The 72,089-nt window shown below is 32.2% G+C and overlaps 1 protein-coding gene across 2 annotated transcripts; it reads right to left on the bottom strand.

Annotated features, from left to right (window-relative positions):
- Window positions 1–15,563: 15,563 nt before the first annotated feature.
- On the bottom strand, window positions 15,564–42,797 carry LOC123656246 (lachesin-like). 2 transcript variants are annotated; one of them, XM_045591959.1, is made up of 9 exons: window positions 42,589–42,797; window positions 33,569–33,695; window positions 33,161–33,267; window positions 32,395–32,580; window positions 27,244–27,436; window positions 26,800–26,928; window positions 25,264–25,383; window positions 17,322–17,492; window positions 15,564–16,009 (listed from the first exon to the last, which is right to left on the bottom strand). In XM_045591959.1, the coding sequence occupies exons 2-9, from the start codon at window positions 33,636–33,638 to the stop codon at window positions 15,639–15,641; spliced, it is 1,347 nt and encodes a 448-aa protein (XP_045447915.1). In that variant the 5' UTR covers window positions 33,639–33,695; window positions 42,589–42,797; the 3' UTR covers window positions 15,564–15,638. The 2 variants fall into 2 exon arrangements, with proteins under 2 accessions (XP_045447915.1, XP_045447907.1); XM_045591951.1 differs by lacking the exon at window positions 42,589–42,797 and having other exon boundaries at window positions 33,569–33,699.
- Window positions 42,798–72,089: the final 29,292 nt, after the last annotated feature.

Raw genomic sequence — 72,089 nt, 5'->3', positions numbered from 1 at the left:
AGTAGATATTATTCCGATCGGTTCAGTAGTTCCCGCAGTATAACCGAACAAAACACCGGTTCTCCATTTATTAGTATAGATAGATATAATAAAATCGATGGCTGAAAAATCGTTTAACTATGCTTTTAAAACGTTATGGCGAGCACAACTAAAGACGAAAATTAAAGAACTTACATTTAGATGTTAGGAAATTGAAGTAAGTTCATTATTTTATTGAACCCACTTATGATGAAATAGTTACCGCTATTGCTAATAACATTTGTAACTATATAAATATAAATATAGATGCACACTACTTAATGTGATGAATGCAGGTTTACTTAATTCGATATCACGAAGTAGACTGTATTTCTATTAAATGGCGGGAATGTTGTTGACACGGACATCATCCCGCTGTGTCGTGGGCCTGCACTTGCTATTTTCATTTTCGATTACTGTGTCTAAGAGATAGCACATTGGTAGTAATTGAGCCGCGGACGTCTTTGATATATCGTCTCTTTTATCGGATTGAACGGACGCAATAACAGACCGTTGATTGCTTCCAAGTGGACTTGGGAGATTGATTATTTTCTCGTTACTGCCTCTATTTCTGGTAGCATTGTTTTCTTATACATAATGCTTTCTCTAATAATTTTTATATATTTTTCTTATATTTGTTATTTATTTTTCATATTTTAAAAATTCGTATTAATTTACGGGAAGAGAGACTAAAAAGTAAAAAATTGTATTTTTTTTTATCGCGATAGCGAGAATTTGGAATGGCTGCTCATCACGGCAGCTTTGCAAACACATAACTCAATGGCAGAGTGTTTGCTTTAACGTGGCTAATACGAACAACGGTCGTGGTCGTAAAACCCACTATATAAAGTCAATATTAGTTTTGGAAAACAATTGATACAAATAAAATAAATTATATTAATTAAACGTTTTTGTTTCCTATACTATCCACATTAGTCAAATTTTTATTCAAATGAAAAGAATAGCTAAAGCGTTGTAGTTATAATGAAACTTGATTCTTACGGCCTCACAGCTGGGTTCTTCTCCATGTAGGAGAAGGGTCGGAGTTTAATCCATCACGCTGCTCCACTCCGCTATATTTTCTGCTGCACTGGCGGATATTTTCGTTAACACTACTAAATATTACTATGAGATGTTTATAATAACGATTGGAACGGACAGTTTTGCGTACCCTTAAGAAACGATAGGGAAACCCACAAAGCTATTCGCAGAGACCAGAAACAAATCTAATATATAAAATTCTCGTGTCGCGGTGTTTGTAGTTAAACTCCTCCGAAACGGCTTGACCGATTCTCATGAAATTTTGTGTGCATATTCTGTAGATCTGAAAATCGAACAATATCTATTTTTCATACCCCTAAGTTAAAAGGGGGTTAAGGGAGTTAATAACATATATGGCAAAAAACGTTTGCGGGGTCAACTAGTATTTGTATAAATAGATGTTTAAAAGTGTCATTTTTTCATAGAATTGATAATTATATTTTCATGTATTCTAATTTGTATCAAAACATGTAATCTATTAAGGTCTGTATTTAACTACCTAAGTTTTTTTTTGTTTTAACAAAATATAGCAATGTGATCAAAACATTTTTATATCCCACGAAATATCTTGCTTTTGTATAAACTATTACGACCATTTAAAGTGTTAATTTTCTATTTACCGCAAAATTTATCATAAAGTATATTTTCATATTAAAACATAATTGTAGTTAAGCTGTGTTTATAATCAATGTTACTAAAAAACTATTTTGATTTACAAATATTGTTTCTCATGGTATTTTACGACTCATGATATAAATATCATATATATCATCACTTCAGCCTATCGCAGTCCACTGCTGGACATAGGCCTTCACAAGTTCGCGCTAAAATGGCGTGAACTCGTGTGTGTTGCCCATAGTCATCACGCTGGGCAGGCGGGTTGGTGACTGCAGGGCTGGCTTTGTCGCACCGAAGACGTTGCTGCCCGTCTTGACTTGTGTATTTCAAAGCCGTTGGATGGTTATGGCGCCATCGGTCGGCTTTTTAAGTTCCAAGGTGGTAGTGGAACTGCGTTATTACTTAGTCGCCTCTCACGACACCCACGGGAAGAGAGGGGGTAGTTATTTTCTTTACTACCATAGCAACATAGCTTATATATATCATACTGACCATTTTTATTTATTTTATCAAACGGACAACGACGGTTCCGATGGACAAAAGATACAGAAAGGAGCCAAAGCATTCAAAAACTCTTTTGTGATATTTAGGAAAAAAACGAATCGAAATGTTCAAGCAAAGCTGTAATGTTAAGCTTAGTCTTAATTGTATGTGTGTTAACATGCTATATTTAATTTTGTAGATAGTAGGTATTTCAATGTGCACCATAAATGTTGTAAAAATTGTCTTTAGTTTCCAATTTTAGCTTTTACATTTCTTTTTACAATTTTCTTAAACATTCTCCTTGAATTGTATATACATAAAATTATAGAATACAAGTTACTGACACTAAATCCCCTAAATATACTACTGCTGACTTATTATAGATAATCCCGTACGAGACACAAATATTATTATGAATATAAATCTAGCGATTTGGTATTAAATTTTTTTGCAGGTTGTAGTAGTGAAAATGATCACAAGTAAAACCACTTGGGTCGTATAACGTGTCGTAAGAATCTCTTGCTTTATAAGTACACAAACTGTATAATTCACTATTTCGATTTATCATCATTATTATTATTTATTAAAATATCTGCAAAATCATTAATTAATCATAGTAACGCAATTATTCCCTGTACATTTCACAACGCTATCGGTCCACGTTTCGGTTAATTAAAACACGTCTGAATTCGGAGCTGTAAATTTAACGTTCGCGAGTTTTTTACGAAACTTTTCGACAGAGCAACCAGTTTTCTGTTTATTTATGAGCTTTTGCTAGCGGCGGATGGACGGTCCGCTTAACCGACAATATTTTCACATTAATGTTTGCTTTTTTTGTAATAACGCTTTTAAGGCATAGAATAAATACGAAAATATACGCCATAATATCCTTATTTTGTTTATATAAATTAAACGCTTTAACACCTCGAAAAACTGTGCAACATACGCTTAATATTTTCATTTGGTGATCAAAGGGGAATCGGTAAACTTTCTATTTACTACGAGAAGTCTCAAATAAATTATTGTTTCCCTAAAGTTATTGCTTATAACACTTCTATTTTGTCTATAAACAGTTCCTACTCAATGACTAGCTAAAGTATTTAATTAAGCCATAACAGACAACTCCACTGCAGCAAACACACAAATTTAAAACGCTATATTAATGTAGATTTAATGTTTTCAGATCTAATATTTTTGACGTGACAACGTCTATTAAATCGATGAACGCCGGCTGCATGCACGAAAAAGGATGACTCATTGTCCCGTTATGCACATTGTACGCTTGCGCCGCATCTATCTCTCTTCTACTCGATTGACCTATGCATCCCAAGAGATGTTTTGTTATGACGTTGTCACGTTAAACTATCGTCCATAAACCAACTTTACAGACAACCATTTTTTTTAGTATTATTTTATTTCAAAAAGATATAAAAAATTTTGTTTTTTTTTTTTTTTTTTTTTTTATGTCACTAGGTCAGCAAACAAGCGTACGGCTCACCTGATGGTAAGTGATTACCGTAGCTTATAGACGCCTGCAACACCAGAAGCATCGCAAGCGCGTTGCCGACCCAATCCCCAATCCCCCCAGGAGCTCTGGTCACCTTACTCACCAACAGGAACACAATACTGCTTGAAAACAGTATTATTTTGCTGTGATCTCCTGTAAGGTCGAGGTACTACCCCAGTCGGGCTGCTCCATATTTTGAGCAGGAAATTCCTGCTGTGCCCTACCTCAGTAAATTTAGTTTCATAACTTTTAACTGTAACTGAAATTAGGCTGGTTTACCTTATTTACTGAATGTTACATAAATAATGATACGCTTTAATACATTGAAGTTAGCAACCTAAAATAATGATAGATACGAGGAGATTTAGAAGATGATATTGTAAATGAGATTTTTAAATTATAACGCAAAAAATACAATACAATATAATATATTATTAGGCATTTAAGTAAAATAAATTAACAGTCTGAAATAAAACAGTGAAGAATGTAAATTTAAGCTTCAACACAATATTTACGACTATAAAAGCCAACTCCCATGATGTTACACATTCATAAAATATAATAAATTAAATTATAACTATTTTCATTATATTATACCTAATTTGATTCTTTAACTTCTTGCTTAGTTTGTATGCACCAATTTCTATGTCCATTTGAGATTTTTGAATATAAGCCTATTTCGATAAGTTAATTTTTATGCACGAGTGCAAAAAAGTACACGATTACAGAATAAAAAAACGGATTATATCGTAATAAGTATACGCAATAGCGTTGTTTGTTGTCAATTATATGTATACATAGTAAAATGGAACTTAATGCTATTCAAACTACAAATTATACAAATAATTGGCAGAAAACATCATAACTGATAATGAAAGTTATGTGTTTGTTTGGAAGCTTAGCGAGAAATTTACATACACATGCAAATGCGAGTAGACTGGGGTGAAAGTAGCGAAGTTGTTCGTATAATGAGGACGAGGTGGAGACGACGTCACGTGATCCGCCATCTTCGGGAAACTTGAACATACCACAGCCGAGACTTAGCTTCCGAACTTCAATTTCTTATTTTTACCCCTTACTCGATTTCCAAGTAAAAGAATGAATAATACAAATAACTTTTTTTTTCAATAGACCAACACCCTTATCTTTTTATTTAAGTAGATATAGCTGATGTTTGTAGAACTATACAAATATAATACTTACTATTTTTGTAGACATGTTTTTAAAAAGATGTGCAACACGAAGACGAAGAACTGAAAAAAATTTCTACTTCTCGCTAAAAGCTTGTACTACTTTCTGAACTAAAAAATATTTTAGTTAGTTCTTCAGTTCAAAGTATGAGACAAACACTATGAAGACATTATTCGTAAATACAGGACGCAGCTAAACTTTATAACTATATGTATATAAATGATGATATAAATGAATGAATAACTATTTCCCTTGGTTACGCCGTAACTTGAGAATGACTTTACTGATTTCTTTCATTTTTTAACCGACTTCCAATAAAATAGTTGAGAGAGGGTTCTCAATTCGATTGTATTTTTTATGTATTGCCTCAGAAATTTTGACAGAGTAAAAAGATTTTAATATTTTTTTATTTAATCGAATGCGTGTATAAAAAATATCAAATCTTAAAAATGTGGCTCCATTTAAATTTAAAAAGTACATTTCGAGTTATATCTAATAATACGTATTTACTTGACTATTGTGTCGCCGACCTACGTTGTACTTATACTGCATAACTTTTCACTGAGTATATCAATTTCGATGATTCTTATTTTAATCAAAAGCTGATATTTGTCTTGTAGTTCCATTTAATTTGATCGAGATCTGATGACTACCCTTTGAGTAATATTTGATAACGCGTATTTACTTGGTGTTTTTTTCTCTTCATTTGCGAGCAAATAATATTATTTTAGTTTTCTAATACTTTGTAGAAGTTTCTTAAAATATATAGAGAAATAGATAATGAATAGATCTGGGGGCACGGTAGTGCCCCCGCCAAGACGAACCAAAAAAAAAAGAAAAAAAAAAACGAAAAGCACTACCTATCTTTTCTCGAAGTGCTTCGTCGTTTTTTTGGACCCTCATAACTTGGGTTTGGATTATACCAGATAAACAAAATTCTCAGGATATGATGTAAATAGTGGACTTATTAATCATATAAAGTTTCAATTGCATAGCTCTTATACTTTAGATTTTATTGGTATCTAAAAAACGCCGATTTCGTCACTCACTGATGATCATCAAAATTCTTAGAGTACTTCCTGAAGTCCCAGAAAGCTGTAATTTGGTATGTAAGCTAGTATTAGTACACAAACAACAACAAAATTCTAAAACTTGGAACTTTTACCCCCTAAACCCTTAAAATAGGGGATGGAGGTTTGTATGAGACTTCCGCAAATTTTGATGCTAGAAGTCTGAAAATTGATATAGGGACTCCTTGTTACTTCTTGTTATAAATAATAATAATAAAAAATACATAAAAAATAAAAATCGACAAATATTTTTGACATTCCATCTTAAAAATTTATTTATTGATTTAGAGTGAAAGCGTAATTACAATAGTTTTTGGTGTGCATATTTGGTGATTTATAAAAGATAATATAGAGTCTGTGTATTTAAGGAGATAAACCAGTTGGTTTTTTCTATATTTGTATTTCTTCGTTTGACATAGTTACTAAGTTCTCTTATAGTGGTTTTTTTTTTCAAGACAGCAAAGTAATTTTCTGATATATTTATTGCTGTGGATTTCGTGTTATTTAACGTTCTTCTATAATTATATGTATAAACTATTAAGTTTTCGTCCACTTTGCAGTTTTCTTACGTTTCGTGTTTGTTCGGTTTTATTATACACATATTACTTTTATTCTCAATAATGTATTGTCCGTATTCGTCGTTTGCGGTCAATTTAGTGTTATTAATGTTCTTTATCTGGGGGCACGGTAGTGCCCCCGCCAAGACGAGCCAAAAAAAAAAAAAACGAAAAGCACTACCTATCTTTTCTCGAAGCGCTTTGTTGTTTTTTTGAACCCTCATAACTTGGGTTCGCATTATACTAGATAAACAAAATTCTCGGGATATGATGTCAATAGTGGACTTATTAACTATTTAAAGTTTCAATTGCATAGTTCTTATACTTTATATTTTATTGATATCTAAAAAAGCCCGATTTCGTCACTCACTGATGATCATCAAAATTCTTAGAGTACTTGCTGAAGTCCCAGAAAGCTGAAATTTGGTATGTAAGCTAATATTAGTACATAAACAATAAAAGACTTCTAAAACTTGAAATTTTTACCCCCCAACCCCTTAAACTAGGGGATGGAAGTTTGTATGAGACTTCCGCAAATTTTGATGCTAGAGGTCTGAAAATTGATATAGGGACTCCTTGTTGCTCCTTGTTATAAACAATAATAATAAAGTACATAAAAAACAAAAATCGGTTATTAGATAAATATTGACTTTAGTAGTATTAAAGCACAACAGGCAGCTATAGTCGAATATAATCGCCTAAAAGCCAAGTATCGCCCTGATCTATCGCTTATTATAAACAGTAAACCAACAAAGAAAAAAGGCAAAGATAGAGAGTGATCTATGAAAAAAGGCACCTCTAATTTGCAAGAAATACACCCCAAAACAAAGAAAGAAAAAATGAACAAAATACCAAAATATTGTCATAAGCAACTTACAAAAAGAAGTGAAATCCTAACAAAAACATTTTCATGTAAAATGTTGCCAAGACGAGATCATATGGCTCGCACTGTCAAAAAGTTATCAGATCTCATGTAGAGCCAAGCTTCTAACTCTACACGCCCTAACTCTACAAGCCCTAACTTCACAAACTCTACACCTTAGTTAAAATATGTGGCTTGGCCGTTTCGTTACTACCGGCTGCCGATGTTGTAGATGAAGACTTTCCTGTCTCATTTATATATATATATATATATATATATATATATATATATATATTCTCTTTTTATTTTTATTTGTATTATATGTAGGGGAACACCGGGCAAGACGGGGTAGTTAAGGTTTAAAGCTCCAGAAATCGTAGGGGTTCATGGTTTCATAATCATATTTAGTCTTAATCAGGCTTGTAGTTATCAATCTTACATATTAAATTGAAATCAGGAACACAACACCACAGAATTGTTAATAATATAACAAAATGTAAAATATGACATATCACCCCATCATGCCCGATAGGTCGGGTAAGATGGGGTGGGCCTAATGGGCAAGATGGGGTATAGCCATTCTCTCGACTATTCAGGAGTGCAGAACTCGCAAATGAATGTTGCTTCGGCATCATTATCATCCACTCCTGCGCAGCCATAATGTAACCATTTACCACAAGAAGAATAAGCAATCCAACCTTTCTTGGAGCCGACATATAACCCTGTAGAATGTAGGCATGGAGTGTTTTTGGTTTCAACATCACTCTTTTCAGAAGACGACTGTCTAATACGTTTCTTTGGATTATATTTCTTTGTGGCTTTAGCCTTGAAATAGGTTTTGTTACTCTTCCTTTTTCTGTTTTCGCTCCTTTTTTCTCTGTCTGATTTCCTTGTTTTGCTTTTTTGTATTTTCTGTCACATTTTTTTTAAATAAATTTTTCTAACTTAACTCTTAACAACTTCTGTTTATAGGGTGAAGAGGTTATGATAGTAGTTTTACCGCGTTTTTTCGCCAGTTTTAATGTCTTCTTGGTCACTGGAAGAGGCAATAGTTGCTTTGGGCTGGCTAATGCACTAAGTTAGGCCAATAAGAAAATCTAGGGGAAGGACTCAAATTTAAATATGTGATAATTTCAGTTGTACTAGTTGTCACAACTGTTGAAGTAGCAGGATCTGTAACAACAACTGCAGTCCTCGTTGCTGTTGTTGTAAGAGGTGCTGCCACAGTATCTACAGTTAAAAAAAAACCGATTTCTATGTCTAATAAAGAATCCATCAAGCCCATCCTCTTCTTCTTCTTTTTGCGAGAATACTGGTACCCAAAGGTACCTTTACATTCTTTTTTTGCCTTTTTTACTTTTCATTCCAATGTTTGTGGGACTGAGAAAAATTTTGCAGCTAACATATATCCCATTTCGCGCTTCAAAACAACTTCTATCGCCTTATTCAGTGCTTCCCTTGACTGTTTTCCTCTTCCTGAGTTTATTTTATAAACACATATGACTTTTTTAAAATATAAACCATCCTAAAACAATATATAAAAAAATATAAATAATCAAAATCGTGTCAGGCAAGATGGGGCATCAGATACCCCATCTTGCCCGTTGATTCGTTTCAACATTAATATTCAAACAAAAAAAAATTGAATAATGTTTCATAACAAAACAAGTTATTACCTGTTACTGCAATGTACTGTGGATAGGATTAACCGAGGTGCCACTTAAAATTCACTAAATACAAGTTTCATGTACTACGAAACGTATATATAAGAAATTTTAATGCGAACAAACGAAATCTACTTTTCGACGATAACTAAAACAAATGAATAGCCACCGTGTTAGTACTCATGTGACTAAGAGCTGTCGTGGCGGCTAGTAGCGACATGGCAGAGCGAATGAGATTGATCAATTTAAATCACCTGAAAAGCCTGATGCCCCGTCTTGCCCACCACCCCGTCTTGCCCGGTGTTCCCCTATATCAGTTATTCTTCTTCTTTTTATTTTTTCTTTAGTAGAACTATTGTATAACAGAAAAGTAATAAACAGTGAATAAATTTTTCACCTTACGCCCACGTGACGGTAGCGAAACGGTAGTTTCCGTGGATAATCGATAATCTCAGAAGGATTAATAATAATAATAATAATAATAATAATAATACTCTTTTATTTGCAACATCCACACAAATCAATATTACATATCCATTAAGCTAAACAATTAAATTATACAATGAGGATATCGCAAACCCGGTCTCAAGCTCGGCATATGCTGGCAGAGCTGTCAGCGCCGATCTTCCGCTTGAGCCGTCGGGTGACAACACGGTCGCACCAACACCACATACCATACAGAATCGGAATACATTACATTAAAACCTCCGATGTATGAGGAGATTTGTGGCTTAATCTTTTAAGCCTTTGCCCAGCAGTGGACAATTTAAAGGCAACAATTCAGTTCAGTTTAATAATAATGAATTAAACAATAACGGGTAAAATAAAACAACAATGAATGTTTATGTTATGAGATATATTTTATAATATAACAATTCTTTGTATTTATAACAGTTATATACTTCAAAGATACATTGATGTATATTATCTTATTCTAATCATATATAGTAAACAATTAACGAATGTTTAATTATTTGGATATCAGTTGACACCGTAAAATTCAGTAATAGGGTAAACCGTATAGCTATTGCCCACTTAAGGACTTCCAATGCATTGACATCAAAAAAATAAAAAAGTATTATAACAATCTTCCAATTATTACTTTTTTCTTGTTACCTGATAAATTCTCCAACAGAATATTAACAGTTTTTAGTTAAAACTTACATAACATAGAAAATAATGAAATAAACTTAAAATCTTCTAAAATGTACAGTAATTGCCCCTTTCCTATAGTAATTGCCCCTTTCCTATAGTAATTGCCCACATCACAGCATAGTAATTGCCCAGAAATTCAAAATGATAAGATAAACTTTAAACGTAAATAAATAATCAAAATAAAATATTAAACTTATACATCTAATAGGATAATCTTCAATTTTTCAAAATAAATTGTGTTTGGCTCTAAGAACTTTATTAAATAATTCTTTAGCTGGTGTTGATGAATCAGAATCGCCAGAGACAGAGTCATCTACTTCAAAACAAAGATGGCATGAAAATAAATGTAAATCGGAGCTGTCGGGTATATTTTTTTAATGTTTTGGTGGAATGCAACGTAACGGAATGAAAGATCTTTGAACAAGAACTGCAAGTCAATTCATTTTTTATCACATTGAAATGACAAACTCCACAGGTAGGTTTTGGTACACAATGTAACTAGGTTTTATAACAATATTATTTAAATATTTTACATCTTATCTATATTTTTATCTTTTATCTTTTACATGCTGGTATTCCTCGCTTTTCTCTATTTACTATGTCTATTTCTTTTTTAACTTTTTGGTATCAGTTCAAATTGTGGCTCAGAATGATCAATCAGTTTTTGACTATTATTCCCTAAAGTTGTATCTATTTCCTTAGAACTAATAGTCTTGATATTAGAATTCAGAGTAAAATTTTTATTTTTTGTATTTTCCTCTGATTTTTTATCAATATTCTTAGTATATTTATTTTCATTTTCAGTCTTTTTATTTTCTTTGATCACCTTCTTTTCTTCTTTTAATTTTAACAGATTTTCTTTTTCTTTTTGTTTTCTATGTAATGCTGCTTTAAAATTTTGGATCTAATGGCATAAGGCTGTCGTTCAGTTTGCCTTTTTCCTTTCCTTATTGGCGTTCCTGGCTAAGCTAAACTTGCTTTTGTCACTCTTTCTGATGTTCTGATTGTCAACTTCGGATGTCTTTTTAAAAATGCCTCCCTCCAACCATCACCTGGCCTATTATTTAAAAATGAATTAGGACGCAAGTTTTCCACCAGGAACTTTTGCACGGTATTTAAAATGTCTTCTTTATTTCTGGAAATCCTTTTCTTGCCGAAATTATTATCCAATCGTCTAAACGACTTTCTTCAGCTATAGTTAATATAGGTGATGGCCCTAAGCTAGTTTTATGTTCTAGATTTTTAATGTGGTATCGGAGACTGAACCTAGGAACACCGTACTATTCAGCAGTTTGTCTTATAGATAAATTGTTGGAAATATCTTGCTTCCATCACTGAAAATTCTCTTTGCTATATTTAACTTTTGGTGTTTTTGGCATACTGTAAATGTAATAATAATAACCATTTAAGATAATCATGCATAACAATTGTGAAACAAGTTTTAGCAAAGAGCAATTTAGACACTACTTCGTGTGATGACAAGACACTTTGGTAAAAGAAATGCCCATGACAATAATTGCCCTGGACAATAACTATAGACATTATCATATGGCAATAACTAAAATTATGGTGGGCAATCACTAAAAATATGTAGATTTACATGCAGTGATTGCCCACCGTTAAAATAAGCGTTAAGAATTAAATATTACCAGGTATTCTAATTTAAAACTGAGAAAATACATATAAGTTCATCATAACTATACGCCAATAGTTTAATGTCAAATGAAATGCAAAAAAAATGAGCCTTTAAGCAAGTTATTCCTTATAAAAACTGTTAAACTGCTAACCTTTTTGAATAACACGTTCACCCGTCTCGATAAAATCCGTTATTACTGTTTTTTTTTTCTTTCAGTGTTGTAAGCAGTCAATTTTAAAAATACTATACACTAACCACAGAGCCATCTTGTAAATTTTAATCGAACTAGAATGATTCAAAGATTGCACATGAGACTATTTTTCTTAAAGTGGGCGATCACTGTCAGTGGGCAATCACACTCTGGTTTACCCTACATCATTTCTTTCAGCGTTTCGGAGTTTTGATACAAATGACTAACTCAGAAAAATAATAAGATGTGTTTTATTACGATTTAAAAATTAATAAAACTTCTAAAAATATTTTATTTACGTAGAAATATCTTTTTAATTTGTTATTTTAATCTTATTTTTACTATTCTGTTACCAAAAGCTGTCTACGCATCACTATTTTTTGATTATTATTAAGATTCCGCTGCTCATCCGTACACTTGTTTCTTAAAACCGGTACCGGTAAGTCATGGATAGTTATCCGACGGGACAACAAATAAAAGTTATTGTCCTTACTGTATTGCCATAAATTATTTATCACTTCATCTGTCATATATTCAAATTTGCTACCTAATAAAATTAAAAATTGTATTTGATTACTTGAAGTGAAACAGGCCCTAAGTACCAAATTTATCTTTTGCTAGTCTATATTTATTTGCACGGGTATTTTAAAAACTTTCAAAATATTTTTCCCCTATTTTTTTTGAAAATGTAATATAGTCTATGTCACCCGCGGTTAAAGTAGCTTCCCAACAGTGAAATAATTTTTCAAATCGTTTCAGTAGTTCCGGAGCCTATTTAATGCAAACAAAAACCAATCAAATCTTTCCTCTTTTTAATGTTATAGTATTTATAGTAAAATTATAATTTTGAAAATATAAATAGCTCAATATTACATTGTTCTAGCCTTCCACAATTTCATGCGATGAATAGCAAAATATATTGTGTTAAGATGTTACGTCCTATGCTTAAAGTTACGCAAATTTTTAACAACTCCTATATTTTATATAATAACTAATAAACATTAAAGGCTTACTTTATATAAATTTCAATTAGAGTTATTTTATTAAACTTCGTTGTCTTGAAAGGAGTATTAGATATTATTGATATTATACACGTGAAGAACCATTATATTGGTTTATACTAATCTCAGTTTTAATAGTAATTATATTTGGTAAGTATGGTAAAATTACTAGTGATATTATATAAGTGGAGAATTTATAATAATGTGTCAAATCATTCAAATGTCTTCGTAGAATGTAATAAAAAAATTAAAAATTCAAAGAGTTCGCATTATATATAAAGCGACTGACCTACATCTATGAACGTAAAAATAATTTACTTGTAGATACAATTTTAACAATATTTATAACAGTATATACTCATTAACAAAAAAAAACCTATCAAACATTTTTTTTTAAATATCAAAAATTACAAACACCTGAATACTACTTTAAAAAAATTACACGAATTTCACTTGTCATGAATGAACAAACTATAAAAATGTATGTATTAAATTAGATAAAAACAAATAAAAATGAATATTTTTCCTATTATAGCTACAATATTTGCACTTGTATCGGAAAATTGAAAAATATAAGTTTTCCTTGGGGTCTAAACAGTAAATATTAGTCTTTAATTATTATTTCACGGCCAACGTTTCAAAGTAATTGTGTACTTAAATAAGGCTTTCGCGTTCGTTATTTCATATTGTTACAAAAAATAACGTGGATAGATCGAGAGGATATTAAAACACCGGAAAATTCCCATCAATATCAATTTTCGAGCAACTTCAAAAACATTCAATTAATAATGTTTGTGATGAATATCCACCGGAGACGTGGCACTATGTAATGCTATTTTTAAGTAATAAGTAACTTTAACAAGTTTCAGAGATTTTTTATACAAAACAAAAAAATTGAATAACATTCTTTAGAAGTACTTTAACACGTTAACAGTCCCCATACAAGAGTTCTGAAATACGCCATTTGTCCATATGCGATTTCATGTTTTTTGGTCATTATTCGATGTCCATTTACAGAGTAATGCATAAAAATAACAAAATATAGATTAGGGCCCCGAATATGCCCGTGTACACCGGGCGGTACATGGACTTATGAACAAGAATTTCCGTATAAATGTGCAGTGTGTCAGAAAAATTTCGCCGTATCGTCAATCACATTATTTTTGTCCCACCTCAATCGTATTATATTTGACATTGACGAAAAAATCTCGATATTTTCAAATATTGGATCAGGAAGAAGATCAAGATGACGAAAATCGAGAAGTTGGGCAAGAGATTGAGGAATCCGAAAAAATATTGTCAAAGGTATAGATGTGCCTGATCAGATGGCAAGCTACAACTCTCCTGTCAGGAAAACCATAATATGGTATAAAATGGTTGCAACAGACTTTCTGTAAATAGCTGGTAAATTCTACGATTATATATAACGAGATGGGGGTTTTTGCCCATAGTCTGGCGCAAACTTGGGGAGGCCTATGTCCAGCAGTGGACTGCGATAGGCTGAAGTGAGTGAGTGAGTGATATAACGAGATGCATCCTGGAAGGAGAGAAAAACTGAGCATTCTAGCAGCTATTGTGAAAAAACTGTTACAACCTGAGGTTTTACAAAGTGAAATAAGCACTTCTAGCATGGGACGAACTCCGCAATCATATGCGGGGTCATCAAGGTCATTTGGATTAGCAGGAACATCATCTGGGTTACCGGGACAATCATCAAGAAAACTGTCTTCTTCAAGTTCAAGTACCTCGCTGAGCACACTTTTTGGAGTCTTTGGGCAAGAAATGATCTCGTTTCATCCGAAGATGACGCGTTGGGTGTTATGTTCCATACACACGCGCCAAAGCCAAAAGGGTATCACCGCGATGTACAATTCGTAATAAAACTTACTTTATTGGTTGTTTTTCTAAAATTGAAGTTCACCAATAAGTCTCTGTTTATTTTCTACCAAGTTGTTTATTTCGTGTTGATATAGCAATACTTCCCAAAAAAATATAACATGTTTTTGACTTTTTATTTATTTATTAGATCCTTGGCCACAAGTTCAATAAGAAAACACAAACTAATTTTACAAGTCCGTGGTTCTAGACATCATAGAATAAAACAGGGCTCGTGTGCCTCATAGGGTACACGAACACGGCAGAACCGTGTCCGTGTACCACATAATTATGGTACACCGGACTGTTAACGTGTTAAGCGTACTTTTTATGAACTGAGAAATTTTAATGTTTTTGGCAGCAAACTATGTATGGCAGAATATTTGTTTGATTTTAAGCTTATGTAGACCTAAAATATATACTTATGTAAAGGAGAAATTAATTTTTCTTAATATATGTATATATTCTAGATTTCAAAAATAAATTAAAATATCTGTCTTCTATCATTAGTAATTTTGTAAATTATAAATTCTGCATCATGTAATGTAATTTTTGATACATTTTAGTACAAATTAAAATCTATTTTAGTTATATTAATACGAGGAGGTAAACTTGTTGGTTATTATGTTTTGAGATAACGACATTAATTTCGCAATTCGAATATTATTCACTTTCGTGAAATAATTTAAACAACGTTTCAATAGTTTTACGCAGGCTACAATATTGCATATATTATATTTTTTAATATAGAAAATATAGAATAAAATAAATTATGAGAGGTAAATTATAGCAAAAATTACAGAGGTAATTCTACAAATTGATATGGAATGGTTCAAACCGTTATTAGACACGATATCTCGTGCTTCGTTCTCAAGTTTATTTATAATTTTGCGTACTTTATTACTCAAATTTTGTTTGGTAATTGTATTTGTTGTATTAGGAAAAGCTTTGGTAATACTTTCGTTGTTCAGGGAATTATTTTCTGTTTTTAACACATCAGTAATAGGTTCTTTTTCGTCTTCGTCATCCGATCTTTCAGCTGATCCGAACTGATTGTCAGGACCTTCGATAGGAGTTGAATATTTATACTCTTCATTTCTAGTCGACGCAACGGTAATTCCCGAAGATGGTCCAGGTATTTCTGTTAGAAAAATAAAAACATTTCTTTTTTACAAAATATTTTTGTGTTGTGAATTTGAAACTAATAAAAACAAGTGAATATGAAAATGTTTCAATTGATTACAACTATTATGATAGGATAGTTAAATGTTCAAGTAAGAACTTAATCTAAAGTTGTCACTATTGTTACCTTTCGTACTGAATAGGAATGTATTTTCCTGCAATTTCCTTAAAAAAGATTATGCCCATAATCTGTTACATATAAACTAATCTGAAGCAATAAGCTTGTACTCATAATCATATGACGCTTGTGCGCTTTAATGGATTTATGCTATAATTATGTTAAAACAATCTTATGTTATGTATTTAAGACATGATTTGCATAAATTTGCTAGTAAATGGAAATCTATGTCCGTGATCAGTAGCAGATCTTAAGCTAAGCTTATTTATGCACTGATGCACATTTGGGTCACTTAGTGTAGGTCCCACTATTAGTATTAAGCTTTGAGAATCTATTTCTCTAAAACTATAAATTAACACTTTATTATCATACAATATTTTTTATTGTAAAAGTTATTTTCGTCTACTGCTATTTTTTTTTTGTTTAGTCATGTAATCATATGTCTAGTTAAAGTAGCAATTTTATAATGAAATTCATAAAATAGGCCTAAAGCAACATTTAATCTTAATTTGGTTAAAATTGGCATACTCTAATGTGATATAATATATTAAGTATGTGGGATAATTACGAGGTTAGAGTAAAATGTGTTCAGTTCATGTCTTTTTCAAACATTTCGTATAATTTAGTTAGGGCAAATCACATGAAATAATGATACGCGTTTATTATTCAAAATGTTCGTATGGTGATTCCACATTAGGATTCTGCGCAGTGTTGACGAACCCTACACTTAGTAAACAGATGAATTTAAGTGTCGCTAGTAGCTCATTTCTAGCAGCCTGCAATTGTAAGCATTGCTTATCCATATTAAATAAAAAACGTATTTAAAATATTCCTTACATAAAGTAATATTATTAATTGACGTAGGACATAGCAGGAAATATATTTTATATTTTTGTTCAAAATTTGAAGCAGCTAGACTATGGAAGCACCGGCATCTCATAAAACGTGACAGCTTAATAACATTATGATCTCGAGTAGGGTTGCGATACTGGTATAAGTAAGGTAGCATGATTTCTAGGTGATGCGTTTTGCTGACAGCGGTAAGTAGTGTCAGTAATGTGCTTGTGATGCTCCTTGTGTTGTAGGCGTCTATAAGTTACGGTGTTCGCTTACTATTAGGCGGTTGTATATAGTAATAATGATAAAAACAAACCGTAAAGTCTTATAACGCTGTCGACTTCACCGAGCGAGTTTTTAGCAACACATCTGTAGCCGCCAACATCGTCGACCGAAAGTTTGCGTACCGTTAACACCATGCGACTCTCGAATGAACTGATCACTGTATTGATGACTTCGTATTTATTTGAAGAAATCACCATTTCATCTGCGAATAAAAAAATAATTTTAATACTGAAAAAATTAAGTCTGACGTAACAACTTGTTTCCTGAGTAAAATGTCATTAAAAAGAGCAAAAAAAAAAAATATGATTGCGTCAGGGTTTGATATTAACTCTCTACTGTATATATTTTGACTGACATCAAGCCAAAATATAACCATTATATATGTACTATGTACAATGGAGTATTAAAACTACGAATACGTTTCTTACAATTCAACTATACAATGAAAAATATTAGTTTTATTATTAAATCAAAGTTAAAATGTGTATAAAATACCAATAGTCGAGAAAAACATTACGTTACTTTAATTTTTAGATACAAAATGTTTCACAAAATCACGAATTGATACAATTTCCTAAGTTCTGAACAACGGTTTACAGACTCGCTCAGGTAGAAATAAGCTCTCTTGTCTGTTGTCCACAAGTGATAAAGCGAGTTGCCGTCTTTAAACAAGTCTCTGAAAGTACTGCAAAAAGTATTTTTTTATTTAGCTCAGCGTACTTGTGTCACAAATTACGTTTTGTTGAAACAACCAATATTTACAACTTAATTCCTTTACGATTTAAGGGGGTCTTTTCCGTGATGTATAATTAGTAATTAATAGTTTGATTTGTTTGTTTTCAATTATAAATAATAATATAATCTTACTATATACTAAAGTATATCGTGAAACTATAATGAAAAAGAGTTTAATTTATTGCTAAACATATTTGTGTATTAAATACAATATATAACTATATTAATTACTTTCCATTATTATTTTTATTATAAAAATATTAGGACGTTCAACGTTAATTGTACTATGGTAATTTTCTTATGTTTATTAATTAAGCAAATTGCGATAAGTCTTTGTTTATAAATGATATTATAATGTGATAATATTGCTGAAAACTTATTTGGAAAGGAACTTTAAATAAAGCGATAAGAACAGGAATGTCTTGTATAATCTTAATTTCGATCGAAACTTCGGTTTGTTTACTCTCCAGTGTTCGGCTTTACGACGTGCGGCAAAAGATGGCCTTCGAACAAAATTACTTAACAAACCCGTGCTCCCTCCACCCGTTTCATTATAACAAGAAATTTCATCTCAATTAATGTCTGAAATAACATTGTAACACTCTTAATTACGCTCGAGTGAGGGCTGCTTAATTAACACTTACATGTCAGCGGCCCTAACATAGATTGATGACAAACGAAAATGACAATCCTGTATTGCACGCTCTTCGCTTGGTTTTCAGCATGAGTCGCTAAAAAGTGCCAGTCACTCTACGCGAGTTTATGAGTCAACAAAGGATTGATCGACGTGCTAGTATTATACTCGTAAGCCCTCTAACATTACCGTCACAACTCGCAAACAGACTGATGCTTTAATGGGTTTTAATAATTAATAGAACATTGTTTGCATGGGTCTGGTTGTGAACCGGATTTCGGTTGTTCGTTACTAGCATCATAATAGCTAAGTACCAAGATATTTTAGAATCCCCTTATAGACCTGAATTAACGTAAAAGTCTAATTAAATTGTAACAAGCGCTACACTGGGAACAGACGGATGATTAGTAAAAATGGCGAAATTTCTACACGCACTGTGAATATCTATGTTTACAATTTAAAACCTAATAATATTTAAATCGACTTCTATTACAGCTACTAATGTAGCTGTGTGAAGGATTTCTCAACTTGTATATTTGTCAAACTAAGTCGAGTTCCTTTATTCAAAAAACGATTCGTTTTACTAACGAACAGTTCAATTTCGAAACTGTCGTATTAACTCGTGGTGAGACGGACCAAAGAGGATGTAATTTTAATACTTCCAGTAATGTTCATTTTTTGTAGCGATATTAGATTTTCTTATCTATTTTTCTTTTCAAGTTTTACGCTATCTGTCGAGTTATTATTTGGTTAAATTTTTGTAACATTTTTTCAGTTCTAGTTACATGTATTTTTTATTTGGCATATAAATGTACGTAATTTGAATTAGATATATTACGGATGTAAAACTTCGTATATGGATGTGGATACGAATATTTATGATTATGATATTGTTACAGATATTAAAAATTTTCGGATTTCGCCTAAAATTTCTTTACGTTGCTAAATATTATGAAAATTAAAATTTCGTTTAAAGTTTGAAGTTTCGATTCACAAATCAGCAAAGGACACAGTTTTTAGATACGGAACCCTAATTTACTATCTTAAGTCAACACGTCGATCGCTACAGTGAAAACAACTTTTTTTCGAAATGAAATGAAAACATTTATTTCGCTTTAAGGTGATGTACAGCCTTAACGAAAGTAAAATTAAAAGAATATATAATTTCATTATTATCATCACTTCAGCCTATCGCTATCCACTATTGGACATAGGCCTCCACAAGTTCGCGCCAAAATGGCGTGAACTCGTGTGTGTTGCCCATAGTCACCACGCTGGGCATATCATTTACAAAAAAAAAAAAACTTAATAAACAACTTTGAAACTGGATTACAAAAAAAAAATGATAATAGTAGGTAGCAGATGCTATGAAAACCGTGTAAATTTATAACAAGAAACATTTTGCACTGTATAAAAGTAACAAAAAATCGATAAACGCTTCGTAAGTGAGAGCGACATCAGGCAGTGAAAAGGTGTTGTAGGCCAGGTAAGTGCTGGTCATTTAGGTTGGTATGAATGTAACGAGCAATGTTTTACGGCGCTGTAAACAGCCTAGCATAATGATATACTGTGAAAATGAATCTTGTAAACATTTTTATAAGCTTTGTTGTTTACACTAAGTATTCATTTTCTTTTATATTACACATATAGTATTGCGATAAATGAAATATCATTGACAAATTAATTTGTTTAATTTTTTTTTATAAAATGCTGTATTAAATTTGAAAATTTTTCAAGGGTATGTGAGAATTCGGTCACCAACCCGCCTGCCCAGCGTGGTGACTATGGGCAAAACACACGAGTTCACGCCATTTTTGGCGTGAACTTGAGGAGGCGTATGTCCAGTAGTGGACTGCGAAAGGCTGCTGTGATGATGATGATGTGAGAATTGTTATAACAATGCAATAAAGTCATTATGTATCTAATAAAAAAATTAAAAGAAAAATATTTAGTGTGATATTCTAATCAAAGGTGCCTCAAAAATATTCCGGAACATATTATAGAAATGTATATCCCATGTGATATTAACTCGAAATATTAGATACATTCATAAGAATATTATACTGTAGGACAGAATAGTAATTTTAACATAATTTTATTACTATTTTCTGATGTTAAGAAACTAAGATAAACGTAACACACAATAGAAACTTGAAAAACACTATGGACTCTAAGCGCGGTCTACATTGAAAATTAACCCGTAAATTTGAGGCGACAACTGCTGAGCAGAGAACTTTTCAGAACCGCCGACGGCGATAGGGGGACGAAATACGAAGTAACAGCTCGAATACCGCTAGCTCATTACAGCTGGTTTCCTCACTAAGTGAAAAGAGCAGTTATGTGATATAATATTGAAGTGAATTTGTCTGTCTGTCTCATAAATTCCAACGATAAATCGTCAGTGATCGAAATTCAAACTTAATACTGTAGCAAATGTGTGGCGATTTTTTTTCAGAAATGCAATATGTACAATTGCCGGTTCCATTGTGAATACGTAATAGTATGATTTGGGGCGGCTACGTTACGCTCACAGATTTTCTTGACATATTCGTTGCTATAAGACCAGGGAACGAAAATAAAATGTATTATTTTATTACGTAACTTTAGATGGTTTATTTTACGCGCGAATAGGTGCTAATGGATATTTCACTGGATATCACGCGCGGTTTTATTATCATTCTTCAGTAGTAAATTTCACATTTTTCAATGTTATTGGAAGATCTCTGCTTTCGTACATTTTAAGATTATGAGTCAAAGATTACGTGACAGTTTCTTATTAAAGTTTTAAGGATATTGTGTCCATAATGATAAAAATGATATTATTAACTGGTTTGTATTGTTTTTATAATTTATAGACATTTGCGTTATTCGCACATTTCTATAGTTTTGTAGGAAACTATGTAATATATTACTACTATACGTAATATATGTAATATATTACTACTATTTACTTTTACTGTTGTTTTATTTTTTTCGTACGTATACATCATGGGCACTGCACTCTTTCTTGCAAGGCTTAGGTTATGCGTCAATATAAAGCTATGATTTGAAAGTCACAATTTTATCAATGTTTTTATACATTTGCTATAAATTAGTAGTAGTAATGTAAGCTACAAATGATAACGTTCTTTATTTAATCTAGATCTCTAGAATATTTTATAATTTGTAGACAAAGTTATTTAAAACAACTAACTAAATAGTTGTCAGTGTCTTCTCGGTCAGTCTTAAGATGCTTTAAACACAAACGAGCGACAGGAACTAACTGTATAAACTGTATTTCGTCTTGATAGAGCTACGATAGCATGTTGGTCGGTCCGGTTACTTAAGCGGAAACTTCACAAATCGAAAGCCTGACTCAAGTTGGCTGAATGTTTGATCTGCCAACTAAACTTTCTTGTTCTCCGACTGTGTCATTCAACAAGACATGATGTATTTGAATAGTACATTACTCCAATGAAGGACATTTATTTCCTATGGAATTAATTGATCCCTTAAATAATCTTTAACTACTTATAAAATAAAGTGGCCATAAAAAGTGGGGGTCGGACTCGCGCACCGAGGGTTCCGTACAAACAAAATTATTAAAAGTATTGCAGCATAACGTTTGTATCTTTTGATTATGTTGGCTTCAAACTTTTAAATTTGATTGGACAGTAGACTTGAATATTTGATGTGAATTTCAGCTTGATACCTCGACGCGTTTCTGAGAAAAAGAGTCTTGTCAGACCGACGGAGAACAAGGTCGGATCCTATAAGGGTTCCGTTTTTTCCTTTAGTCGTATTTGAGTTTTGTACTTAGCAATAAATTAGCGATTTGATTTTATTTACAAAAGTATGTGGGTTCCACTTAATATTATTATTTATTTTTGGAATATTAATTGAAAGAATATACATAAAAGTATTTATTTTACAAAAAAAAATTTAATTGTCATGTCATTTAGATTTTATGTAAGAATTTGACTAAGACAGTTGATAAATTGAGTACAGTAACAGGGTTCAAAAAATTTAAGTCCACGAGTATATTTAAAAAAAGTATTCAAAACTTTTACGCGTGATTTGGGTCGCGTTGAGTTTATTATCCTATACATATCATTATTCATACCCTTTCACGATTCATGATTCAGCATGTAACATGCCACTTCTGGACATAGACCTCTTTTTCCATGTAGGAGAAGGATTGGGGGTAATCTTCCATGCTGCACCACTGCGGATCGTAGGATATATTCCCTACTATGAGTAACGATCGCTGTCAGGTATTTATAATAACAACTGGGACTTACTAGCTTAACGTGCTCTTCGAGGTAACGATGGAAACCATAAATATTTGTGAAAATACAAATATCCACTACCAGAGCCCATAGCAGGAATCGAACCCACTAACCGCCAGTGTATAACCGTAATACACGGCATACGCACCACTATATCATACCCTTTGTTATACATAAACTTTATTTACATACCCTTTATGTAATAATAATTGAAATCATAGCAGCGCGCTTTTATAATTACTTTAGTATTAATTACAGAAATGATAAAACTTTATTTAAATATAATTTACGTACATACTAACGTATACGTATGATCTAAAATCAAAAGCGCCTTTAAGTTAATTACTTCAATTATATTAGAAGATTTTCATAATGAAACGGCGACGCTATATAATACATTCTCCAGATATAAATTACTAAAGCATTGTCGGTAGTCTTTAGAGAGAAGTCGTAAACGCCGTGTCCACTGAAGTGGAACTAATGAGCATTGTCTTATTTTACCACAATAGGTCACTTTTCTTAAGACTTTAACCCCGACGTACTCGTAAATTTAATCTTAATATCTCATTACTTGCAAGCATTCCGCCTACCGTTTTTTCTTGCCAAAAAACTACGCCAATTTTAAGCAGTAGTGACATTATGCTACTGGTAACGTCAAAACTTTAATCTTTTGAATGTAATTGAGATTATCTATGTAATTATATTGCATTATATAAATATTGCTATTTAAATACAACCTACTTGCTAAAATTGATATTTGTTTTTATGAAAAAATACTTCTACGATAATTAACCTCTTTGTACGCCTCCACATGTGATTTTTCACAAAATTAATATGGTGCTCCTACAGCAATATCGGCTTCTGATAAATAGTGAAAATACACTATTTACATACTCATTTTTTAAGCCTGATCAGGAATAAAAATGAATAAAAATTTAAATATTCTACGGGCTATTAATACAAAAAAAAAAAAAATCAAGTCGTATCACTATATCCCGATATTGCTGATTCCGAGATTCTTTCGTTTTATTATCCTAGTACATTTTTAGATTCTTATATTAATTTTAACATCAAGAGGGTAATATTATCTGTCAAGAGATATTGCTCGTTGTTTCTAATTAATCTTAAATATTCTTAGATAATTGTAATTAAACATTGTTAATTTGAAAATTATTTTACGGAAACTTAAAATGTTGGATCGTATTTTCATATTTCAAAACATAAGAACAATGTTCTCCTATCCACTTATGGGAAATGATTAGCGGCAGTCATGTTTCGTATTGAAATCATTGTTATAGAAAAAAATCCAAGATATTTGTTTGAAGTGTTTCGGATTAAGTATCAATGTTCCTGTTTTCTTTTAGAAATGAGTGACGTGTGAACGTGACATATTTATATATCATAATACAAATAAAAGCTTAGTATGAATAGGCCTTTAGGAGACTGTAGTGTGATATAAATATAAATTATGCGAATAAAAAGTAAAAACCCAGTTAAATAAATTTTAGAACTCCTAAAAAGTCGTACAATGTATCAGCGCTTAGTTCCCTTAATTATTCTCTTATAAACGTTACCTAGGACGATGGTAATGGGTTCGTTGTTATGGTAACCGAGCGAGAAGGTCCCGAGGGAATATACTCATAACTTAGCGGGAGGATGAGCTTCTTAAGAGATTCGTGACGGAAAACGGCTTATCACTTATTTCGTAATAAACTTAAGAACGATAGGAGTTATAAAATGTGAAATGTTTCAAAATGTTAGTGAAATGGAAACCTACTTACGTTACGTAATAAAAAATATATTCTTTGGTATATATTTATACTAAAATAATTAGATATTAGAATAGTCTATAACTAAAATTTGGTTTTAGCACATATTTTCGTGTTAGTGAGACAGGGAATTGTCTGGATTCTAAAAGAGTTATTCACTGGAAAAGGCATTTTTCTCTGATTAGCATACAATAAAATAAGCTATAGCCGTGGTAAAAAATAAATGTGTTGATATAATAATATGTGTATTAACGTTATGAAAAAGGAAAAATTTCTTTTAGGAAAAAAATTCTCCTGGGAGACAAAGTGTGAAGAACATTCTATAAATGGACCTATTATTGTTGATGATGCTTTGCCACACTTTTCTTTTAGTTTTGTGTATTTATATTAACGTATTAATTAAATATAAGTATATGTAAAACTCTAGACCATAACAAAGCTATTTTTAATGCATAATATTCCTATGTAACAGTTACGTATAATGTAGATTACGTAGGTTTATAATTATAAATATTTGGTTGGTTTCACAATATAAATTAAATATTAATAATATTTTACAATACTTACTTGAATCTCTAACCCAGTAGTTAATAGACTTAGGCGAGGACTCCACGTAGCATTCAAGTGTAACGTCAGTTCCAAGAGGAGCACCAACGAGTTGGTTTGGAACTTGGATAACAGGATGGACTGTACAAAAAAAATTACATAAGTGTTTTATTAAGATTATATAAGTACACAAAAAACACAAATTAAGCCTTATGTGAACTTATTTAAAAGCCCGCTATTCGAATATTATATGTGTATATGTTAAGATTTTATCCATAAAGAATACCACCAATTGTAAACAATTTGAAATTTCGAAATATTTTTTTATACTATGTAGAGAAGCAAACGAGAGTACAGACCATCTGATGGTAAGCGATTACCATAGGCTTCTGCAACATCGTTTTTATTTTTGTCTTGGATACATTTTTTTTTGTAATTAAGTTTAGCATAATGTTACACTTTTAGTTATCAGAGATAACGAAATCGTGCAAACAATCTAGCAGCAAAATATAATTAAATGGTGCTACAGAATAACATTAAAACATCATTAATAACAAGAATCCTGTGACACTTGTCTAGATCAACAACAATTACACCGAATTATCTGAAGAACATTTCTGTTTAGTAAATGAGTTTCTTTGAAAACATTTTCCTTTACAAATTATCATATGTTTAATGCTATAAATTAAATTACAAACGATTGTACATTTTCAATATAAGTAAAATATTATTAAAATTTAAACAAAATTTTTAAGTCGAATAATTAAGAATTAACTATATTGCAGTTTATTAAAAATCTAATTATGTTAAAATGGAAATATATATAGAAAAAATGTTTTGAAATTATGATTCCTTAGCATACTTGTGACAGTGATAGCTCAGTAGATCGAAATTGACTTTTGCAGGATAGAGCTTAAAACCATTTGAATCATTCCTTAAAATTTATGTCGTAGTCGATAGTTATTCAAAATATCGTCAGGAAACCTTCATGTCTCAGGGTAGCTCTGAGTTATGTACATTCTTTTCCCGGGGAAATGCATTTACGCACCGCGCCGACGAGGCCGGCGGGAGTGTGGGACTCCTGGCCAACCCAGACTACCCAATAAAACCCAGCGGTGCCCTCATCGCCATAGCGGGGCGCCACAGAAACGGTTTCGCCTGCTACCGCGACGCCCCGACGGTTGGCCCACCATGTGCGCCTTCGTCTATAGAGCGCCCACGGGCACTGTGAGCGCTTTATCATCATGTATGTTATGTTATATACATAAGTTAAGCAATTTTAAAGTACCTAGCGTAACGTATTACATTTCCATTATTCTCTTAATATACGTATATGTCCTATAGTAGAACCTTTTCCCTCGCTATGGGACACTTATATGCCATTGTTATTAATTTTGGGTCTTTTAATTTTTTTTATTTATCTTCACGTAATATTCGACAAATTGTATCCCAATTGCACGCAAACGAACTAAAACTCGTCTAGTAATAAACTTCCAAATGCAATTTGTGTGTTACGAGAAAATTGTATCATTAATTAAAGTAATCCTAAGTACTCACAATGAACTTTGATCATAATCCTCTTGCTCACTGAGGGTGGTACGCCGTTACTCGCGATGCACAAATACGGACCCATATCGGAGCGGGAGATCTTGTTTAGAGTCAAAACTTCGTTTTCATACAAGCTCACTGACAAAGTAAAAAATTAACTTAACACATAACATTATAAAAATGAGTCAAAATATAAATTAATTTTTAAGTTGTGATATTTTGTTACGTATATTAAATATCGACACATTTTATGCTTAAGTACCGAATAAAAAATAACACAGATGAAAGAGATAATCTTAAAACACCAATATTCTATTTCTATCGGGAAGATAAAGTTGATAAGTCGCGCAAAAATAACAAAAATCCAACGAAGTAATTAACCAGCTATCAATTAGACAACAATCAGGAAGGTAATGAATGAAATTTAATTATATTCTCTGAAAACAATTAAACCTTTATTTTTCGATCCATCCGCTTCTCTCAAGACAATACTGGAACTGTCTTCTCGTTTCCACATGACTCTCGGTGCAGGCACTCCCCGGGCGCGACATGACACCCGGACGGTTCCTCCTTCAGGTACCATTACGTCACCTGACGTTTCCTCTGCTACGAAGTCCGGCGGGATTACTACGTCTAAGTAGCCCATCTACGAGATTATAGTTTGTTCTTTAGTGTAATCATTAGATATATATAGTTCGCATTTTTAATGGTTTTGAGCTTTAATTTCATTTAATTTTCATTTTATCTTACAGGTAAATTTTATGAAACAGAACGAAGACAAAGGTGTCTTAGGAATGACAGAGAAATATTAATATTGTGATTTATTCTAATTTTTACGTCCTTAGAATCCTTATCCACGGAATCTATGTTATTTATTAAAACACCTAGGCAAACGATATGAAACAATTTCTATACTATATTATATTAATAGTATGAATATGTTAAAAGATAACATAAATGAGACACGATTATGAAAAAAAAAAAATAATTCATGCGAAAAATGGAATGGCAGATCTGGGGATGTAAACTTTAAAATTCTATGGTATCTTTATAGTATCTCCTGGTAATAATTTAACAATTCCTTATTTTTAAGTACAGTCAAAAATAACAAATTTAGGCTATTATTTCTTATATTCAAGTAAGGCTATAATTCAATCTTATTTTCTCAAGAATTTTACGTAAATTATTTGAATCTTTAGGATAAAAAAGCTAGAACAAGTATTTATCAAGTTTTATTTTAAATTACGTTTAAACATAAAGTTGAGTATATTAAATATTATTTAATAGAATAATATAAATTTAATAAAAAAAAAAAAAAACGGATTTTAAGAAAACTTTTCTGCATGCTTTATCTTTAGAAATAAATTAAAATAAATTAAAAAAAAAAACTATATTTATTACTGTAAAGAGAATTTGTTACATAAATCCAAATGAAATTTTCTTTAAAACCAATAAAAATAATATTAAAAATCAATTTTTCAATCTTCTTTATTTATATTTAGGTATTTATTGTTTTAATTTTTAAATTATTTCTGTTTTAAATTACAAGCTCTAGAACATTGCTTTTACTTTTTTGAAAAAATCTTTTTACGCTTGAACTATGCTAACGTAAAATCTTTCGAAATATTCGTTATTTTAGACATTGTTCATAAGTATTTTATTTTATATTTTAATGTTATAATGTATTTAATTAAATTTGTAGTTTATACCGTCTATTTATATTTATGTTCTCATTTATTATTAAAATAAGTATTAATCAACGTTATTCTAATTAATTGTTTTATTATATATATTCTAATAATTAAAGTTTAATTCAATGTTAGTTCCATAGTATTTACTTGTTATTTACAATTGAAATAAAAATTGCTTAATTAGCATTGTGGTTTGCACCTGTAATTGAGGCAACAATTCAACAATCAAAATTTTACATACATATATAGTCAAGCTATTTTTTTTTCTTGCTGGTGCAACTAAATAAATAGATGAATTAACATATTATGCAAAAATACAACGTAACTATATATTTAATATGCTAGCACTATGTACAATTTGAAAATAACGTTTATTTTATTGTATCTTTTTAGATTTAAGTCTCCCATTCTTTCTCAACGGTGAAAAAAACACGCTGTTAACTGGCTTAGAAAAAATAAGGAGGTTCTCAATTAGACTGTATTTTTTATCTGTATTTGCTCATGATGTTTTACTTGGTGTTCCAATTTTGATGATTCTTTTTTAATCGAGATCAAAAAAGGAGGTTTGTCAATTCGACCGTATATAATATTTTTTTATGTTTGTTCGCGGATAACTTCATCATTTATGAACTGATTTTGCTGATTCTTTTTTTGTTGGAAAGGAGATATCCCAAGGGTATTACCATGACAAGCAAACCAGGATCTGATGACGGCATCCCAGAGAAATAGAGGGGAACCTAAAAAAATCGTAGTGGTGTGTCAAATAATGTGTTTGTTAATTATTTTTTTTGTCTACGTTTTTTTGTCTTATGTTGTATTACTTGCCGATGTAATCGAAGTCGGTTTTTTTCGTTTGCTAGGAAACACAAATATTTATTCAAAGGTAGTGCTTGTTATGTGTCGTTTAAATTTGAGTGACACCTGACTGTAGTGTTTAAGCTATCCTTAGTGATGCGTATTTACTTGATTTACAAATACATACGCTTTATTACTTGTCGATGTTATTGAAGTCGGTTTCTTTCTGTTTGCGATCCAACAAAATTACGTCTCATTTTATTTTTAAATAGTGATTTGAAAAGAAATATGAGTTGTTAAAAGAGGAGTTAATTGATTATTACCAACTGCGCACGGTGAAATAATTTTTGAAACACATTACACGAAGGGCGTCATGCTGCCTCGACGTCGCCGTCGAAGCCTGCAGTTGCACTGTCGCCGCCGGGGATTTATGTCGTTATCAGGCCCGGGTATAAATTACAGCGCAGGGCAATAATTTAGGGGAACCATACACGAATCATTACCCGCTGCGTCGCTCGTTCGCTTCCCGCTAGCGTGTAGTTTAATTCACTTTATCTCTTCAACGTTGATTGTAATCGGAATTTAATTTTCGTATACGTTAAGTAATTTAACGGACAATTACACTTCTTTTTATTAGCGATATCCACATGAAATCTACGATCGAAATTTCGTCAGTCAAATTGTCAGCTAATGTTTTTTTTTACTGATATAAAACTGAAAATATCAAAATGTCAATTACTCAATCGAGTAGGTTTTGATCTTAAATTTTCCTTGAAGAAATATAATTTGATGTTTGACATCAATAATTTACTATGAAGACTAACGCGAAATATTCTTTAGAAAATAGTCGGTGGAATGATTACAATACATACCGATTTATTTTGTGGGCCTGGATGACGAACGAAATAGCTATTTCATCAGTTGCAGTGGGTATATCGCATGAAGGATTTTATACATGTTCGATAACATGCACGATAGTTACAATTTTATTTGGAATACCACTTATTTATTCAGAGATCTGCATTGCCCAATACACCAACTGTGATACAATATCTATATGGAATTTCTGTCCAATTTTACGTGGCGTTGGTTTTGGTACATTTTTTTGGATACCATTAAAGATCATTTATCTAATTGTGCTTGCATCGTGGAATTCGGAGTATACATTTGTGGCAGTCATGGACCCACCCCCATGGTTTTCGTGCGACGGATACAATGAGCCAAAATGTATGGTAAAAAGAGTTAATGTGTCGACATTCCAGCACTGCATAGAATCTCAAAAACTATTTAATCAAGATTGCGGTATGAAAACAGCGAGTAGCTGCTTTTTTGAAAAGACAATTGGTAACAATAACACAAAACTTACTAATTGTATTAATTTATGGAAAATTGTTCTAGCCAGCTTTTGTTTTTGTACTCTGTCAATCGTTGTATTGGTTAAGAGGAAGAAACTTGTTAAAATAATTGTTAAAATGTTTGTTGTATATATATGTGTAGCTTTATTTGTACTTTTATGCGTTGCTCTGTCTAGTAGCGGTACATGGTACTCGACAACATTGGAAATAAAATACGAAGATTTTGTTTTTAATAATTGCCTTAATGTTACAGTAAAAAGTTTACTCGCTTGCGGCGTTGGGAGTGGCGTCATTAGCTTTTTATCTCGAGATGTTCCTTTTCGCAGTCCAGCAACAATGACCGCCGTCACTACACCGCTATGTTCAATCTTTTTTACTATTATGTTCGCGCTTATAGTTTTTAGTGGGATTAAAACTGTATCTTATTATCACGGGGGAGAAGAAAATATTTTAGAAGTGGGGCAAAGTAGCTTCTTTAATGCATTCGCTTCTATTGCAGAGATCATGAGCTACTTTTATGGTATTCCGATTTGGGGATTTATTTGGTTCTCGACGATATTAGCTTGTTTATTCGTTTCTTTAATGATATTGAATTTGTTTTTATTCGAATTGTTGTCGATGCACTTTAAATTTGCTCGAGAGCACGAAAATATATGCTGTGTCATGGTGTTATCGTTATTATGTGTGTTATCTTGTCCATTTTACTGTTCCGATCTTACAGTAGTTCTCGCAGATGTTACTGAAATTATTCAACTCACGAGCAGCTTCTTCTTTTCCGCGGCAATATATTGGATATACGGTTTTCAAAAGCACAATGTAGACATTATATTTATGATTGGTGTAAAGGCGAGCTATTTTTGGAAAATTACTTGGATAGCAAATCCTGTTTTCACTCTATTTCTTGTGTATACGCGCTGGTCACACCTTCTTGTAACAAAATACGACAATTCGTATTTCATTTCATCCATGTCTATAAACTTAAACCAATTTTTATTTTACTTTCTCATCAGCTTCTACTTTTTCATTGTTATTATTGGAATGTTGATTCAATTGAAACTTTTTTATAAATACGGTAAACTACGAAAAATTTTCTCTCCTTTACCTAATTGGGGACCTCGAGATGAAATTTTATTCAGGAGCAGAAAAATGTTTGTTCCCGAAATTATGACGCGGGAATTCTTGTATCGACAAGTTAGGATACACGGATATAGTCGAAAAAGGACCACCGTAAACAAAGGAGTTATTGCTGATGTAAAATTAGACAGAGATTTGTCGCCTGAAAAGGTAGAATGGAGTGCTCTGACATCTAATTAAAGACATGAACGATTATGTCGTTTGTTTGTTAATATCGTCACCTACTATTGTTTTTATTGTATATATATGGCTGTCTACTACTGACTCTTGTCTGTTATCAATTGCTGTAGTTTTTCGCTACTAAGAGCGCCAACCTCGGCAATTTTTGTGCAGAAGATTTGTATCCATCAAAGGACGTTACATAATGTCTACTACTATTTGAACAATATTTTACATTTAATTTGATGTAAATTAAATGCTTAATAAGGTATTTTATTATGTTGACAATATTATTGTAAAGTCTAAAGCACATAAGTGTAAATATACTAAAATACGATAGAGAGATCCTATCAAAAACATCGAATATTGTTATTTTTATTAAGCTTGTTACAAAATTCTTAAATCTAAAATTGATATGTAATCGAATCGTAAAACAACCAAAATAAAAATTAAAATTAATACGTTAATACCTGGCTTTTCATTGGGTCAGTATTGATTTGACACATGTATTGCCCCCGATCCTCCTCACGCACGTTTCTAATGTGCAGATTCCAAACAGTCTGTCCGTTATGGGATACGCCCACTCTGTGATTATTAGTTATCACATGAACGTGTATTGCTTGGATAGCCTTAGTGTCGGCCTTTACCCACCCGACCTGCAAATTTATTGACCGGCAATAAAAACTTACTTACGTGTTAAAGTTACGTTATATTTATGTATAGTTTTACAAATAGACAATATAGAGTATATATTATTTTGTCTTGATTTTTATTTACTATACTAAATTTATATAAAAAAAATAGCAGTTTTAGTTAAGTGTGCTAATCCCAAATATAGCAGATCGGTTTCGAAAGATTGCACAATTTTTAACACTGTTGAGGGTAGTTATGAATTTCAAACATCGCATAAAAATTCACAAGCAGGAGCGAGGGGAGCAACTAGCGAATTTTATATGAAGTCAAAGTAGCTATAATATAGTTGATAAGCGTTAAACCGACTCTAATTTCTATTTTTATTAGGCAGAAATCGTAATTTTTACTCTTTGTTTAAGTTATTAAAGTCAAATATATAAATTGTGTAATTTTTTGACTGTATCAAAACAAACTATTTAATTTATATTTACAAGTAGTAGTGATGGTTTTTTTGTATACAAATTTAGCTTATTGTGTTTATAAGGTATAGTATTTAAAACATTAGTTTAGTAGCAGCTGGTATAATGTTTGTAATAGGCTTACCCTATATCCTCCGAGATTATGTACCAAACATCTGAACGTGGCATCTCGGCCGATCCTGACCGTCAAATTGGTTATGGGCTCGGCAAACTCTGGCTGGAACGCTTGACCTGCGATTAACATTTACTGTTAATACTCTCCGTTACGACTAATCAATCATTAAATAGCAAATTTACAGCACATTTGTGTTAAATTTAACTGTTTGTTACTCTGAACATTTTTGATAAAAAATTAAAATCATTAAAGCTTTTGTTATTCGAAGGTTAAAAAAAAAACTATTAGAAATTAAACTTTGTTTAGTTATTGTGTTTGTACAAAAATGACAATAAACAGTAAATGTTACAGTAGTGGTAATAATGCAATTCATGCAATAGCATAAATCATAATATCTGTTAATATACCATTACTTACCAACGAGCTTTGAATCAAGTCCTAACATGAAAATAGCGAGTAAATACAGAGACCAGCGCGACTCCTGCATACTTTCTATCGCTCTGAACAACCGTCATGTATTAAGCCCGGAGATTTCCACATGACACTGAAAATGATTGTTAATTTAAATTGACATATTCGTAAAATATTATTATTTGTACCGTATAATATATATATATATATATATATATATTATATATATTTATGTAAATTTTGTGTCACGATGTATGTGGGCGATATCCTCTGAAAGTACAAAACCAATTTTTATAAAATTTTATAGGCACCTGTAATTTGGTTCAACTTGGGAGATAGGGTAGTTTTTATCTCAATTGGACCCGGTAGGTGGCGCTGCTATCAGGATGTAAGCAATGAAATTTGGTAGCTGTTTTCCGGGGAGGGCAACGTCTGCCGGTTCCGCTATTTTAATATAAATCTATATTTATTTTAAAGTTTACTAAACAGAATATAATTGATATATTTTGGTAATTCGGTAATTAAAAAAAAGAGTAGTTCACTATCTATTGTTTAACCCAATAATAAATTTAACTATCTCATGTTGAGTTTGCTTGTAAAAAATAAGGAAATCTATATGTTGTATATTAAGGTAAATTATACACTACAATCAACAAAGTAAATAACCCACAGACGATCACTTTCACAACTTCAACAACATTAATTAGGAATTGAACTTGAGTAGAAAGTTGAGTGTGAAGCGTTTATAAATAATTGAATAGTTTAAAACTTAAATAATTAATGCACTGTATTATTTTCACAGTCTTTATACTTTGTGACCCGACTGAGTTTGCCATTAATCAAACACAGTTTAGTATAAATGTCTAAAGTTCAAGTGTACTCGGTAATTAGCCTGGACGTTGTATTTAGATTTAGTCAGAGCTGTCAGTCTCTTAAAACCTAATTATTTATATAATTACTAGCTGACCCCGCAAACGTTGTTTTGCCATATATGTTATAAACCCCCTTAACCCCCCCCCCCTTATAACTTCGAGGTATGAAAAATAGATGTTGTTCGATTCTCAGACCTACCCAATATGCACACAAAAGTTCATTGAGAATCGGTCAAGCCGTTTCGTAAGAGTTTAACTACAAACACCGCGACACGAGAATTTTATATACAAGATAAATAAATATTTTCATATTATAAATAACCTTTCCATTTATTTATAAAATTAATAATGTTTTATTTATATACTAGTTGCCCGGACATACTTCGTTCTGTCAAAAGTTAATGGTGTTTTTTCAAACCTTCCGTGGGCCTTAAGGAATATACAAAAAAGTAAATTAGTCGAATTGGTCGGGCTATTCTCGAGTTATCCGCTTAGCAACATTCATTTTTATATATATAAGATAATGTATCTCTATAATTTACGAACATTTATATAAACTTTCCGAAATTACTATTTCATAGGTCGTAGTAAGTACGTACGTACGTACGTAGTATTATATATTTTTTTGTAATTTAACTACGTCTACTACACTTAATTAATTAATATTAATTTAAAAATCTCGTTTAATAAATTCATAACTTTTCCATTTTATAAATATTATTAACATAATTATCACACAAAATAAGTACGTCGGTAATTCTCATAATAGTAAGCCATTGTTTTTGTCAGCATGAACAACACAACAACAGAGTTGTAACTATAGCGCATACAATGACATGATACGTTGAATAGGAAGGCTATTTGTACGTCTACCGCACGACATTCGCGATTCGATCAGTCAATAATGATTCACTGTTATGAGTCTATCAACCATGTATAAACACGTAACATAACAGAAGCGTAGGTACATGATTTTCGACTGAAGCTGTGACAGGATACGATCAAAGACCGGTAACTACTTTTCCGCGAATATGCGATAATGCGGGAGAAATATTCCGAAGTCACTTAAGTTATCAATACCTATAGGGTCTGTGTATTGAAAGTGTTGAACGTTCTCGGCGGCCGCATGATATCATAAGAAAGGTACATTGAATAACACACAAAAGTTGATCAGAGGTAGTTTTAGATAAATACAAAAAAATCACCTTCTATTTTTTTATTATGTTTAAACAATAGTAAGTAATAAACAAACAGAAGTAATAACAAAAAAAAAATAGAAATAAATAAAATTTGTTTGAAAAATAGTACGCATTTACTTTCATGCATAAACATACATACATACAAACATACATTTATACATATACTAGCTGCCCGGCCAGACTTCGTTCTGTCAAAAGTTAATAGATTTTTATTTATATTGATTTTTTTTGATATTAAAACCTGCAGTGGTTCTTAAGGAACATATGAAAAAATGAATTAGCCATACATACATATATTAAAACAAAATAACAAACATCCACCCAAGAATTAATACATATATATCATTACATGATCACACACAAGTACCAAAGTTTAGTTCCTTCGAAGTCTTAGAATATTTTGTTTACCTCTTAAATATTTTTTTTTTGCAAAGAAGAAGTGATTGAAGATTATAAAAGAGCTTTTATCCCACCATGAAACGATAAGCTGTTTTTAGTGTTCCATGAAAGTCGGATTTGTAGTTTTCCACTTAATCCGGATTACGACATATAACAAAGATTTCACCTGTGAAATAGTGTTTTTGTTTATATTTTAGGCTAAACTAAAGTACGGATAAGTATAATTCTCTTCTCTCGTATAAGTATAATAAATTCGATGTAATATATTATTTCCTTTAATTTATATTTATTATAGTCGACTATTATCTAAAATACAAGTATTAAATTACCCATTTTTGGAACGGTCGACAATGTTTATGTCTTTAACATATTAATTTTTATTTATTTAAACAATTGACGATAAAATTATTTTTATGATATACAAGCCCACGGAACAAATTGCAATGTTTACACAAAATACATTTTATAATTTCCATTATTTGATCGTTATAATGACATTACACATGCGAAAAGCTCATGGTACGTTATTGCATCGGTTCATAACCGCAAATGAACGCAAAATGTTAAAATCAATGATATACGTGGGTGAATATTAATTATCCAATATATGATAGCAATATTTAGGTCACAAATGTGAATAATTTTACAAATTGCTTTATTATTAAAATTTATTTAGCTAAAATATCAACTAAATTTCATCGTCAGGCGTAGAATAATTTTTATTTCTGTTATGTATAATCATTATAGTAATTAAGTGTAATTGGAAAGTACACTAAGCAAATCATTTAAAAAGACTTACATATGTGTGTTTTAAGTCTTTTAAAATTGTGATTAGCCCGTTGGTGCATTTTGTAGACCCTGCTTTCTGCTCCGGGAGTTGCTGGTTCGATTCGCACACCAAGTCCGAGTGGATGTAATATGTATATTTATTTATATCTGTGTTATTTTTATTTTTGTTTATCGAAAAAAAAATGTAGCTCTTAGTCGGCTGTTCCCTATAACACAAGTATTACGTTGCTTACCATGGGAACAGACGACCGTGTATGTTGAAAAAGAAAAATTATCGTCCTATGTATTACATGTAATATAACAGTACTAGATTGTAATATTATGTAATAATATTGTCATTCTATATATGTTATTATAATGATTTCTGTTCATTTCTGTAATAAAAATTAAAAACCTCCGTGGTCCGTGGTCTTAGATGTTCTTAGGCAACATAAAACTTGTGATAGAATCTATTATAAGGAAAATAATATTTTAACCAATGTCTAATGAGGAGTAAGCTTACATAAGTTTATTTTTTTTATGCGACTAGGTCTGCAAACTAGAATACAGCCCACATGACGGTAAGCGGTTATCAAAACATAATTATGTACCCCTAGTTCCTCTGGCGGGTCTTTTCTAAATCTTCAGAAGAAACAGGCTTAACATTATTTTTATGCAACGTACAGGTGATATGGTGGTTTATCATTAAAATATTCGTCTATATCATAGTAACAGTTAATAATTAACAGCTTCCTCACATTATTTATAAATGTATAAATAATCAAACCCATTTAATCTACCCTTTAGAAAGCTTGTTTATTGTATATTTTTTTGATTAGATCTATGTGCTGGTTGAGTGTAGTTTAAGTCGAACAATTGATAGTATTCGTTTATTTTTATTTCATAATGACTATTTATTCTGTATTTCTTCATTTTTTGTGTAAAAGTGTTTGTATTTACGATTTACCACAGTATAAAATTAGATACATTACAAACTTAGTTAGTGTATCCAGTGCTATACAATAGCCTTAAGTTAAAGGACGTATTTAATCATTTGGCCGTGATGAAAACAGGCCGAAAAAAAACTCTTATATTATTAACTTACAGTATTGAAACTGATTAATTAGGAACAATGATTTGTGCATAAAAATAAACCAACCATAAAAATATGAGAAAAAATTACATTCATACGGATATGAAAACAGGCATTTCTGGAGTCGGTTTTTATAGACATATAATTTGCCAAGGTACTTTCGGTAAAGGCGGTCTTTAGCAGACATGTTTTGTATTGTGTTTTTGAATAATTATGTACTAAATTGCGATATACTTTACAATCCTATACCAAGCGGTTATATGTAAGTACCTTTGTGTCAAGTTGAAGTAGCTTAAGGGTAATAGTCTATTTTAAAATATCAACTTAACAAGTTCCATATAAAGCGGTTCTAAAGTTTTAACGCGAAAGAGTAACACAAACATCTTCCATCTATACATTACAAGATGAGGGCATTATGGGCATACTTATATATAATCAGATTGTAGTGGAACATAACATATACTGAATAACTAGCTTCGTATACTATTTTGAATAGGAATTATTTACATATATTATGTATATAATATAGGCTGTGTCATTACGGCAGCAAAGAATATAGTCATCCGCTCTCTTGCCGTGGGTGTCGTAAAAAGCGACTAAGGGATATCACAGTTCCACTACCACTTTGGAACTTAAAAAGCCGACTGATGGCGGGATAGCGGGAAAAGCCAGCTCTGTGGTCACCAACCCGCCTGCCCAGCGTGGTGACTATGGCCAAACACACGAGTTCACGCCATTTTTGGCGCAAACTAGTGGAGGCCTATGTCCAGCAGTGGACTACGATAGACTGGAGTTTGTGTGTGTGTATATATAATACATGCCTATGGTAAAGTCTTAAATATTTGTTTCTGTGTTATTGAATAAATAAAACCTACCTTCTATAAATGCTTTTACAAAACAACAAACCCTCTGATAAAGTTTAAATATTGTACTAATGATTGTTTGAGAGACTAATTCACGGTTTTAGCCGAAACAATATATGCCGAAGAACAGGTCTGCTACTCTCGTCTTAAGCAATTAGCATCGTACGTGTTAAATTCCATTTAACTTTCGTCTATAAATATCCGTTCGATTGTTTGACTTCTCGCTCCTTTAAATGTCGTAACTATCAAATAGATAACAAAAATTCCTCCTGTTTCGTTAATTCTGTTTTTACTTAGGATTTGTCCTATTCTTTTATTATTTTAACTACATATGTTTAAGTATTTTATATTCCTAACTTTTTATTTCGCACTATTGTTAAGTTACCTGTTTTGATTTTAGTTTTATTTTTTTTTTGTAATGCATGCTATGTCCACATCTAGTAGACTCAATTGTACATACATACTTTACACTTTGTACTTTACTTTATATGTCTATTTAAACGATTGTAGTCGGTTTTGTGGACTAATATAAAAAAAATGACATCACATAACATTTAAAAGCAGACTCGTGATTTTATTTGATATTAATGCGAGTGAAACTGCACTTCATTAAAATATAAATATAATAAATGTAGCCATAATGAATAACTAGTGCAAATTGAGTTAGGTATAGACCTGATATTTCATATTATATTCGGTCACAAACCCGCTTCGCCTGCCCAGCGAGATGACTATGGGCAACACATACGAGTTCACGCCATTTATGGCGCGATGCAGAAGCGCCTATGTCCAGCTGTGGACTGCGATAGGATGAAGTGATGAGTGATGATATTTCATACTAAAAAATAAACAAAAAAATTCTTGATATTATAGAAATCCTAAATTCAATACAGTTAGTCACAAATAAGGCTATTCCCGCCAAGATAATTTTTTTAAAACACATTCATAATATTATGCATACAACACCGTTTTAAAATTCATTAAAACATTACTAGTTCCAACGGTTCAAGTCTTACATAAATATAATGATATAGACTAAAACTAATATACAAGATTGTTATCATAAGAAGTAAGAGGAAATTGGTTGGAATTAAAGTCTCTTGCGCCTAATTTCTTTAGACTGCGCCGTTGAATGTCCATATGATCTTGCAGTTGTTCTAACCAAGGATGTACCCGCAAAGCTGGCAAGGGTAGAAGATTATTTCCCGTTATAAATATTATTTTAAGTCAGGTAACCACAAAATCTCCTAATTATTTTAACAAATATAATAACGCTTCGCCGATTTCAAAACAAGGGTTCAAGGTAGTATTAGCAAAATGATAATGTAAAAAAAATTAGACCATCTGCAGTTAGTTTTTCTTAAGTGTCTTAAAAATCTATCTGAGAAAATACTCTTTAATTTCACTTTAGACATCTTATGTCCCTAATAATATCCCTTAAGTATACAAAAATAGAAGTTTAATTAACGTCTATATATTTTTTGTTTTGAAATTTACTACAACTACCTGTTAAGTTTGCACTATTGAATAATAGCTTACTAAATAATTACTTAAAAGATACCTTGGCAAAAAAATAAACTGTGCTAAATTTAATCCGTCTCACCACTTGAGTTTGATATGCTAAACAAATTAAATAATAAAAAACTGTTAAAGTTTCTATAGTTATAGTAAAATAAAGAAATATTGAAGTCGTCACAATTATCTGTAAAATACTTAACATTTTGATTTAAAAGTTTTACGATTTTTAATTATTCTTATTAAAACTTACTTAAATTCTATAACATGTGAGTTTAACACGAAAGTTTCCGGAATGGACGGTTATAATTATTTAAGTAAACATTAAACGTGTGTTATGCATACGTATCGATGCATGAAACTGAAGTACTGCATTAAGTTTGTTACTTCACATATAATAACTTCTTTCACTTTGTTAAACGCATATACGGTGCAGTTTAAGTTTTCAAATTACTTAGTTACTTGTCACGTACTTACTTGTGTGAGGAAAATGAATGTTTTTGTATGAATTGAGTAAACGTCCTCAGCAGTTTCAATCAAGTTAATGTTTGGTGCCTTTCGAATTGTTCTACGTACACGTATCCTGCTTCGGGATAAGCTTTCTTCCATATAAAAGCTATAATTTACATTTATTTTGAGACTAGTTAAATCTTCAGTTTAGTATTATCAGAAAAATACGCTTCAGCCTTTAATATCCCACTACTGGGCATAGGCCTCTTTCCCCATGCAGGAGAAGGATCAGAGCTTAATCCACCACGCTGCTCCAATGGGGGTTGGCAGATATATTCCCTACTACATATGAGTAACGATCGCTATCAGGTGTAACTCTCCGAGGCATGGTGGGGCACCCACAAGGACTGCACAAACACCCAGACCACGGCAAATACCTGTATAGCCAATACAAATCAGAAAAATAAGTAATTCTTAAACAAATATGTTTTAACTTCCCGAATATTTTATCAATGGTATGAAAATTTTAATCGGCTATTTAAACATAAAGCACAATTACGCTTTTTTTTTTTGTAACGCGTAGTCGATAAATGATTATTGAAATAACACAAATTTTCAAAAGTAAATAACCACATATTTTAGCAGTTTTTTTTTTTTAATACGAACTATTTTATTTTCATCTATATTGTTGTTAGAAGTACTCGTAATAGTTACAGAAAGTTGATTACTACGTAAAGTTGTAAGAATGTAATAACATTTTCTTCAATTAATAAATAAAACAGATGTGTGATACAAATAACATAATCATAATTATTATCGACAAAACTTAAATCGTTTTTAATATGTATTTTATTTAATGAGCAAAATATCGTCATATTCGCAAAATACTCATGTTTCTTGTTAATTAATAATCCTTCATGTATCTTTATGAAATATTAGTTTAAGTTAAGTCACAATATTTGACTTTTGAACTTTTGTATACTGTAATATTAACGCCAACATCGATGTAAGAGCATGTTATTCTATTATAAATTTTAAGTGGGACGTTTTGATGAGGTTATTATTAAAGTTTGAAGAAGTGATTAGTTATAATACGAAAGTGAAATAAACATAGTATTCATTTTAAATAGTGGGAGGAAACAAACATTTTTTTTAAATATGTTATCTATTCTTTTTAATTCAAACATACTTATTTATCTTATATATAAAATTCTCGTGTCACAATGTTAGTTAAAATACTCCTCCAAAACGGGTGGACAGATTTTTTGTATACATATCGGGTAGGTTTGAGAATTTGCCAACATCTATTTTTCATACCTCTTACTTATAAGGGGAAGAATTAAGGGGGTTAATAACATATATAGCAAAACAACGTTTGCGGGGTCAGCTAGTATTTATATAATTATTATGATATGATATATTTGAAATTTTTTAAATAAAATTAAAATATTTAATAAACTAATTATTAGTGATAAAAACGAAAAAAAAAACATATAGATATAATTTTCGACGATTTAATCAATTTAATTGAAAGCGTGGTAACGTAGAATGTTCAAAATATACATAGTTATTTATTCATCGAAATTATAAATATCAAACAAACTAAAATACCAATTTTTAAGATTAAACAACGTTATAATTAGTTTTGTATAGTTAATATATATTTATCTAAATAGAATATACTTAAAATACCTTATTTAATACAAAAACAAAATATATAAGAAACAAAAAAGAAAATAAACAAAAGCCGGGCAAGAAACCCACCGACAGTTGGAAACAAAATAAATTTAAAAACTTCGACTGCATGAAAAATATACGAACATATTCCAATCACACGAAAGTGCTTAAAGATAGACCAGAAACTTACCTAAATAAGAATAGAATGATTTCTGCGGTGTTAGCAATTGACGTTATTTAATTTCAGTTGAACACTTTGCGTGTAAAGTTCATCACGTGGTATAACCGACCCGGGCAGCGTGCGATCGGTACAGACGGGTGCGCGCCACACACTGGCGGTTCGCCCATTGAAACCTTAGCTCTCCCGTTATTCTTACGCAGATGTCCGGGTGATGGAAGATATGAACCGATAGATTTCGACTTGCCTTTAAAATATATTGGCGGGTTTGCTTGGCAAATGAAAATGTAGCGACATTTTTCATACCCTCAACACTCAACAGCTTGTAATAATGTACGTCTTACTCGGATTCTTTTGGCGATCCCTCAAAAGATATTTTTTTTATATTTTAATTTATTAAAAAAAAAAAATTATAAAAATTGTGTATAAGCCTAATTATGTTACTAAAGTAATATCTTTAGAGTTTCATCCAAAGTCCTGTTATTAAGATGAAATGGCTAAAATATAGAAGAAAAAAAAAAACATTTTGCTTTATTACGCAGTCTCCGCTCTAACGAAGTTTGCTTTTGTTCTGTCAAATAAGACTTCAGTAAAAAGTGTAAACGTGCTTGTAACTGACAATTTTATCCTTTTTTTATTGGTATTAATTATTAAAGATTTTAATTTATACGATTCAGCGTGTAACATCCCACTGCTGCGCTGGGCTTAATCTACCATGTTGTTCTACTGCGGGTTGGTTAATACAATCCCTGCTATGTATATATATAAAAAAGTATAAAGTATAGTATAGATATACTATACTTTTTCATCAAAGAGTAATTGTAAGAAAAAAACCGTCAGGGTCGGACCACGTCATAGTTTTACTAGGCAGTTACAGGACTGTCGATTTGTAGTTCTAATGAAAAATCACCTGTGGTATTATAATAATGCATGAATGTTTAACAAAAAGCATGGGCATTTTGAGTCCGTAGATGTTAATAAAAAAAGATCCTACTAAGATTAACGATCGCTATCAGTTGTCAATGATAGCAACCAGAATCGACAGCTTAACGTTCTTTCCAAGGAACGGTGGGGCATCCACAAGGACAGACACCCAGACCGCAAATAAACATTTATAAAAATACAAATATTCACTCTGAGCGGAAATCAAATCCGCAATCGCTGGCATGTATGCGCTAACACAGCACGCGCACCACTTAACCACAACGATATTAAATTAAAACTTGTACATATTTTTATTTTTGTAGTAAGTATGTAACTAGTAACAAAGTTAGGTGACAAGAGCTCCTGGGCGGGATTAGGGGTAGGGTCGGCAAGGCGGTTGTAATACTTCTGGTGTTGCAGGCGTCTATAAGCTACGGTAATCGTTTACCATCAGGTGAGCTGTACGCTTGTTTGCCGACCCAGCAGTATAAAAAAAAAAAAACATAATCACATACCAGTCAAACGTAGTTTGAGCAGAAGTAGTATTTTGTGTTTTCACTTCGCTACGCTTCAGCCTGTAATATTCCACTGCTGGGAACAGGCCTCATTCTTCTTATAGGATATATTCCCTACTATGTAATAACGATCTTTATCAGGTGTACATGATAACCACCGGGACCGACGGCTTAACATGCCTTCTGAGGTACGGTGTAGAGACCCACAAGGACTGCACAAAACCCCAGACCACGGCAAACATCTGTATGGCCAAAACAAATGTTCATCATGTGCGGGAATCGAACCCGCAACCGCTAGCGCAACAGCCACAAACGATTGCTATGATCGTTGCGCCAACGAGTCGTATTTTATGTGACGTAAGGTAATACATTCTTTTGTTTCATTTTATTCCGTGTCACACACTAATTCTTTATTCAAATGTTCATTGAGTAAAAAAATATAATATTTCTGTTCCAATAAACGCATTAGGATGGACTTCATGACTAAGCTGTCAACATGTCTATCTTATTCGAATTCTAACGTGACCAGTTGCGTACGTCTAATATTATGTTACTTAAAGAAGCATTGAGTTGCGTGCGGAACTTAACTAAACTCTGTGACAGCTACATACGAACGTACAAAACGTGAATCACTTGTCAACGAAGATAAAAAACCCACATGCTATTGCAAGTCTTTTGTGTAATATTCTGATCATGTGTCAATTCCGTAGCTGGAAATTATATACACCACTATATTTATCTTAATATAAGCTACTAAGGTTACTGTAGTGGGAAGTTTTGGTAACATAATATGAAAATTATAAAATAATAAAACAGTGACATAAAACGTTAAAGTCGAAGTCTACTTTTTAGGTGTCATCCCTTAACCACGTGATATTTTTTGGCAACTTTTTAGCCCTCTCTTCACCATTGGTGATATTAGTGATGTTTTACCCCCCCCCCCCTCCCCATACTTAAAAATCTAGTGTACCTAGTTTTTTTGTATAAAGTATTAAAAGTTTCGGAATATATTCTTTAAATACAAGTTTACATAGACATAGATAAGAAAATGAATAAAATGTTCAGAAATTATGAATGAATGAATAATGAATGAGTGATCAAAGAGTATTTGTAAGGGGAAAAAAAACAGCGTGTGACCACGGACCACCAGTTTTACTAGGCAGTCACAGGACCGTTGATCTGTAGTTAGTATGACAAATCGCTTGTGGTATTGATATAATTATAATGCATGTTTAACAAAAACTAGATATCTCATTATAGCCCCTTTTGAGTCTTACGTGATTAATGGACGACTAATTATGAATAATAAACGTCCAAAAACTTCGTTTAATAAAATAAAGTCAAAAAGCAACACAAGGCGACAAGAAAACATAATTATCTATGGAATTAATCCTTTTCGAGTGTTATTTCATGAATTTCCGAAAAATAAAATATTAATTAATTATGTTATAAACATTTTACAATAAAATTATAAATATCTTATATATAATAGTCTTAGTTACAATAGTCCTCCGAAACGGCTGGACCGATTCCTATAAAATTTTGTGGTCTTTATGTGGTGGTTTCTGTGAAAGTTTGCATGTCGGATAGGTCTGAGAATCGGCCAACATTTATTTTTACTACCCCTAAGTTATAGGGGGGGCTAAGATCTAGACTAGGTAAAACCGAATTAGAAAAACCGAATTATGGCTCCGCTGCGGAACGGAGCATGAGTGAGCGTGTTTTCGCACGCAAGGGCACTTCCCGCAGCGCCGGAGCCAAGCGTTCCTCTAACTTTCGAAATTCTTCTTGTAACCTCAAAACTTTAACCATGGATATCTCCATAACCATGGGGTTCTGAGGTGTGACAGTGGTACCAGGGGTAGCGTTCCCCACCCTCTCCCCCGCCCTTCCCCCCACGGTCCCGAAATTCGGTTTTACCTAATCTAAAGCTTTACCATAGGGGGATTAAGGGGGTTAATAACGTACATGGCAAAACAACGTTTGCGGCGGCAGCTAGTAAAATTATAATATTCATATTTACATACATACATACATATAATCACGCCTCTTTCCCGTAGGGGTAGGCAGAGACCACTTCTTTCCACTTGCTACGATCCTTACATAGTTCTTTCGCTTCGTCCACTTTCATTATTCCCTTCATACATGCTTTTCAGTTTAGGGTATTCTTGACCTGGCCTTTTCTCAAGACGTCCCTTATTTCTAGGTCTACCCCTTCTAACCCTTCCATCCACACTCGCTTTATACACTTTTTTCGTCGTTCTTCTACCTATACCTATACTTTTCTCAATTTTTGTCACTACATCTTCTTTCAGACCACAACGTTTCCTTATCTCATTATTTCTTACCCTTTCATTCAGTTTAACTCTTATCATACTTCTTAATGCTCTCATCTCAACTGCATTTATTCTGCTTTCATGTTTCTTCTGCCATACCCAACTTTCACTTCCGTACATGAGTGTCGGAACCAACACCCCTTCATGCACAGCCAAACGAGCCTTGTTAGACACCTTCTGACTGCTCATAAAGGAGTGCAAAGCCCCATTCACCCTGTTTCCTGCATTCACTCTTCTTTCAATGTCACTCTCACACTTTCCATCTCTTGTAAACTTTGAACCCAGATACACAAATTCATTCACCTGTTCAATTTGTTCATCTCCAATCACGATATTGCAGTCTGTCACTGCCTCATCTCTTTCAAACACCATCACTTTCATCTTCGTTAAATTCATCTTCATGCCCTTTCTTACAAAAGCTCAAGACGAAAATAAGACGCAAGTAATACTTGATCATCAGCACAGAGAACTGATTGATTTTTGATGAGTAACTCATTCATTCTCAACCCATTTTCATTCTTTTTTAAATCTGTCAAACAATACTCCATGAATAGACTAAACAGCCATGGTGACGCTACATATCCCTGTCTAACACCTTTTTCGATATTAAACCATTCAATGTATCATTTATCCTCACACAAGCACTAGAATCCCTATAAAGAGATTGCAATGCTCGTATGAGGATACTGCTCACGCCATTCACGGACAATGCTAACCACAATTCATTCCTCGTCACTCAATATTAATATTTAATCTTTTTAAATACTTAGACCTTGGAGTAGCAGTGCTAAATTTGTTTTAAATGAGATAACTCCTCGCCTTATTGCGTTCACTGGTGACAAGAGGGCTGGTGCATTTTTTGCCCAGAGAATCGGCATAGCGATTCAACGGGGAAATGCGGCCAGCATTCTTGGCACAATTCCACGCGGACATGATTTATATCAAAACTATCTGTAAATATTTAGTTTTTAAGTTGTGAATTGTAAATATGTATAATATTTAATAAGAAAAATTTACATAAAAAAATTAAATTATTAATCTTCTTTATTAACTCGTACTAAATTATCGTTACACATATATAATTGTCTGTATTTCCTTTACAGAATCGTAAACTATACATTTGATCATGTTATGATTTTCAGCAAAGTGTTGTGCATGAGCCTATAAAGGTTTATGAGTTAGTACGACCAAAACAAAGCGTAGCAACGCGCGTAAGATAACAGCTAGTACTACTTATAAAAATACATGTGCTTAACTTCTGACTTACTCGTTGTCACTGAGACTTAATACGTGGTACAGCTTGTATCAAATAGAGACAACCAAAAGTTGTAATTAGTATAAAATGTTGTATACAACTGAAAAACACTCAATGCGACACTTATTTCTCACTTCAAATCTATAGTTATTCATTCACCAATACACACTTTTAACTACATTAAATAAGTTATCACACTAATCACTTATACGCCACTTGTCGAGTAGCAACGTTAATCGCACAGTAAAACAATAACTGCTTCTTAAGTTACAAATTATCATATTTATAGGACAACAATCCCGCTAGTACATAAAAAGATGGCGACTGACCAATCAGAAAATTAGTATTAACTATTCGGAAGATGGTGTCCATCTTTATGTGCTTCCGGTACTTCAACAAATAATAATCAGAATAAGAACGATACAATCTTATAAAATTATTGGAAGCTTACATTTATATGATAACAGTATTTTTTTTTGTAACTACCCTTCAAAACAGATAACAAAGATAGTGACTGTCTAATCACAAATTAATAGGTATCAACCATTCGAAAGATGGCGTCACCATCTTTGTACTAATATTTGTATAATGCTGTTTCGGTATTAAGCGAATAAACAATAAGAGTAATATCGATACAAAATCCAATATTTTAATAATTGTCAGAATTACAAATATAAATGCTAACAATGTAAATGTAATCTTTGTTTAAGTACTAGGATAATATTTCTTTGCTATGATAATCCGAATCCAATTTATTTTAGAAGCATCTATCTTAAAATGAACATAGAATAATTTACACTTGGCTGCTAATTAAAGTAATTAATTGAGATACGTTTTAAAGGAGCGTCACCTGGTCAGCGACGTTGAAAATGAAAGTTATCTAATTGTATGTGTAATAAGCCTAACGAAAGATTATCAGCTATTGTTGCAATGTAGATTTATATTTTTGGTAAACCCAAGCGCTTAATCCATGAGAAGCCGCGGCCTTAAAAATCAAAGAACATGAAATTTTTATTCCATATATTTATTTAAGTAGTTATCAAATAAAAATGCATTTTTATGAAAAAAAAAATAGTCATTTTGGTTTATAGCTGGCAGACTCAAAAAAATATATGAAATAATATAGCGACAGCGGATATATTTAAATAATTCATTTTTTTGTGAAATCTTAACTACACACGAATAATACGTACTCGGTGCATCGTAACTTATGGCATAAAATATACAATTTTTTTAGAACATCTATTGCGCCTGTTTGGATAAATTGCGCCTGATGGAGAAGCTGGCGACCGCACAGCGCGATTGAAATAAAAAACTATGGATATCAAATTGTTTGTGAGCAAAATTCGCATAGCGCATCTCACGGTTAAATTTTTTTGCATTTTTTAAGAAAAGAATGTACTTTAAAGAACCACTTTTACATATATCGCACCCTTAATAAAACAAAGATGTAACTCAAAAATCGCAATTTGTGGGAATTGGCGTTTGAAGTTTAGCACTTTTTCCGCATTGTGTTTGATTAAAAATTACCAATTATTTGTAATGCTTTTAATGACTTTTATTATTGATATCAGTAGTTTAAAGTACAGAGATTAATAGAATAATAGAAAAACAACTGTGTTAAAATCTATAATAGCTGTAAAATGGAGATGAAAAAAAAGTTCCGACTTAAATCTCTTTATGCCAAAAATTACTTAATATTTTAGGTAGTATTTCAAAAAAATTCTCTTTAGTATTAAAACATAACAAAAAGTTTTAAAAATAAATCACAATGTTTCGTTTTATGATTATTTAATTGTAATTATGATGTTGTATGTACTAATGCATCATTTTTTTATAAAACGAAAACTGAAATTTATCACCTTTTTTTTAAATTAAACAAATTTTTATTAATCTTTCGATATTTATATATCTCTTTATGGCTACAAATATTGTTTTTTAAACAAAACAAAAACTATACACTATTATAAGAATTAGGTACAATTAGTCTCTAGTACTGTGTGGCTACGGGTACTGTGTGGCTACGGTACCAAAGAATATAGCCACCCCCTCTCTTCCCGTAGGTGTCGTAAGAGGCGACTAAGGGATAACACAGTTCCACTACCACCTTGGAACTTAAAAAGCCGACCGGTGGCGGGATAACCACCCAACTGCTGGCTTTGAAATACACAGGCCGAAGACGGGCAGCAGCGTCTTCGGTGCGACAAAGCCAGTACTGCGGTCACCAACCCGCCTGCCCAGCGTGGTGACTATGGGCAAAACACATAAGTTCACGCTATTTTTGGCGAAAGCTTATGGAGGCCTATGTCTAGCAGTGGACTGTATAGGTTGTAATGATACACTATTATGTTTATCTTATAACTTTTACGCTCGATACGCTGAAACTTAACAAAAATTGTCCAGGACCAGAGAACAAGACCTATTTCCTTGCGGCGTGGGGTAAGACAGCAAGATGTAATATCACCGAAACTGTTTACCACTGCGCTGGAGGATATCTTTAAGACTTTGAACAAGGCATCAATGTCAACGGTGAATACATCTCACCTTCATTTCGCCGACGATATCGTCATCTTTGCGGACACGCTAGATGAGTTAGGCCAAATGCTAGCCGGTCTAAACGAGTCCTCCCGACGTGTCGTTCTCTGTATGAACTTGGACAAAACGAAAGTTATGTCTAACAACCAAGTCATACCGAGACAGGTATCGGTCGATGGTACCCTTCTCTAAGTTGTTCAGGATTATATTTACTTAGGCCATACTATTAAACTAGGCCGCAACAACTTTGACAAGGAGGCCGATAGGAGAATTCGGTGGGGCTGGGCGGCATTTGGCAGGCTTCGTCGAGTCTTCACTTCGAAGATTCCGCAATGCTTGAAGACAAAAGTTTTCGAGCAATACGTCCTGCCTGTGTTAACATTACCGAGCCGAGACATGGACACTGACGAAGGGACTGGTCCACAAATATAAAGTCCCTCAACGTGCAATGGAACTGGCCATGCTTGGGGTTTCCCTCAAAGATAGGATTAGAAACGAGACTACCGCGAGAGAATGAAAGTAACCGATATAGCCCACAGAATTAGCAAGTTGAAGTGGCAGTGGGCTGGTCATCTGTGGCGCAGGACCGGTGGCTGTTGGAGCAGACGCGTCCTGGAGAAGAGATCGCGTCTTGGCAAACACAGTGTGTGACGTCCTCTGGCCCGTTGGACCGACGATCTACCTAAAATTGCCGGTGTAAGCTGGATGAGGATTGCGGAAAACCGGGATGTCTAGCGCGAACTTGGGGAGGCCTATGTCCAGCAGTGCATTGCAATAGTCAGCCTACTGACTGACAAATATTTGGTTTATTATTGCAGTCAGAGTCAGAAGAACTTTGATTTTCAAACATAAAATTTCTTCTGTTGACAGGCTTATTAAACAACGTATTAAAATCTACAGTGCATCGTCGTCACTCAGGTCGACGTCACTTAGATCTGTGTATTATACTGAAGAAATATTGTAACTGGCCACACTATTGTAATTTCGTCGCTCTCTCAGCTGAATTTGCTCATATTTTGCTCAGTATTTTGTGGTGAATTGGTGTAAGACGTCTTTTCTTCACAATCCGTTTTAAAGTTTTGTGGGGCAGGGTTTTGGGTAGGCATTGAACTATTGGAGCTTGAAAAACTGGATGAAGATGAGCTAGAAGAGCTTGACGATGATGAGCTAGATGAATCGGAACTAGATTAAGATGATCTTGAAGACGAACTAGAGGACTGTAAATGGCTAGTATTATTTAGGTGTCATTTTTCTCGTCAACTCATAAGTGACAGTAAAATATTGAGTCGGTGTCATCATTTTCGTCAGCTCTGCAGTTACATTTTTGGCCTCTGGAGATATATGTATTTTGTTGATTTTCCTCTTCAACCTGCATAACTTCTTTAGTCTAAAATAACAATAATTCATAACACTGTAGTATATTTTAAGGATGAATAATAATCATAATTATTTAACGTCAAAATAGCAGCATTGTTGAATGACAATGATCTATTCAGTCGTTTTGCCATAAAAGAGTAACAATCATCCATCCATACGTCATCCTCATAAACTTTCACATTAATTACAGTAATCAGATGAAAAAAAATTATAACTTATTACACTATTATTATATTACTTAAAAAGCCGACCGGTGGCGGGATAACCATCCAACTGCTGGCTTTGAAATACACAGGCCGAAGACGGGCAGCAGCGTCTTCGGAACGACAAAGCCAGCCCTGCGGTCACCAACCCGCCTGCCCAGCGTGGTGACTATGGGCAAAACACATAAGTTCACGCTATTTTTGGCGAAAGCTTATGGAGGCCTATGTCCAGCAGTGGACTGTATAGGTTGTAATGATACACTATTATGTTTATCTTATAACTTTTACGCTCGATACGCTGAAACTTAACAAAAATCGTGAGCTCTAAGACGACTCCGTTTTCAAAACCTATACAAATAAGCACAACAGTTACAAGTTATTCTTAACTTTTACACGAAAAGGGAATTAATGTTGAAAGTTTTTACTTATCTTTCGTCATTCTAAATAATAAAAAGAAGTAAACAAAAGTGACTTTTATAAATAGCCTTATTTATTACAATAAAGTGATACTTAACCAATTACTCCAACAACTAAGGCATATATTTCAATATAAAACTGAAGTGTTAGGCGTTAACTTTGTAAAATTTGTAAATTTTTAAAACAAAACCGAAGTAAATCCAAATGTTACACATCATTATCAAATGCGTTTTCTGAGAGAATGAAGTATAACAAAAATCATCTTTTTATTTTAAATCCCTTTTAATCTAATATCGAATTATTTGATGTTACTCAAAACGGCAGCACTTTAATCTCCGCTCACTGCCGGTGCATCTCTGAATCACGCCACTTTATAAGAACTGACTTGTCAGTTCCAGTTCATAGAAAAGAGAGCAACAGTCGCGTATCTCTCTGTATCTTATAGTTAAAACGCCGGAGTCGAAGTCTACCTATTCTTTACGCGACGAAGACGGGTTTTCTTGTAAAATCTCCAAATCCACAAATTTTGAGTTACATCTTTGTTTTATTAAAGGTGCGATATATGATTATGTTGCCAAAGCTAACACAAATATATGTTAAAAGTTTCTTCTTCTAAACTCTTCGAGCAGTATCATATATCATTCTGTATTCAGAGGACAGGTACTCCGTTATATATATGTACTTGTATTAAACATAATTCAGCGTTTGAACACAGAAGCACTGTTAGCGACACCAAATAAATTGTTAATTTAAAGTACCTACATGTTATTATAGTAAATAAATATCATGTGATAAAATTTTCTTCAACCGTGTATGCTTCAAATGTCATTATTCTGTGCGTGTGCATGATACGGCCATATTGATTAGTTCTTACGTAAATATACATTAAAAAAAACTAATTTTTGAACTGTTCCAAATTTAAAATAGTACAAAATATCTATGTTTTAATGTTAAGTTTCATTTTATTGACTGACTTTCGCAACGAAAAGCGGTTGTCGATTTCATTGTGTCATTGTCTCAATATACGAGTATATTTCAAAATAGTCATATGTGTCTTTAAGCTTAACATAAAGTGGCAAAATTTAGAATTCATTTCAATATTGTATACTAGCTAACCCCGTAAATGTTTTATGCCATATATGTTATTAACCCCCCTTTATCCCCCCCCCCCCCCCTCTTATTACTGAGGGATATGAAAAATAGATGTTGTACGATCATCAGAGCTACCTGATATACACACAAAATTTCATAAAAATCGGACACGCCGTTTCGGAGGGGTATGATAACTAAAATATTGGCCTAAAAAACACAACGAATGATAATTGCATTTTCTTGCAAACGAAAAAAAAAGCCGACTTCAACCATATCGACAAGTACCTACCTAATAATGACTTAGGTAGATAGATAGTCGATAAAACAGTCAATCAAATACGCACATACTTGTTGCTCCTGGGGGGATTGGGGATTGGGTCAGCAACGCGCTTGCGATGCTTCTGGTGTTGCAGGTGTCTATAGCATAAGCTACGGTAATCGCTTACCATCAGATGAGCCGTACGCTTGTTTGCCGACCTAGTTACATAAAAAAAAAAAAAAAAAACAAAACTTGTATGATCTCGATCAAATTTAAATGAGACCACATGACAAGCATCTTTCAGTTAAAAAAAGTTTTGTCAAACCCCCAGTAAAAAGTTAGGAGGTTACGTACATAAAAATACAATGGAATTTAATATCTCCTTCTTTTTAGGAGTCAGTTAAAAGTAACAAGAAACGCGTTTCGAATACTACTCGATTTTACAGAAGATCACAGCTAAATAACACTGTTTTCAAACATTGTTGGTGAGTAAGGTGACTAGAGCTCCTGGGGGTAGTTGGGGCTAGGGTCGGCACGTGCTTGCAATGTTTTCGTGGTGCAGGCATCTATAAGATACGGTAGTCGCTTACCATCAGGTGGTTTGTTTGTCAACCTTGATGTATAAAAAAACCTACTGATTTCCTTACTAAGGTTTTTTCAATAATAAATAGACAAGCCTCTAACAACATATACCTCAACATTCAAAACAATTATTCCTGCTATATGTTTGAATATTATTCAGATCCTCCATTTTTTTTCGAAATTAATTACAGTACTCTTTTTTTAATATACAAAAATGAGAAATAAATAAAAAGAAACAACTTTATTAATAATGGTGTGAAAATGGTTGCTCGAAAACACGAATGCGCTTGGGTATTAGCAGTATTGTAAATAAGTAATTTGCGTTAAATCAAAAACAAAACACATCTTTATGTTTGCACGAGTAAAATGTTTTACCGAACGATTTGTTTATGTAAAAGCTTAACGAACGTGAATCGAATAGACAACAAAATGACAATATAAATGATGATCAATTTATTCAATTTTGTGACGTTAGAGACCCATTATAATGACTTAATTAGATTGTTCATACTATATAAACGTGAATTTGTTTACTATAAAACTAAGCTGACTATATAATTTTAAGTAGTTTATACATATTTATACAGTATAGCCCTGTCTGACTGTGCAGTGTAAGTTGCTATAAAATTATATATGTACACCAAGATAGTTAATAATATTTAAAAAAAATCTAGAGTCGAAAAGAAATAGTTTAAATATTATTAAATCAAAGTCAAATGAAATAACGAGCAGAGGAATTCGTTTTGAGTGTAATAAACATCTTTAATTAAAACGCTTAGCATTCATAAACATAATTGTATTGGAAAAATGTATATTTCAGGGAAAAATTAATTTTTAAAAATAGAACATAATTAAATGGAGAATGCTAACAAACAATATTCTAAAGAACATGTTTTAACTATCGATAATAGAAATATATTTCAACCTTTAATATCGATTTAGAATGAGTGCTCATTTAAAAATTACAAATTAAAATAGTATGGGTAATATACGTAGAGAACATTCCAACTTAGTTACAGATTGTACAGCTACGAGAGCCAATCTCATTACTTCCAGTTCGTAACAGTTGGGTATAAACCTAGAACAGGTTACAAGGAACAAGGCTCTTCGTTCAGATGGAGTTTTCAAGAGGAAGTTTCGACATGTGTCTCACAAGGCTAGTTCACATCGAAAATGTATAGTTTTGTATATTTCTATTTCGTTATGCAATATATTTATAACTACAGATTTAATTTTGCACTTGACAGTAACAAATAATTTCGCATATTATTTATACTCGTATCATAATCTTATCATAAGTAGAAATATATATCCCACCAAAAACATTTTCATGTAAAATGTTGCCAAGACGAGATCATATGGCTCGCACTGTCAAAAAGTTATCAGATCTCTTGTAGAGCCAAGCTTCTAACTCTACACGCCCTAACTCTACAAGCCCTAACTTCACAAACTCTACACCTTAGTCAAAATATGTGGCTTGGCCGTTTCGCTACCGTCACGTGGGTGTAAGGTGAAAAATTTTTTCACTGTTTTTTACTTTTCTGTCATACAATAGTTCTATTAAAGAAAAAATAAAAAGAAGAAGAATAATTGATATACATATAATACAAATAAAAATAAAAAGAGAAAATATATTTATATAAATGAGACAGGAAAGTCGTCATCTACAACATCGGCAGCCGGTAGTAACGAAACGGCCAAGCCACATATTTTGACTAAGGTGTAGAGTTTGTGAAGTTAGGGCTTGTAGAGTTAGGGCGTGTAGAGTTAGAAGCTTGGCTCTACAAGAGATCTGATAACTTTTTGACAGTGCGAGCCATATGATCTCGTCTTGGCAACATTTTACATGAAAATGTTTTTGGTGGGATTTCACTTCTTTTTGTAAGTTGCTTATGACAATATTATAGTTGCATTTTACCTCCGACACATTTTATACCATAAATATCATCCAATCTTCACCATATTCGGTTTAAGCACGCTGTTTTTGATTTTATGTTGAACTGATATGCAAACGGTGATCTCCGCCAAAACTTAAATACCAAAATTACAAAATGTAAATTTTCGACATAAACTAATAACCGATTTTTATTTTTTTATGTATTTTATTATTATTATTAATAACAAGGAGTCCCTATATCAATTTTCAGACCTCTAGCATCAAAATTTGCGGAAGTCTCATACAAACTTCCATCTCCTAGTTTAAGGGGTTGGGGGGTAAAAGTTCCAAGTTTTAGAATTTTTTTGTTGTTTGTGTACTAATACTAGCTTACATACCAAGTTTCAGCTTTCTGGGACTTCAGGAAGTACTCTATGAATTTTGATGATCATCAGTGAGTGACGAAATCGGGGTTTTTTAGATATCAATAAAATCTAAAGTATAAGAGCTATGCAATTGAAACTTTATATGTTTAATAAGTTCACTATTGACATCATATCCCCAGAATTTTGTTTATCTAGTATAATCCAAACCCAAGTTATGAGGGTTCAAAAAAACGACGAAGCACTTCGAGAAAAGATAGGTAGTGCTTTTCGTTTTTTTTTTTTTTTTTTTGTTTCGTCTTGGCGGGGGCACTACCGTGCCCCCAGATATATATATATATATATATGTGTGTGTGTGTGTGTGTGTATGCGACGCCGCGTTGGCGCAACGGTCTCAGCTATGGATTGTACCTGTTGCGCTGGCGGTTGGGGGTTCGATCCCCGCATATGACAAACATGTGTATTGGCCATACAGGTGTTTGCCGTGGTCTGGGTGTTTGTGCAGTCCTTGTGGGTCTCCCCACTGTGCATCGGAGAGCACGTAAAGCCGTCGGTCTCGGTTGTTATCATTTACACCTGATAGCGATCGTTACTCATAGTAGGGAATATATTCGCCAACCCGCATTGGAGCAGCGTGGTGGATTAAGCTCTGATCCTTCTCCTGTATGGGGAAAGAGGCCTATGCCCAGTAGTGGGATATTATAGGCTGAAGCGTATAAGCGTGTATATATATTTTTTTAATATAATTACATTAAAAATTTTTTTTTCTTCTTAATGAATACTTCTTGCACTGTTTGCCTCGCTATATAAAACACTTACTCATGACCATGGGTTGACTGGAAGAAATCTCTTTCAGAGATAAGTCCACCTTTCCCATAAACCTTACTATTATTTTATGTTTCTACTAGCTGACCCGGCGAACTTCGTATCGCCTAACACAAACTTTATCGTATGGTATTAAAGTTCAAATTGACTTTTAAGTATTATCACAAATCTTTTGTATGGGAGTATAGAAAAGTGTTGTTTTTAGACTGTTTCAGGAAATTTAATTTTTTTTTGTTTAGAATTTTTCTCTCCGTAAGAACCATCCTCGTACTTCAAGGAATATTTTAAAAAAAGAATTCGCGAAATCGGTCCAACCGTTCTCGAGTTTTGCGCTTAGCAACACATTCAGCGACTCATTTTTATATTATAGATATGTATTTTTGAGTGTAATAAAGTTTATTATTTTTATTTTAAAATGTTAAACATACATTATAATAGTTTATGCAGCTTGTTAATAAGATAAAATTAATATAAAAAGAGAAATATAATAAGTGTGTTTGTTAGCAAACTAAAAAAAACAACTTCAATTACATCGACGAGTAATATAGCGTATGTAGACAAAAAAAAAAAGAATTAACATACGCACTAGTCGCCACTAGGACTTTTGAAAGTTCCCCTAGTTTTGTCCGGGATGCCATCATCAGATTTATGTTTTCGTATCATTGTCATACCACCCTTGGGATATCTTCATTCCAACAAAAAAAAAAGAATTATTAAAATTAGTTCAAATTTGACGAAGTACATAAAAAAACAGTGTGAAAAAACAATGAGAATGGCGATCCTACAATGAAAATAAAATTTAAAAATAATTTTGAACAAATGTAAAATTATGTATTATAATATTATAAAGTTATTATCATTGTTTCATTTTTATATATTTAACTAGCTGACCCGGCGAACTTCGTATCGCCTAACAGTCGATTCTTTAATTTTATCAATTTTTTTTTTAGAATTTTTTCTCCGTAAGAACCATCCTCGTACTTCAAGTAATATTTTAAAAAAAGAATTAGCGAAATCGGTCCAACCGTTCTCGTGTTTTGCGCTTAGCAACACATTCAGCGACTCATTTTTATATTAAAGAAGTAATATAATGTTATTAAGCTATGATACAGTGTACGTTCTGTCCCAAGCTCTCGTGGTAAAATACTGTTAAGTATATACTCGTAAAGTGTTTGGTGATAGGATTAAAGGTTTGACTTAATCTTAGTAAAGATATCAGAAGTTATTGATACTATTCGCTAATATAAAATATGTAATTAATAGATTTTACATAATGTAAGTTTTTAATTTGCGTCATTAATGTTTCGATATAAATCTACTTAAAAAAAATTAAAAACATGAAGTTCTAAGTCAATTTATTCTTTTTACAAATTTAAATGTCCTTAAATTTTTAATGGTTGCTCTAATGAACGCTACTTTAAACAAACCACAATCTCTGTTCCGGACCGGCACAGCTCTCGGGATCAATATTTAAGAACATACTACGAGCGAGATCCTACAGACCGTAGACAACATCCCACTAACACGTACATTAAGGATTAGCCCTGGCAACCACAACGGCAAAGGATACTAAACGAAACGTACCCATTTATCTTTTACAATGCCATACATAAAACAGAGAAAGCTCAGGCTGCACTTGATTCAGTGTTTCCCGCCGTCCAACTCCAGATTGTGCTATACCGCAACGTCCGGCTTCCGGCGACGCTGCGCCTGCGCCCCGCGGCCGGAAGTGACGTCATGTTGCGTCACGCTCGACTTGACTGCTTTATTTTACAATTAGAATAATTAAAACGATAAGACTTAGCTGCAATTTTAAAACTAAACATTATACTTTCTTTTTTATTATACTTAAACAATTTAATTATTAAAATTATATATAGATTAGGTTTTAGTAATAGTATCTACATTGAGCATCCTTTAAAAAAAAATTAAGAAAGTGATATTCTTGAAAACAATGTCACTCAAATTAAGTAAAATGTATATTAATATCGCATCGCATTATCAAAGATTACTCCAAAAGTTGTAATCAGATCTCGATGAAATTTAAATGTGACCACATGATAAACATAGGCTTTCGATTAAATTAATAATCATTAAAATCGGTACACCCAGTAAAAAGCTATGCGGATTTTCGAGCGTTTCCCTCGATATCTCTGGAATCCCATCTTCAGATCCTGGTTTCCTTATCATGGTACCAAACTAGGGATATCTCTTTTCCAACAAAAAAAGAATTATCAAAATCGGTTCATAAAAGACGGAGTTATCCCCGAACATACATAAAAAAAATATATATGTATATACGGTCGAATTGACTAACCTCCTCCTTTTTTGACGTCGGTCAAAAAATGTAAAAAACATTGCATACTCAACAATAATATTGAGGTTTTTCTTATTCTTTGCACATTTTAACTCTTAACGCATATGTAACATGCGTTTTATTCTTTGTCTATTATAAATTATATAATAAAATAATATTTTTATTATTGTTACATTTATTTCATACATGTATTTTAAGCTTAACGCGTAATATATTATAAGACAAGTAACTTAAAAATTAAGCGATTACAAACATGTATACACCTTTAAGTTTAAATATAATTAAAAAGTTATAATAAAAATAAGTTAACATTTTTGTACTATCGATCGCTCGCTTCAGCCTGTAATATCCCACTGCTGGAATAGGCGTCTTTCTCCATATAGGAGAAGGGTCAGAGCTTAATCCACCACGCTGCTCCAATACGGGTTGGTGGATATATTCCCTACTATGAGTAACGATCGCTATCAGGTGTGCATGATTACAACCGGGACCGACGGCTTAACGTACCCTCCGAGGCACTTTGGGGAGCCCCGCAAGGACTGCACAAACACCCAGACCATGGAAAACATCTGTATGGCCAAAACAAACGTTTTTCATGTGCGGGGATCGAACCCGCAACCGCCAGCGCAACCGGCACAATCCATGGCTGTGACCGTTGCGCCAACGCGGCGTCTTACGTCAACGGCTTGATATAATTTATATTAGTAAAAAACTTACTACTACACCTACCTACAGTACCTACTCGTACTACCAAGCTAGCACGTAGCACCACCTATGCCACACAATGCTTGTGGTTTCATTTGCCACTACAAATACGCATTACTAAACAATACTGCCGTTTATGCTGCAAATTTTCGGCACTCGCAAGGGAATCAAAACCTACAGGGTACTTCCCGTGAACTCAGAATCTTGAAATTTGGTACGAAGCAAAGTCTTATAGCAGAGATAAAGGAAAAATTGCGAAAAGCATAAATTTTTTGTTACATTATATAATAATTGTATTAATTTTGTTAACTCGCACTTGGATGTTTTTTTTTTTCGTAACAACTATCTATAGAATTATAATGAAACAACTTTTTCGAATTTTATCACGATTTATTAAGTTTTTATTTTTCCTGTTTTCTGACTCGTTCAGCCCTCTCTTGACCATGGTTGCTGTAAAGTATTCGAAACGTCGGGCAATTAGCTACTATTAATTGTCATACAAAGTATATCACTTTAACCGGAATAAATTAAATTAATTGTTCTATCAATTTACTTTGACTTAACAATAGAGAAAACTGCTACAGTTGTGTGATAAAAAATCGAATTATACCACCGGCGCCGGCGTTGACATGGACCGATTTGCAGCCGTTGACAATATATTATAATTATGATCCACGAGGCTAAAAATAACTATCTAAACAAATAATCAACTTTCTAAAATAATCTACAAAACTTTGCTGATACATTGTGATTAACCATTTTTATTTATGTAAATGATTTTGTTAGTCGTTCGACACAAGTTGCATAAAGAATTTGTTGCGTAGATTAATAAAGAGCGCCTAACGCAACACTTAAAACAAACTATTTTAAACCATAAGAATGTTGTATTTGTTTACATACGAAATAACGAGTACTAAAAATAAAAACAAAAGACGGTACTACTAATTTTGTTTTTGTTAAGTAATTTAAAGTGCATATTCGAATAAAATTTTCATCATCATCATCGTAAAATTTTATTAAAGTTAAATTATTTTAATACGAAGAATTCGTTCTGTTTATAAAAGTAAAAAAATAATCATTCCAAAATAAAGTCTATAACCAAAAAACTAAGGTTTGATTTAGTTCACATTACGAGTAGGTATTTTGTACGATGAGGGTTCTCTCCATTGTTAACCTTTTTACGAAACTGGTTTAAATTCGAACCCAATTTTAACTTAATGCTTTGCTCTTTCGGTAGATGTCACTACGAGCGTTTAATATTTTTAAGCAATATTTTTTTCGTCAGATCAGATAATAATAAATAAAATTATATTTAAACAACTATGATTTTGTTGTACATATAAATAAATAAATATATCTTTTATTTTAAAATGAATGTTTTGCGATTGGGTTATTTGTAAATGTTGTGGTTGCAAATCTACTGTTATCTGATTCAACCAGGACCCGCCTTTTTGTAACAAGGCAAGTTTCCGTGGTTTCCTTTTTTAAAATAATGTTCATTGCGGTTCTTGTTTAGTGTCCCCTTTTACGATAACGAATGTAAAAAGATGTTAAGGGCTTTTAAAGAAACTGTTTCATTGGTATTTTGAATCGGGATTTATTTTATTATAAAAACAAATGTTACATACAGGTATATTAAATAAATTTTAATTTATATATTTGCGTAGATGATCTTTCCCACAGACGAAATAGCTTAGACAACGTTTCCATCCTTATAAAAATTGTTTTTTTTTTGTTTCAAATGTAATTTAAAATTATTAGTATCTTATCGGTTGCGTCTTCGGACCCCGCACATGACAGACATTTGTATTGACTATACAGATGTTTGCTGGATGTTTCTGCAGTCCTTGTGGGTCTCCTAACCTGCGTCAGAGCGCACGTTAAGCCGTCGGTCCCGGTTGTTATTATTAACACCTGATAGCAATCGATATTCATAGTAGGCAATATATCCTCCAACCCGCATTAGAGCAGCGTGGCGGATTAAGCTCTGATCCTTCTCCTAAATGGGGAAAGAGGCCTATGCCCAGCAGTGGGATATTATTGAAGCGAGTATCTTATCGATCACTTTTATTTAAAAATTGTTTTAAATTAAAAAACGTCTCAATTCTAAATCAATCACATCATAAAAGTTGAGTAATCTATAAGTATTCTTTTTAAAAATGCACTTATGATTACACACAATAAAAAACTGACGCAATTTTAAACTAAACAATTAAACTTCCAAAAAACTCTTAGTTTTCAATGTCGTGGAATACATTCTTACAAGATATTCTCATAATCTGTCATCACACACCAATGGGAACGCACCATGTTCAAATAATTTGTTTACATATCTGTTCCCGAGTAATTAATACAAACAGACTAACTGTATATATTCAGACTAAATATATTTGCCTTAATGTATACAATAATTATATACTTATTTCGTTAATTCTTTTTTTTTAAATAAAGAATATAAGAAATTGAATTTTTACAATTGCTAAATAAAAAAAAGAGTGATACATATTTTCAATTTTAGCAATAATTTTCATATTCAATTTATAAATAGAATTTCAGTTATAATTATAACTAAATATACATAGTAATAAATATAACGAAACAAAATACCTTCAGCAATAATTCATAGTAAACCAATTATAAAAGTATAAGAGTTTTAAAATTTCGTTACCAAAGTTTGCGCTGCCCTTATTTCGGGCTCATGTTTACTTTAAGCCACTTGTTGAACGGTAACGAAATAGTATAGAAAAATAAACATTCACGTTTTTTGATTGTTGATTTTAACTTAAATTGATATATGGAGATATCTTCGAGATTCGTTTATGTTTCTTTTAAAATGTTTTTTGAATTTTAAACAGAGGAAGTTATATTTTAAGAGTAAGAGAGACAAACGATACCAAAAATCACAAACATATAACAAAAACTGCGTTATTATACAATTATAAGAGCGTATTATTAACTTAGGTAATAAGATACACGCTTTATTTCTGTTTTTGAAACATTCGCGAACAACAATAAAAAATAGGTTATCTGTAAAGTTGGTTTACGTACAATAAATTAACGTGACAACGTCTTAACAAAACATCATAGGCCAATCGAGTGGAAGAGATATAGATGCGGCGCAAGCGCACAATGCGCTAAACGGGACAATGAGCCTAACGCTATAGGTAACTAGTCATCCTTTTTCGTGCATGCAGCCGGTGTTCATCGATTTATTAGACGTTGTCACGTCAAAAAGTAATAAAAAAGAAATATATCATTATCATTTTCTTATGCAGTTAGTTTGTATTTGCAATATACTTTGTAGCACTATTAAGATATACTACTGACTAACTGTACCCCATAGATTCACTCACGTTACTTTGAGGAAAAAATGCACTAAAACATTATTATATCCCATAGCTTTACTTCGTAAATAGACTACCCAACACAAAAATAATATTTCAACTCGCACCAGTAGTTCTTGAGCTTAGCGCGTTCAAACAAATAAACTATTCAACTTTCAAATATTAGTATAGATTACCTTCAGTTATGAAATAGATTTTTACTACACAACGTAGGCTTTGTAATAAATAAACAAATATGTTAATAAATAAGGTGTTGCAATCCATTTGACTCTTTCACGGTATCTATACTAAAAGAATTTTTCGTTAAATATTAATATCTTCAAAGAATTAACGTGAGTTAGTTTATGTTTATGCTTTTCTTGAACAATTAGTATACAACTATTAAACTTCTGAAAATCCCTCCTCTAAAAGTAAATATTATCTAAGTAATACCGAAATATTAAAGCGGTTAGTTAGAAGTTAAAATATACACAATATTTGATTAGAAATTACATTGCAGATTGTTTCCTAGCATCTGTATCTCAGATTAATAATTTGTTTATTAATCTGAGATTTGTATGATCTCATCATATGCGAGTAAGCTGGCAAATTCTTTACCAAACAGTGCAAAAAGTATTCCCGATTTTACGAAAAGTATTATTTCACTTAATAACAAGCTATTCATGAATAAAAATTCGTATAGTTTATCTCATATTATTTTATCTCATAGATTTGGTGTTGCCTTAAAATAACACACACAAACACACACACGCGCACACACACACACGCACACACGCAAGCAGATGAAACAAAAAAATTAAAATGTCAATCGCTTTGTAAAATAACAAACATTGGCTGTATTTTATAGACAATGATGTATATGGTCTTCACTTTTACGTTTTCATAAATTGATGCGAGATTTTATTTAAGTGGCCACTTTTCGACACGAACGCAGAAAGAGCTTCCGTCGAGCCTTTTACAGTTGCGGAGGCGAAATAAGTATGCCTTTCTTGAACCAACCATCTGTTTCTAAAAATTGCTACGTTATCCACATGAAAGATTAAAGAAGTGATAAATTATCTAGATACATTTCGAGAATACAATATATTATTGGATTGTGTTTGCACATCCTCAAAAAACTGTTTTATTCATATTCCGTTTAATTCTGTTGTATATACTCATATAAGTACAATAATAATAATAGTAATACCTAGTACGTAACTTTTCAATTGATTTTATTATATTGGATGTGACGTCATTATTGTCCTCATTTTTTAAAATAATTTTTAATTCTAATATAATACGTCTCTAATAAGTATCTAAGCAAACCCAGTCATTTTATAGCCAATACTTAGTAATGGCGATTGCAATAAGCATTAGGGGACAGTCCGGGATCCTAAAAGCAGCTTATGCATTTAATTTAGCTCCAGTAATGAAGGCGAGAAGTGCATATTTCACGGCCGTCGGCACTCGTGGGCGTTAAGTGGGGTATTTTATTGGCTTATTATACAATATTCTAAGCTAAAAATCGTGGAAAGAGTAGGTTTTTAATTGGGCAGCGAGCTCGCGTGGTGCTGACGGGAGGATTATTCATAGCCGCTTCAGAGCCAACGTTCCGTCGTTCCTTTATATTCTCATTTTTTATGAAATTAATTTGTCTTTCTACGTACGTTTATTAGTATTCATTTTGGATCCACTGACACTATATTTTTTAAATAATGTACATTAGTTTTTTACCATTTCAAGCTTGGCAGAAAATATGTACCTACCGAAATAAGAATATTTGATCCATGACTTGAAGATGTTTTAAGGTTTAGTCAACTTTAAAGAGTAATATTATAATATAACGTATTCTTTTTTTACATCAGTGCAAACACCAAAACCCAAAACATGATTGTAACATTAAAAATATTTGCTACTTATTATAACACACATACAATACACGGACCTCAGGGTTTCCGCCTGACAGCATTATGTGTGTAAAAGAAAACATAGCAGCGCCGTGCGAGAAGATATTAGTTATACTTTGTTGACCGTAAAGAAAGCAATATATTTGAAAAATGCGTATTATATTTTTGAAAAGTGAAGTTTATAACAGTTCGTGTACAATATATCTAAATTATGTTGAATTTTAATCCATATTAAGTAACAGATTTTTATTTTTATTTGAGTTAAATTTGAATTATTTATATCATCTGGCCTTGTATTTTTGAGAAGAAACAAATAAAAAATGTTGTTATTATATATTATATATATTTACTAGAAAATTGGTATTATTCGGGTGTAAATGGTTCTTTAGGACTTTTTTTTAATGTTTTTGATCATATGTTGTTTTTTTTATCAATGTTATTGTATTAGGGTAGAAGTAATTGTTATTAGAGGTCTATAATATTTGCTATATAAATATGTTTTCTTCTAAAAAAAATATTTTGGAAAAGATCTAGCACTTTGTTAAGCTAGCTACTTTAGTTAAAAAAATTACTATTGCATCATCATACAATAATCATGCATCAGTTTTCTAATAACTAATATGTACGTACTGTTTTACCTGTAGCTTTGTACCTACAATGTGCTATGTTTATAGTTCATAACTATATTTAAATACTATTATATACGTAATATATACGTAAATATATAAAGCTATTTTTAAAGTAGGCAATTGACTACATCGTCTGTAGCTGACAGGCCAAAGTTTATGCAGTTCAACATTTCTTTTAATGACGAGAGTATTGAATCTATTTTACGCACATTACGCCGCCGCTTTTGAATTATTACTGCCGTAAAATTCATCACATATCACTACATTAACCACATTTTTAATATTTTAGTATCAAAGATGTAAAGTAGGTGTTCTTTCTTATGTTAACGTATGTATTTTTGTACGAATGTTTTCTTGATGAAATTGAAGAAGATTTAGAAGAAATTTATTGTAATATCGTGGTATATTAAGTATCGTAACTGCTTAATAGGTCACGATATTATAATAAATTTCTTCATATTCTATGTTTTCTTATTCGATTATATGTAAATAATATACAATAGAAAAGTTATAGTTCATATATTGTGTTTTTAATGCTACATTGCTTTAACATTTCGGGAGTGAAAAAAACTTTAAGGTTTAAATGTAAAAAAAAAATTACTTGATTCATTTAACACTAACGGTTTACGTAAGGATGAGACCTAACGGCGCCGAAAGGAGGAACGACCAGTCGATGCTTTCGACTGGTCTGTTAAGTGCGGACAGTCCACACGGGGCGCTTACGCATAGGAATATAAGAATAAATCATAAAATACTGTAAAATTTGTTAAGTAGGCAAAAAAAAATAGTTGAAAATTTGATATTTGCACGCAAATTGTCCACTTATGTTCCTGATATTCTTTTATATTGAAAGAATTTGTATATAATAAGCACCCCGAGTGTCGTCATAGTCACTATGGCACAGATGTCAAATTCAAGTTGCCAATTTGATGTCTAGTTCGCACAGACTAGACAATTGTTAGAAGGCGATTATATAAAACTCAACTTGAGTTTATGTTAAAACATGTGTAATAAAATGTTTGTATGGATTGTTACCATTAAACTGCTGGCTTTGAAATACACAGGCCGAAGACGGGCAGCAGCGTTTTCGGTGCGACAAAGCCAGCCCTGCCTGCGGTCACCAACCCGCCTGCCCAGCGTGGCGACTATGGGCAAAACACATGAGTTCACGCCATTTTCCATCCATTCATTTCATTGTCCAATAGTGGAATGTATTAGATTGAAATGATGATGATGATGATGATGATGATGATGATGATGATGATGATGATGATGATAATGATGATGATGTATTGCTACAAAAAGTCAATTATTTTTAAAAAATTTTGCGAAAAAAAAACCGTGTAGTGTGTCTAAACATGTAGCTACATCAACTGAACCTTAACTAACAAGTCGGAAAGGAAGATGTAAGTTGTAACAGTCAAACAATCATGAATACCGAATATTCCATCCCAGCGAACAAATCTACCACAACTGATTTAAACGCAAATTGGTAACTTACTATTTTTTAACATCTTATTTTGACAACATTTGATGCATAGTTGTACAAATTAACGATATTTTCTTCCCTGACACAAATATAATTCATTTAATTCATGAATTAGTTAATTTAATTTTGTAACAGATTACTTGCACAATCACATTTGAACATGCGAATATTTTTTGGTCTTTTACAAGTACATTGTGATACATGACCTTTAGACTGAGTGAAAATTTTGAAAAAAATAATAACTGCCGCCAATATGTTTAGTCCTACAATCATTAATTATAAAATTATTCATTTAATATCATTACTTGAGAAAACTAAACATCTATCTGATGAGTATTCTCAGAACTTCTACAGAAAGGTAAATAATTTCGAAAAGAGAAAATACCGTGGAATTCTTTATACAAGGTTTCTCTATCTTATAATGGTATCCCATTATTACTAGTATCTCATATCGGCCTGAGTGTTCATACTCAATGTTCCAATAAAGTTTTGTCAGGGGATCTTTGCCGGCACATAATAAAGTATTACAAAAGCCAAAGACCGTCATTGTTGCGGGTACTTCAATCCCAGACCCCTCTTGAAGGATCATTTAACATAGCAAGCTTACTGGAACACTTAAATTTTTCGTTTTTTTTAATAAATTTTACACAAATTAGATTTTAATAATATATCATTATCTTATCATTCATAAAAGATTTTTTTTTCAAATAAAGTATAATTTATATTACTATTTAAAAACAATAAACACAAATTTGTACTTATCTAACATTATATATGTAAAATTGACTGTATTTCAAAGTTATATTAAGTCACATTTTTTCATTTCTTTATTAACTTACTAGCGACCCGCCCCGGCTTCACACGGTTGCAAAAACTATCAGTGTTCCTCTACTATATTATGCATGTATTATACAGATAAATCTTCCTCTGGACTCACTCTATTTATTAAAGAAAACCGCATCAAAATCCGTTGTATAGTTTTGAGGATCTAAGCATACAGACAGCGTGAAGCGACTTTGTTTTATACTATGTAATGATAAGCATTGTAAACTTATATCAGAGCAATAAAAAAAAATAAGTAAATACACAAACGAATATAAAAATGTACCAAAAAAATCACTACCACATTAATATGTTATATACCCGCTATTTATTACCCGTTATTTATTATTTTATTGAGTATCCAACCTGTACGTCCATTTTTATAGAAAGTAAAATATAATCAAAAAAAATAAAATAAAAATATAATGCTTCTTTACTTGTTTCAAAAGGTTCTTATAATCACAGAACAATATATGGTGTATAAGAATGGTTTAATTTGTATATATTATACACATATACATATTTATTCACTAGTAGCTTTTGCCCGCTACTTCACTGTGTAGAATTAGGTCCTAATGTATTTTTGATGATCATTGTATTAAATTAAATAGGCATATTTTGCTTATTACCTTTCCCACATACACTATTAATTATTTTCCAGTAAGTGCATAACTCAATTTTATTATCAGAATATTTAATTTTATCTTTGATGTATTTTGATTTAGCTGCCGCTGCTTTGCATCTATGCAGCTTTAAAAGTTTCAGAATATTGTTTTACAATATCCAAAAATCTAGTCTCCAGCTTCTACTGCTTCATATTGTACTGTTCGTACAACCTATTTTTAATCTTAAAAATACTATTAGAGACTACTAAATTTTACTAAATTTTTATATCACATTAATATCTAAAGTTTTTGTTTAAAATATTATAGAATTCATCTAGAATTAATTTAAAAATTGAATTATAAAGTACATCTGGATTCTGTATCATCATATTTACTGTACATATTTTTTGCGTTGCAATCCTTAAAACATTTTGTTTTCTTTACCGTTATTTATTTACATGTAATTCATCACGAGTTCATATTAATTTGCCGTACATGGAAGAATTTTTGACCGCAGTGATTGGAAGCTAAAACATTTATAAAAGATTTATCGAAAATTTCAGTATTTGAAAACGTCCGCTCGCTACAATCGTCCAGACGAAAGAAGGCCAACGCTACTTCGCAGTTCCCCGGCTGTCATCTACGCAAGGGGTAGTGGCGCGATCCTTTGCTACATTTGTGGGCCGTGTGGTTAAAGTATTGATAGTGTAATATTGTAAATCCGCAAGGCGTAGCAAATCAGGCAAGTCATAATAAATGTCCTAAAATATTATTTTCCTTTTGCTATATACGTCTTGTATTTTTAATTATTTTTTATATAAATATCTTATAACATACACACGCATAAGTCTGTTCTTACGGTAAGCAATTTACACATACACATAGTCGTCTGTCCCTGATAAGCACCTTAATGCTTGTATTATGGTAACAGCCGGCTGATATAGCTAAATATTTTACGTGTTTTGAATTAATATAAGTATTTAATATTGAAATAAAAACTATCACCTACATATAAAAAATGAGTAGCTAAAACATGAAGAGAAAGTAGCTAATCCGATACAAACGGACCTTGAAGGAGACAGATAAGGTTTTATGAGTTCACCGCATCGTTTCTGTTCGACGAACAGTAAATGTGCATTCCATATATTTGTACGGATATAAAATTAAGTTGATATAATTGATATTCAGTGTATAAGTATTGAGGTACAGCACAACGGAAAATATACTGCTCTAAATCTAAACTGCTATCAAGTAAATGTGTGTTCCTATGAGTAAGATTATCAGAACTCCTGCCGAAGATTGGGATAGGGTCTCTGATGTTGCTTCTTTTTCTTATTTAATTGCAAAAATACTTCGGAATATACTTGTACACTGTACTATTGCAATGTAGAAGTTTGTAATTTTATTTATTAGACTGATTTTATTTTAAACTGATTTTTCAAATTGTTTTGTCTATGGCTAATTGAAATGTTTTTTATTTGAAATTCAATTCAAAAGCTTTATTATATATAAAAGCTTATATTCATAAAAATATTATTTCCAATGAAACTTTCCGACTTATCTATTTCCGATTCCATTATTTCATAGGACTGATACTGAATTTTTCTGACTAATTACATCGCTTGATGTTTAAAGGTTTCGTAATTCCTCCCTTTAAAGATTTTTCTTTATGAAGTTTTTATACCTAGTTAAGTGTTTAAATGTGATTCACGACGAAGGAAATTAAGTTTGAGAACTTGAAAACCCATTTTTTTCACGAACAACCTATTGAAGAGCAACCTATTACGAGCTTCCCCAATAATGGGAAAGCTCGCACGTCTGAAGTTGGAAATTCTCCGTCATCTACCGTACTCACCAGATCTTGCTCCTACAGACTTCCACTTTTTCCAGAATTCGGATAAATTTTTGGCGGGAAAAAATTCAATACCTGAGAGGCAGTACAAAATGCCTTTAAAGAGTTTGTTGCCTCCCGTCCACCAGAGTTTTTCAAGGAAAGCATCAATAAGTTACCAATACGATGGCAAAAATAAATTGGTAATTACAAAAAAAAAATGGTACTTACTTTAAATAATCAAAAATATAGAAAAATAGTGCGTTAACTTATTTCATCACAAATGACAATTTCATAGGTACCTATATATTTGGAACACAATAAAATAATGTACTGAAGTTTTTGTTTGTTAATACTTTCTGATATACTCTTGTGTCTAATTTGCGATCAATAAATCTTATAGATAGAAAAATCTATGTAATAAAAAATACCCTTTTATCATTTTATCTATTCATTGAAATAAATGAACACTATGAAATTTATTATGTTCTATATTGAACTTTAAAAAAACATAATTATAAATCATTTTTACAAAGAATGTTGGCAAGGGCAAACATATCTTTACAAGAGATCTCTTCCAGTCTATCTATATTATACCTAAATTTAGTAACCAAGCAGATTAATAGTTTTATAGTTTTCGAGTTCTTATACTTCTGTCAAGCTAGTACTTGTTTCCTGCAACAAATTACTTTATTAGCAATTTTCTTTCATTGTATACGATTAGCCGTTTCTTTTTACTATTATTTTATATTAATTCGTATTACAAAAAGTATACATATTCGCATTAAAATAGTAAACAAAAAAAATCATAATCTTCAATTATTTATACAACATAGTTTATACAACATACTTTTAATATATATTTTGTTCTCAAGTGACTGTCCTTACAGGACTAGTAAAAAACTAAAGAACTCTCAATTTATTGCGCAAACATAAACAGATACACACACACACACACACACACACACAGAGAGAGAGAGACACACACACACACACAGACACAGACACAGACACACACACACACAGACACACACACACACAGACACACACACACACACACACAGACACAGACACACACACACACAGACACATTCATCGCCATTGGTTGGAAAGTAAAATCCTTCGACGCAAGTGCACTGATGGTAGCCTTGGATAGTGCCCCGATTGCCTCTGGATGTGCAGAAGAAAAGACTAAGGACCTGATGAAGAGAGTTACCCAGGCTTGTGACGCTAGTATGGCTCGGAAACGTGGCAGAAATCAAAGACCTTCGGTGCACTGGTGGAACGATCAGATCAGTGTCCT

Source organism: Melitaea cinxia, chromosome 1 (genome assembly GCF_905220565.1).
Source record: "Melitaea cinxia chromosome 1, ilMelCinx1.1, whole genome shotgun sequence".
Taxonomy (NCBI): Eukaryota; Metazoa; Arthropoda; class Insecta; order Lepidoptera; family Nymphalidae; genus Melitaea; species Melitaea cinxia.
The sequence above is the reverse complement of the archived record's forward strand: the minus strand, read 5'-3'. Positions and strand labels throughout refer to the sequence as shown.

Coding starts and splice junctions, on each gene's coding strand:
- LOC123656246 (XM_045591959.1), bottom strand. CDS start 33,638: ATGCAGGAGTCGCGCTGGTCTCTGTATTTACTCGCTATTTTCATGTTA. Junction 26,929..27,243: donor GGATGGATCGAAAAATAAAG/GTTTAATTGTTT, acceptor TTACTTTGTCAG/TGAGCTTGTATGAAAACGAA. Junction 17,493..25,263: donor CTACTGGGTTAGAGATTCAA/GTAAGTATTGTA, acceptor TTTTATTCGCAG/ATGAAATGGTGATTTCTTCA.